Here is a 72,089-nt window from a genome sequence, read left to right on the forward strand (position 1 = left end):
CATACTGTTATGGGGATCACGTGTCTATACAGATGAATCAGCCCTAAGCGCAGGTAATCTTGGGGGTGGAGCTTTCTAGCCTTGATCTTGGTACAAGCGTGTAGCTTCATCAGGAGCTCTGTAAATAAAGTTTACTGTTTCTTACAAGAAACCTGCCTGGTACTCCAAGTTTATTACAAATGACGACAAGGATAAATAGCTCTGACGCTGCACCTCACCTCACGAATGTGAGTATTTCGCTTTTTAAGGGAAGAAAGAAAAGTACACTCACCAGCAATGCCACTCTTCAGCAGAATTGACCCATACAATTCATCCATTGAGGACTACAGTCAGTACATAGAGCGCCTAGGGTTCTACTTTGTGGCGAACAAAATAATTGGAGAAGAGAAACGGAAGGCAATTCTCCTAAGTGTCCGCGGGAGCAAAATTTACAACTTAATCCATAGTCTGACGGCTCCAAGCACGTCAAATTCCAGATCCTTTACTGAGTTAGTGAACCTCGTGAAGGCACATTTTCAGCATAAACCATCGGTGATCATGCAAAGATTCAAGTTCAACTCTTGAGTAAGGGCCCCCAGTGAGTTGATGGCTATGTACATCACAAAGTTAAAACAGTTAACGGAGCACTGTGACTTTGGAGATACTCTAGACAGCATGTTGCACAATCATTTGATTTGCGGCATAGATGATGATGCCATTAAGTGCCACTTACTTGCAGAAGTTAATGTAGACCTGAAGCAAACCAACATAGAGTGCTAAGAGGCACTCACAGGCTTTGCAGAGTGTGCAACATGGTGCCGTTCTGCACTTGGGACAGGAACCTGCAGCCGGGAATGGCTCAAAGGCCAGGGAAGCAACTGTGAAGCAGGACACGGTCCCTACCGCTCAAAAAAACAAAAAGAAATACTGGAAGCAGCTCACCAGTAATTCAGAAATTATAGCGTTACTGATGTGGGGGTAACTTTGTACCAGAAACCTGTGAATTTAAAGAGTCAGGACACCACTACTGTCATAAAAAAGGGCATGTTGTAAAACATTGCAGGGCAAGATCAAGACAGCCATTCCGACAGTAGTTCACATTAAACTAAGTGCACAATATAGATGAACCAGAAGCTTCTGATGCTGATATCTATTCATTATACAACCTTAAGGCCAGGAAAACTGAACCAATCACTGTTACCATTGAAGTAAATAGGAAGCCTCTGGTCATGAAGGTTGACACAGGATCGCCGATCACAGTGGTGGGAGAACACATCTTTAAATACCCAAGTGAAGGTACCCAGCCAATGAATTTGGAGCAAACCACAGCTCAGCCTGAAACATATCCTGGAGAGGCAATAAAGGTGAAAGGCATCACCTCTGTACCTGTATCCTACAGACAACAAACAGCCCAGCTACCAGCACTATTTTTATTCATTCATGGGGCATGGGCATCACTGGCTGGGCCAGCACCTCGTTTGGATGGCAGTTAAGAGTCAACCACATTGCTGTGGGTCTGGAATCACATGTAGGCCAGCAAATTTCGTTCCCTAAAGGATATTAGTGAACCAAATAGGCTTTTACAACAATCAGCAATTTTTTCATGGTCATTTTCAAGCTTTTAATTCCAGATTTTTATTGAATTCAAATTTCACCATCTGCCATGTTGGGATTCAAACCCAAGAGCATTACACTGAGTAATCTGGAGTACTAGTCCAGTGACAATACCACTACACCACCGCCTATCCATAATTGTTGTAACAGGTGAAGGACCTAGCCTTCTGAGCCTTGACTGTATGAAAGAAATTAAACTCAATGGTCAGAAATTTTTCAAATCTGGACAGGAGGAATTGCAGAGTTGTTAAAAAAAGTATGACAGAGTATTCTGAGATGAGTTGGGAAAAATAAAATGTCTACAAGCTAGGATATACATAGATTCTGAAACTGCACCCCAGTTTTATAAGGCAAAGCTTGTGCCTTACACCCTAAAGGGGAAGGGGAATATGGAATTGTGCCATTTGGAGAAGTTAGGAATAATCCAGCTAGTCCAATTTTCAGAATGGGCAGCACCACAGTCAGATCACAACCACTGATGGGTTTGTTTAGTGAAATAAGGCAATTCCACCGATAGCCTCTGCTAGAATTCAAAGTACAATTTTATGCACTCTCCGGATGTGCATATGGCAAATGCAGACGCCCTCAGTCGTCTTCCTTTGCCAGATAACATTATATATGCTCCAGTACCTCAAGAAGTTCTGCCTGTGTCAAATTTCCTGGACTCCTCAACAGTCTGTGCAAAACAGATAGGGGAGGATTTTCCCCTCATCGGGCAGGTTTGGCGGACGGGCCTGGGAGCAGCCATGAAATGGTCCGCCACTCATGATCAGGCCCTGACTGCAATTTCACACTGGCTGGCCAATTAATGGCCATCCAATGTGAAACGCATGCTGGGAGCCTCAGCGCTACCAGGGTAGGTGGGCGGAAGGAGTACAAACGCTGAAGTTTGCACATGTGCGAAGGTGCACTCACTGAAAGCTCCCTGGTATTGACAGTGACATGGAAAAATGGTTAAACACTGTCTCAAGTGTTAGCAACAGCAGAAATTGCCCATTTCAGCTCCACTGCACCCGTGGGAGTGGCCTGGTCGACCCTGAGTTAAACTACATATAGACAATATAGGTCCATTTTTTGGTACAATATTTCTAGTGTTCACCGACGCACATTCAAAGAGGATGGATGTGTATGAAATGAGATCACCTACATCATGTGCAAATAATGAAAGCTGCAACAATGTTTTAGTGTACATGGCCAACCAGAAGTTATTGTGCCGGATAATGGTACTGCTTTCACTCGTATGGAATTCCAGAGATTCATGAACCTAAATGGGATTAAGCATGTCAAAACAGCACCATATCATCCCTCATCCAATGGGTTAGCAGAAAGATCAATATAAATGTTCAAAACAGGCATGAAGAAACTATTCAAAGAACGTTAGAAACACAAATTTCAAGATTTCTTTTCAACTATCACATGACTCCTCATGCAACCACGAGTTCAACACTATCTGAATTTGCTAATGAAATGCTGCTTTTGTAAAATATTGTGTCTAGTATTCCATAATTTAGAGGAGAAAGTGGATAAAAACCAGAGTAGTCAGAGCGTGAATCATGATGTTCACAGTAAAGACCAAAAGTTTATTGTGGGAGAGACAGTTTTTGTGTGAAATTTTGCAACTGGAGTGAGATGGGTTCGTGGTACAATTGTCTCTGAAACAGGACCTTTGCCATATCAAGTGGAAGTGGAAAACAGGGTCGTTAGGAAACACGTGAATCAGCTCAGAAGCAGAGAGACACTCCAACAACCAGCTTATCCACCTGAAGTCAAACCTTTAATCCCCGAGGTGCCAGGTTGACAAAGAATAGACATACCTGATGTCTCTGTTGAAACAAATATTTCTGAGCTGCCACTGTCCAAGGATGTCCCTGATGCTGCAGTTCCTGGTCAAGTCAATCCAATGGAAGAATCTTAAGTTGTAGAGTTGTGTTGCTCTACCCGAATCAGAAAACCACTTCAAAGACTAAATCTAAAATTGCATGATTGTATATGATGTGTTAAGATATTTTTGTAAATAAGAGTGGTGAAACAAAGTTAAAGGGAGAGGAATGTAGTAATTGTAAGTTAAACCTTTCATACTGTAATGGGGATCATGTGACTGTACCAACAAATTAATCCTAAGTATGGGTAATCTTGGGGGCGGAGCTTTCTAGCCTTGGTCTTGCTACAATGTAGCTTCATCAGAAGCTTTGTAAATAAAGTTTACTGGTTTTTACAAGAAACTTGCCTGGTACTCCAAGTTTATTACAGAACTACTCAGAAATGGTCTCCAGTAATCCAATTTCAGAGGCTTCTAGAAACTTGGCCAATTTACAGATCAGGTGACTTCTGCAGCCATTTTAAAACAGTGCCTTTGCATTTCTAGCTGTTTCTTTCCTTTTTACAAACAATCCAAGGCATTACGCCAACTGATGAAACTAAAGGTTAATATTCCACATTGCACATGACACACCATTGTGACAGTGACAAAGTTGAAATTGACACCCAGTGTTTTTCCATTTCTCATACAAGTCTAAGCAACAGCAATTTCCTTTAATGGCACCACTCATAGTCCTCCTTCATCTATTAACATTCTTAAGCTCAATACCCTCTTTGTTGTCAAATGGAACTTCTTTATCCATTCCTTTGCTGAAACTGCATCCTATATCCTGAGTGGTTCTTCAGCACTTACCTCATATTTCTGCACAGTTTGCAAAAAATGCTTGCTGTCTGCTTCATTTACTGCCAATTATTAACCTCTTTCTATTTTCAAACATTACTTGGAGTTCTACAATGGGCAGTGTTCCTGTAAACTTTTTTTTTGTTCCTACTCAGCTCCAATACTCTTTCCAATATATCAATGTCATCTTTCTACATCTACATTGTGTGGAGGTTTGCTACTAAAATCATTTCCTCAAAAAGCTGAAAACTTGGAAATGCCTATAATCTCTCTGGCCAGAATTTAATGCAAATTCTACAATTCTGCTTGTGTCAAAGGTATCAACCATTCCAGCTGGCAGAATAGCAAATGCCATTGAACAATTCCCATGATAAGCCAAAATTCCACAGCCATCAATCCAGTTTAGCTGAACTTTTCTTCGGCGCCGGCAAGAAAAATAATGCTGAAATCCTTTGCAAAAGAGGTGCTTCTGTGGCAGAAGCAAGCCAGCCTCTCCTGCCAGGGGTCATGTGACCACGCTGACCGATCAGAGTAGAGTGGTTAGACCTAAGCGTGCTCAATTATGAAACACTGGACAAGCCATCATTTCACAGAGATTCCTCTGTGAAGCGATATGCAAAGCCTATGACTATGCCAAAATATTTGAGAAAGTTACAAGTATTGTTCATCGGGGAAAAGGTGAAGTTGATGCAGCAAGTGGAAAAGTATGGTGTGAAGCAGAAAGCAGGCATTGTGAAAGAGTGGCAGCTTCTGCCATCAGGTTTATCCACCATTCTGAAAACCAAGGGGAACAAGTTCAACAAACAGGCATTCTCTCCAGCAAGAAAGGGGAGCAGATGCCTATCTCAGTGTTGAAAAAGCTCTGCTAACATGGTTCAAGGCAACCTGAGTGGAAAACCTGCTCATCCCTGGTCCAATCCTGCAAGAAAAGGGAGTAACCTTGGCAAAGAAGCTGGCCACCTGGAGTTTACCTGCAGTGACAGATGACTGGGCTGATTCAAGACAAGGCATGGTGTTCTTTTCCACTCTGTAAATGGTGAGGGTGCAGAGGTTACAGCAGCAATGATCAATTTTGCAGTACTATGGCAAGGATACTTGAAAAAATTTGAACATCACATTGGTGCTAGTCCCTTGCATATGCAAATGAAGGGTCTAATGCCTGTTTTGGACCGACCCACTGAGCAAATGTACTGTTTTGAGTTGAGCAGAAATTGGACCTTTTCTGTTTACGTTTTTTTTTAATGTGGACACTGCGGAACCAATCACCAGTGAAGAAGGAAGTTGAGGTTTTTTTTTACAAAAATGCAACTTGAGGTATAAGTGTCTGTCCTCATGACCTAGATTAGCTCACTTCCCAATGATCAATGCCCACCCCGCCAAGCCCCAGCACTAGGGGCCACAGCTGGCAAATCAAGCTATCCCAATTTCATCAAGTAAAATTTAGGCCCAAGATCCAATTTTGGGATAGTCCCAGTCATTCTGACTGAGGAATGCACTACTGGCACAGCACAAAATCTAGACCCCCAGTTCAGGATGTTGCTTGAAAGGGAGGATACAATTTCAAAAGTTAATTTCTCATGCTGCTTCCAAACAAAGCCTTGAAACATAAAATCATTGCATGGTCTGCAATGGAATGCAACTCAGCAATAACTGGGCATATATATTAGGGATTGCAAACATAGTGATTTGCTGATCAGCAAAATCCAGACAATTTATATATGAATTTTGTTTGTAAGAAAACTCAATTGACACATTTGCAGAAATAAAGAATATTTATGTAAAACAGGTAATATTCCTGTCAGGTTTTGGATTGTTCAAATGCACAAATTGAACAATTGTATGTGTATATTCCGCATGGCACACTAGCTAAATGACATTGGCAGAAACAGGACATGTGCAAGAGTCAATTCAAAGACCTTGCCAAAGCTAAATGAGAGAGAAAGTGAAAATTAATTGACTGTTTTAGCAGTAATTACTTCCAAATTCTTCCATTAACACATCCTATTTTGGAGCACTGAAATTCTTCAGATAGTTAATGTCTGATCTATTGGTACTTAATCTCGGTTCCTAACCTTAGTATTTAAGAACAAAAATTAGTTATTCCATTTCTGCAAGACAATCTGATAAACTGGAAAATTAAGATTTTTTCAAGCCTATGATCCAACAACTGGCAACTGTTGACATACAGTAATGCTACTGGGTTAAATCTATATTTGGTGTACATTAATCTAGCACATTATGACATGTTTCAGTAAATTCAGTTATGTCATATGTCAGTACACATATGAAACAAACTATGATGGTGGAACAAACTAAAGTTGGGACAATTTAACAGCACTGCTGTCCACCATGGTAAATATAGCAGCTCAGGGACAACTTGGAGTGAAAGGGATTACGTGAGACACTGCTGGGATTGTTGGGAGTTGCTGTGTTAGGACCTGGACTAACGATGTTGGGGAAAGAGATTGTTTGTATTGTATAGAAAAGGTTTGCAAAGGTCTGGCCTGATTGGGGAGAGAGAGAGATCTGCAGGGATTGAGGAGATTAAGGTATGGAGCTATTGAGTGGGAGCCTCAGGTGTCTCACTGTTAGAGAAGGTTTTGTTCTCATGGCAATTTTGTGGCGGGGGTTAAAAGTGGTTGAAGGATGCAAGCCTTCATGAATTCACCCTGCACCCAAGGTTTAATGTAATTGTTTCATAGTATGAAGCTAAGAAACTTATTACAGATTTTAAAGTGGTTATTCCACCAAAATTGCAGAGCATGAGAGTAACTTTCAACCTTCCCAGAAGGATTAAACAGCTGTAACCAGGCCACATCCTAACCAGAGTAACCGGCATGTACCTGGGGTCAACTGGAGCAGCTAGAAATCAACCAGGCACCAGCCAGAAACCAGCCAGAAATCATTCTGCCCCTGATTTTGTCAGCTGTCTTTAAGCTATGTCTGTCTGTGATTTACAGCGAGGGAGCTTGAACTGAGGACAGGCTGAATTCCAGCATGTCCCTTCCCCCACATAAGGCCATACTGGGCTTCCGATGTGTCTATATACCTCTAATTTAAACGTGAGTTTTGGGCAGCTGAACAATCATCAGCCTCATATCTATGGGAATAAGCTGGTGTTTAATCTGCATTAGTTCCAAAAAAAAATCCATAATATGATCATTAATTGTTTCATTTTTGATAGCTTTTTTTGCACACAATGAAATTACAGTACAGGCAAGGTGACAAAAATGGAGAATTTACCATCTCGAATCTTACATGTAAGGCACAAGAAATAAGGGATGTGGCTTAGACCACAGCTGCCTGGATCCACAATAACTGGTGCATAAGCAGCTGAAGATGCCTGCGCGGTCAATCTTGATGTTGCTGAAAATCAGGAGGTGGAGGTGGAGGTGGAGGTGATGGTGAGGATGAGGAGGAGGTGGAGGTAGTGGAGCCAAATAGAGCAGACCCCAACACTGAGAAAGTCTCACCTTGATGAGCGTTCTGCACCTAAGCACCTCACCTGTTCATTCTCCCTCACTCACTCTCCCTCACTCACTCACCTTCAGTCCATCACTCACCCTCACACTCACCAACCTTCACATGCACTCACTCACTCGACCTCACTCATTCACTCACTCTCACTCCCTCACCTCACCCTCGCTCACTCACCCACCCTCACTCACCCACCCTCACTCACTCACCCTCACTCACCCACCCAATGAGTGAAAACTGTCAGTATCAGATCACCCAGCCCAATTGTCATTGCTACTGACTGAGAGCTTGGAGAAGAGGAAAGAGAAGAATGAACTTCAGTGGTAACTATCATAATCTGTGTTCCTCCAATTTAGCCTCGCCCTTCTCCACTTCATAATGCAGGAAGAGAAGGATTGCCAGATGGAAATTCTACTCCCCACTCCAAAATTTTAATTTCTGCAATGCAAAGTGTAAATGGCAGGAGTGCAAGTTAATAAAGCTTCTGAGACTAATCAACCAAAAATTGTTGTGGAAATAAATCTCTACAAGCACAAATAAAGTTTTTCAAGAATGGGCTCCTCAGTGTGCTACCTGGCTCTGGGGTACCACTCTACAGCCCATACCATAACTTTGATAGTGACATTGTTGTCCATGGTTGGGTTAGGGGTACTAATTTGGGAAACTGCTAATCGTGTTAAGTGGGCAATATTGATTTGACTGCGGGTTTTACAGTCGTCCTGATTTAAATTTCCGCTGAAGTCAATGAAAATGAAAATCAAAAGAAATGTATAATGGACAGTTGAAACAACTTCAGTCATTTTATACTGTCGATTCAGCCTTCCATTAAACATCTCCCCAATCTTCATTTTCATTGACTTCAATGGAAATTGAAATCAGAAGAAATGAAAGATGGTCAGCTGAATCAATATTTCCCATTTAACATGATCAGGCTAAGTCATTACTACCCCAAATACATATTTGATCACTTGTGGCATTGCATATGGATAAATAAAATCTCTCTTCCTGCAACTGTGGCCTGGACTTTACGCTCCCCTGCCAGCAGGTTTGTAGGTTGGGCGGGGGTTGGGGGGGGAGTAGGTGACGGGAGGGGTGTAAAATTCCTCGCTTGGGTTTCCCACTGCTTTCCTAGCTGCCTCAACATCTCTGCAATTTTACTGTGGGGGGGGTGAGGCTTCGGATGGTCTGCCACCATTGCCTCAATTGTGGCGCTTAAGTGGCTAATTATTGACCACTTAAGGGCCATTTCCGTCCCAGGCTCAATTTTTAGGCAAGCAGGACGAGATCCTGGGTATGGGGGAAGCCCTAAATAATTGGACTCAGGCCTCAGGCGAGAAGGGGGAGATGGCGCCTCCATCAGTAGCCCCCTTATAACTTCAGGTGCCCCCTCCCTTAAGGTCCAGTAACTTCAGGACCTCCCTCTCCCTATGGCCTCTCCCCTGACACCCCAATCCCTCACTGTCCACCTCCCAGGCGTCCCCTACCCTTCCCATCCCGTGAAACCCCAAAACTTACCTCTTCTTGGAATCCCGGGACTTAAGCTCCGGGGACTGCATGCAGTCCCAGTCCTGTCAGCTTCTGGCAGTTCAGGGGCTAGAGAGATGCCGGCCAATCAGATTGGTTGGCAGCTCTCTAAGGCAAGATGCCCTTTTGAGTCTGAGTGAGGGGCGGAAGTCCCACCTGCAGCCAATAAACATTTGTTGGAGTGTGAAATCGCTGTGGGGCAGACAATGTCAACACGGATGTGTTCCCCAACAACTCTTCAGAGGGTGGGAAGGGAAAACCGGCCATCCTAAAAATTCTGGCCTGTAATTTATTTTTTGTGTCATCTTCTCACCTTCTTTGCGTTACATTTTGTTTCCTTCTCTCTGTGGCCTTATTTTAACAGAATGGGATTGGTGCATGGTGAAGTTGGTCACTTACAAGCTGAGGCTGGGACTCACAGGCATAATTACACATACAAGACCCAAACTCCCACCCTGAAGGGTGCATGAATCACTGCCTGGCAGTGAGCAGGAACTCGAACTTAGGTGGCAGGAAGGCACTTCTGGGAACTGTTTTCATAAGTACTTCCATTAGAGGGCATTCCTGCCAAGGCATGATGGTCCAAGATTTCCTTGTGGGACTGGGATGAGAACTCCTGCTCCTCCACTAGTAAACTAAAAAACATACCTCTTTTACCTCTGGGCCTATTTTGCTCCTGGGGACCCACCGTTCCTGTGCCACTCAGACCTCAGGTTAAAACCTCAAGCTTCAGTTTCAATGGCAGCCCTGGAGCTTGATCAGCATTTGTAAAGCGGATTCTTTGGGGTGGACTAAGCTGCCTGCAATTTAAAGTTTGAATCAGCCGGATTGGGGCAGGAATAAAGGAGTGAATGTGAAAGGAGTGGGTGCACCCTCCATTCACCTCAATCCATTTTAATTCCCCCTCTCCCAGCAACCTAGTTTGTGGTCAAGAGTTCTCATATGGCTGAAATACAATTTTGTCATTCTGCTTTATTTGTTGTTTTATTCAACTTTTTTTCTCATTGTTTCCATTTCACTGTCTCCATAAGTTTGTTCTTCGCTATGTCTCTTCTCCTTTCTGCATGTTGTCACATTAGCTGGGTGTGATATTTCTGGGTGTAATAAATATGGGTTTGACGGATCTCCTGCAACTGAGGGGGGCATGTCATGGAATTTTAACGGAGGAAATAGATGGAACCAAAATGCAAAAAAAGAGAGGCATGCAACAATTAACATTAACTGCAGCCAATTACATTATACTAATTTTACCCCAATGTAAATGTGGCATTTGAGATGTGAGATTGAGAGGTATAATGCAATTGAGATATGATGTCATTGAGGCCACACTTTCAAGTGTGATGTCTTTGAAATATGTCATTCAATAAACACAGCTGGAATCAATGAACATGTATAGATGCAGGTACCCTGGATTTCAGCAGTATTTTCTTGAGACCCTGCCATAACTTTGGTATCCCACTTACATTATGGCATAAGGTCAGACAACTTAGAACTTCCGGATGAAGACTTTTAGACACATACATAGGAAAACCATATGGTCATTATGAAGCAATAATGTCAACAAAAAATAAAATTACATAAAAAAGTCATTTGGAATATCGCTAAAAGCACATGACAATGCATTAGAATGAGGATAAATGACTTACTTCTAACAACATTCATTTTCTGAAATAAATAATCAAATAACACAAATTTACAATACATACATAATAACAAAGCAGAAAAGTAGCACACATCCTATTAGGAAATAATCAATCATACATCTCCAGAAAGTCTCTATGATTTTATTTGCATTCATTCCCAATTAATGGCATTTAGCAGATAACTAATTCAGACATAATTAGTGAATTCAATTCCCATTTAAAATAGGGTTGGTTTGATGGGTTGAGAAATATGAAGCACAAATTTTATACAATGTATGTGCAACCACACTTCAGAGCCTGCCTATTAGTTGGTCTAATTACTCATCTCTTATTAACAAGTCATGTCATTAAAAATAACTAAAAATACGTCATAGGGTGGATTTTTATGACTAATTTTCAATGTATGAAAATCCAATTTGTCACACTTGCTTAGGAGCAGTATAGTTGGAAATTACTTCAACTACAAAGATGAATGAGAAGCGACAAAGACAGTAGGTTATATTTTCCCCTAATTTCATGAGACAAATGTTGTACAGATTTATTGGTTTATGATAGTTAAACTTTGTAACTTGAATGTGGGCTAATACATGCATTAAATGTAGGAATCAAAGATATTTACTTGCCATTCTTTGCATCATGATAAACAAGTAGTCCACATAAATGTAGCCATAATTCTGTCTGCAGGTCCAATCAAATCAAAATATGGAGACTGAAATTCCTCTGGAGTTTGAAGGGCACAACTAATGCCAATCTCGTGGTGCTGGTGGCAGGGTATGGGGAGAGATTAGGGCAAAACCTGGACCTACTGCGGACAGGATTTCCCTGTGGATTTCTGAACCTTATATCAGGCTCAAATGTGGGTTAGGGACTCACATTATGTGGAAAACTCAATGTGTTTTTCCATGGGGCTGTCAATTAATGGCCAAAGGGCAAGATCGCTGCTCAAATAAGGAAAGTGGGCAGGTCCTTGAAGCTGGAGGGCCAGAGTCCTTCAAGCTTGAAAGGAGCTGCAGGCTGCAATGAAAGGTAAGTAAGGCGAGGGCACTTCAAAATGGAGTTGCCCTCTCTCTAGCATTTTTTAAACGTTAGCTAAAAAAATAATTTTGCAAACAGACCAGCACCTGAAAAATCCCAATCAACCTTAACTGTCCCTTAATTACTTTGATCGGTTACTCTTCACTTGCAGGTGAGTAGACCTCACCCCATCTCACCTCCCTGAAAATGGCCTGGGGACAGGATGGAGCCAGGAATTTGGCATGCAGGCAGGCAGAACTATTTTCAGCACCCACTCACCACTGCTCCCGACAGGATCTAAACATCAAACCCCGTATTTCCTATTTAATTGTAATGAAAAATCCTGATAAATGGCCGCAGGTGAGTATGTCCCCCAGCCACCCTTTTTTATGGGCAGATCTAAATATGTGAACATCTCCCAAGACAGATTGGGGGCATACAAATGAATACGTGAAGATTTCTGCACATATACCACCTGATAGTGGGACCTATGCCTTAAAAACAATAAGTTGCATATTGGGCTGCAGGAAAGAGCTAATTTTAAAAAGCACATAGGTAATCGTTTCCATATTGATTACATTCCATGGATGGCCCAGTGCTACCTGAGGAGAGTGAAAAAGTTATTTTGGGATTCCTTTTGCAGCCCTATTTGGGCCTTGGCCTCTTGGAGGGCTAAAGTGCCGTTCCAAGTTCCAGCAACTCATCAGGCCAGACACCATTCTACTGTCAAACCCAACAAGGTAAATTACCCCATTCCCTGATTTGGGGCAGAAGTAACATCAATTGCAGTAACCAACCAAGAATCCAGTGCCACGATGAGGCTCTTGATAATGTGGATTGTTACTAGTTACTATGCACCACCACATATGCTATTCTACATCATTCAACACAAATTGAATCCTTTGGAATCTATAGCCTTCAAAGAGAGGGTCTGAGAATCACTTTAAATTGTATCCACTCCAATGTAAAAACAACATGAATGGCCTTTACTGAAACTTGTTACTAGCACAAGTAGCCTGTTAGAAGTAATAAATCATGTCAAAATGTCTCTGCCAATAAAACCATGAAATTCATAGGGTCTTATGGCTCTCTATGTAAATTTGATAGGAAACCAGCAGCGCCTGATTATAGTGGATTTCTACCATTTCTGTGAGTTTACAAGTTACTTTGCAAGGGTGGAACTTCTGTCCATTCCTTATAAGAAAAACTACAGGCAGAATTTTAAACTAATAGTCCCTGGCGGAACATTGGGAACTGTAGCTTGTCAGGAACCCGATTGCTGCTGGAGTGGAATTTGCCTAGGCTCTTTAACTGAGCCGTGGCATTAGCACCTCGCTTCCAGGTTTCCCTGTACAGAATCTGTCAAAGAAGAAATTCTAATTAAAAGGAAATTTATTCAAAAGCAAGCTGCTGATGCTGGAAATCTGAAATAAAAACAGAAAATGCTGAAAAAATTCAGCAGGTTTGGCAGCATCGGTGGAGAGAGAAACGGAGTTAATGAGTCGAGTCCTATATGACTCTTCGAGTCCAGTACTGGACTGGAAGGGGAGAATTTTTCCTATGGTGGGTGGGCTGGGTGGGAGCAGGCATGGACAAGAGTGCAGCAATCTCTCTGAGGCATGGAGCTGCCTCAGGAAAATTGAATGGGTTACAAAACGTTTTAATAAAGTAAAAATTCATTTAAACATGTCCCCTCATGTGACAGTGACATGAGCTGGGACATGTTTGTGAAGTTTATTTAATTATTTCATAAAACCTTCAGGAAATCTCATCCCGCCCGTGGATGAGGTTTCCTGAAAAACGCGAAAGCCGCTTGGGCTCTTCGCCTGCCTGCCAGCATTAAGGTTGGACGGGCAGCATTCTTAAAAAGTTTAATAGCTTTTTTAATGGCCTTAATAGGCCGTTGACAGTTCAGCGGGCACGCAGCCGCCTCCAGCATACATCCACCAAATGAAATATCGAAATGATGTGCGATGACGTCAGGACGCACACCCAACATCATTGCATGTCATTTTATGTGTCGGCGTGTTGGGCAAATTCTGCCCAAAATGTTAAATCTGTTTCTCTCTCTACAGGTGCGGCCAGACCTGCTGCGCTTATCCAGCATTTTTTGTTTTTATTTCTCTGGCTTGGGTCGGAAATGCTCAAGGGAAATTAACGATGGGAAATAAACACCCACATCCTGTGAACAAATAAAAAGAAAACTGGACATGGATTCCTGAGGCTTCAGGAATGGAGAAAGCTGATCCTTAGGTCTCTCACTCTTACCTGGAGGTCCTGCTGAGAGACTGCAGGGAGGTGATGTCTGACCTGGATGGGAGAAAGATGTCAGCCTCTCAAACCATGCAGGTTCAGATGGAAGAAGCCAAGGAAGTCAACAGCAGGAGCATGGTCCCACCAACTTGGAGACAGTAGCTCAAAAAATTCAAAGACCTCAGGAGGGCATGATGGATGAATGGAATAACACCTTTAGGTGCCAAGCTCTCACTCTGACCCTCCCAGAATTCTCCTAAAAAGCATTCCACAGAACAACATGCCTTGCAGTTCCACTTATTCCTCTCTCTCCAGATACACCTTACATCCCCATCAGAACAGCCAACACTCATACTCAGCCTCATCCAACTGACCTCATACAATCATGCCTCACGGTCCCTCTTCAAAAATAGTGTCCTTTACACATCTCCACACAAGCTATTTCTAACACACACCACTTTCTGCTTTCTCTTCTTGAGAAGAAGAAAGCACACAACCTCAGGGAGAGGCAGAGATCTGGGGAAGGCAGCAGGGGATTATAATAGCCACCATAATAGCCACTGGCAATGTCTGTCCACCTGGCCCATTGAGAAGAAGGTCTTGTTCAGGAGGCTGCAGATGTCAACATGACTTGCCATGAGCGCCTGACCCTCCTGACGTACTGGTGCTCAGACTTGTCAAGAGAGCCGATCCTCTGTCAACCCTGTGTTGGGTGTCCCGCCTTCATGAAGCTGGATCTCTGTGCAGCTCTTTTTGTCTTGCAGCATATGGCTGAGGAGAAAGCAGCTGATGTTTCTGGTGGCGTTGGTCCTGCTGCAATTGGGTGTGGTGTGGCTCCTGTCATTGCCTTCATCAGAAGTGCAAAGTAGAGCTGTTTAAGCACCTTTACCTGGAAAAACTCAGCAGGTCTGGCAGCATCGGCGGAGAAGAAAAGAGTTGACGTTTCGAGTCCTCATGACCCTTCGACAGAACTTGAGTTCGAGTCCAGGAAAGAGCTGAAATATAAGCTGGTTTAAGGTGTGTGTGTGGGGGGGCGGAGAGATAGAGAGACAGAGAGGTGGAGGGGGTTGGTGTGGTTGTAGCGACAAACAAGCAGTGATAGAAGCAGATCATCAAAAGATGTCAACAACAATAGTACAATAGAACACATAGGTGTTAAAGTTAAAGTTGGTGATATTATCTAAACGAATGTGCTAATTAAGAATGGATGGTAGGGCACTCAAGGTATAGCTCTAGTGGGTTTTTTTTTATTTTATATAATGGAAATAGGTGGGAAAAGGAAAATCTTTATAATTTATTGGGAAAAAAAAGAAGGGGGAAACAGAAAGGGGGTGGGGATGGGGGAGGGGACTCACGACCTAAAGTTGTTGAATTCAATATTCAGTCCGGAAGGCTGTAAAGTCCCTAGTCGGAAGATGAGGTGTTGTTCCTCCAGTTTGCGTTGGGCTTCACTGGAACAATGCAGCAAGCCAAGGACAGACATGTGGGCAAGAGAGCAGGGTGGAGTGTTAAAATGGCAAGCGACAGGGAGGTTTGGGTCATTCTTGCGGACAGACCGCAGGTGTTCTGCAAAGCGGTCGCCCAGTTTACGTTTGGTCTCTCCAATGTAGAGGAGACCACATTGGGAGCAACGAATGCAGTAGACTAAGTTGGGGGAAATGCAAGTGAAATGCTGCTTCACTTGAAAGGAGTGTTTGGGTCCTTGGACGGTGAGGAGAGAGGAAGTGAAGGGGCAGGTGTTGCATCTTTTGCGTGGGCAAGGGGTTGTGCCATAGGAGGGGGTTGAGGAGTAGGGGGTGATGGAGGAGTGGACCAGGGTGTCCCGGAGGGAGCGATCCCTACGGAATGCCGATAAGGGGGGTGAAGGGAAGATGTGTTTGGTAGTGGCATCATGCTGGAGTTGGCGGAAATGGCGGAGGATGATCCTTTGAATGCGGAGGCTGGTGGGGTGATAAGTGAGGACAAGGGGGACCCTATCATGTTTCTGGGAGGGAGGAGAAGGAGTGAGGGCGGATGCGCGGGAGATGGGCCGGACACGGTTGAGGGCCCTGTCAACGACCGTGGGTGGAAAACCTCGGTTAAGGAAGAAGGAGGACATGTCAGAGGAACTGTTTTTGAATGTAGCATCATCGGAACAGATGCGACGGAGGCGAAGGAACTGAGAGAATGGGATGGAGTCCTTACAGGAAGTGGGGTGTGAGGAGCTGTAGTCGAGATAGCTGTGGGTGTCGGTGGGTTTGTAATGGATATTGGTGGACAGTCTATCACCAGAGATTGAGACAGAGAGGTCAAGGAAGGGAAGGGAAGTGTCAGAGATGGACCACGTGAAAATGATGGAGGGGTGGAGATTGGAAGCAAAATTAATAAATTTTTCCAAGTCCTGACGAGAGCATGAAGCAGCACCAAAGTAATCATCGATGTACCGGAGAAAGAGTTGTGGAAGGGGGCCGGAGTAGGACTGCAACAAGGAATGTTCCACATACCCCATAAAGAGACAGGCATAGCTGGGGCCCATGCGGGTACCCATAGCCACACCTTTTATTTGGAGGAAGTGAGAGGAGTTGAAGGAGAAATTGTTCAGCGTGAGAACAAGTTCAGCCAGACGGAGGAGAGTAGTGGTGGATGGGGATTGTTCGGGCCTCTGTTCGAGGAAGAAGCTAAGGGCCCTCAGACCATCCTGGTGGGGGATGGAGGTGTAGAGGGATTGGACGTCCATGGTGAAGAGGAAGCGGTAGGGGCCAGGGAACTGGAAATTGTTGATGTGACGTAAGGTGTCAGAGGAATCACGGATGTAGGTGGGAAGGGACTGGACAAGGGGAGAGAGAAGGGAGTCAAGATAACGAGAAATGAGTTCTGTGGGGCAGGAGCAAGCTGAGACGATCGGTCTACCGGGGCAGTTCTGTTTGTGGATTTTGGGTAGGAGATAGAAGCGGGCCGTCCGAGGTTGGGCAACTATCAGGTTGGAAGCTGTGGGAGGGAGATCCCCAGAGGAGATGAGGTCAGTGACAGTCCTGGAAACAGTGGCTTGATGTTCAGTGGTGGGGTCATGGTCCAGGGAGAGGTAGGAGGAAGTGTCTGCGAGTTGACGCTCAGCCTCCGCGTGGTAGAGGTCAGTGCGCCAGACAACAACAGCACCACCCTTGTCAGCGGGTTTGATGACAATGTCAGGGTTGGACCTGAGAGAATGGAGTGCAGTAAGTTCAGAGAGAGACAGGTTAGAATGGGTGAGAGGAGCAGAGAAATTGAGACGACTAATGTCGCGCCGACAGTTCTCAATGAAAAGATCGAGAGAAGGTAAGAATCCAGAGGGAGGGGTCCAGGTGGAGGGAGAATATTGAAGATGGGTAAAAGGATCCGTTGAACTGGGAGAGGACTCCTGCCCAAAGAAGTGAGCCCGGAGACGAAGACGGCGGAAGAAGAGTTCAGTATCATGCCGAGCCCGAAATTCATTGAGGTGAGGGCGTAAGGGTATGAAACTAAGTCCTTTGCTGAGCACTGAACGTTGAGCATCGGAGAGGGGAAGGTCAGGGGGTATAGTGAATACACGGCTGGGGCTGGGATTGGAAGATGGGGTGGGGACGGAGGGACAGGCCGGGGTGGAGGGTCCTAGATGGGTGTTGGTGTCGATGAGTTGTTGGAGCTTGCGTTCCTTAGCACTTGAGAGAAACAGAAAAAGTTTCTTGTTGAGGCGTCGGATGAGCCGAAGAATAAAATGAAACTGGGGGCACGCGCAGCTTTGAAAAAGGGTACGGCGGTGCTGCTGGAGGGAGAGGTCGAGTGTGTTCAGGTGTGGCTATGGGTACCCGCATGGGCCCCAGCTATGCCTGTCTCTTTATGGGGTATGTGGAACATTCCTTGTTGCAGTCCTACTCCGGCCCCCTTCCACAACTCTTTCTCCGGTACATCGATGATTACTTTGGTGCTGCTTCATGCTCTCGTCAGGACTTGGAAAAATTTATTAATTTTGCTTCCAATCTCCACCCCTCCATCATTTTCACGTGGTCCATCTCTGACACTTCCCTTCCCTTCCTTGACCTCTCTGTCTCAATCTCTGGTGATAGACTGTCCACCAATATCCATTACAAACCCACCGACACCCACAGCTATCTCGACTACAGCTCCTCACACCCCACTTCCTGTAAGGACTCCATCCCATTCTCTCAGTTCCTTCGCCTCCGTCGCATCTGTTCCGATGATGCTACATTCAAAAACAGTTCCTCTGACATGTCCTCCTTCTTCCTTAACCGAGGTTTTCCACCCACGGTCGTTGACAGGGCCCTCAACCGTGTCCGGCCCATCTCCCGCGCATCCGCCCTCACTCCTTCTCCTCCCTCCCAGAAACATGATAGGGTCCCCCTTGTCCTCACTTATCACCCCACCAGCCTCCGCATTCAAAGGATCATCCTCCGCCATTTCCGCCAACTCCAGCATGATGCCACTACCAAACACATCTTCCCTTCACCCCCCTTATCGGCATTCCGTAGGGATCGCTCCCTCCGGGACACCCTGGTCCACTTCTCCATCACCCCCTACTCCTCAACCCCCTCCTATGGCACAACCCCTTGCCCACGCAAAAGATGCAACACCTGCCCCTTCACTTCCTCTCTCCTCACCGTCCAAGGACCCAAACACTCCTTTCAAGTGAAGCAGCATTTCACTTGCATTTCCCCCAACTTAGTCTACTGCATTCGTTGCTCCCAATGTGGTCTCCTCTACATTGGAGAGACCAAACGTAAACTGGGCGACCGCTTTGCAGAACACCTGCGGTCTGTCCGCAAGAATGACCCAAACCTCCCTGTCGCTTGCCATTTTAACACTCCACCCTGCTCTCTTGCCCACATGTCTGTCCTTGGCTTGCTGCATTGTTCCAGTGAAGCCCAACGCAAACTGGAGGAACAACACCTCATCTTCCGACTAGGGACTTTACAGCCTTCCGGACTGAATATTGAATTCAACAACTTTAGGTCGTGAGTCCCCTCCCCCATCCCCACCCCCTTTCTGTTTCCCCCTTCTTTTTTTTCCCAATAAATTATAAAGATTTTCCTTTTCCCACCTATTTCCATTATATAAAATAAAAAAAAAAAACCCACTAGAGCTATACCTTGAGTGCCCTACCATCCATTCTTAATTAGCACATTCGTTTAGATAATATCACCAACTTTAACTTTAACACCTATGTGTTCTATTGTACTATTGTTGTTGACATCTTTTGATGATCTGCTTCTATCACTGCTTGTTTGTCGCTACAACCACACCAACCCCCTCCACCTCTCTGTCTCTCTATCTCTCCGCCCCCCCACACACACACCTTAAACCAGCTTATATTTCAGCTCTTTCCTGGACTCGAACTCAAGTTCTGTCGAAGGGTCATGAGGACTCGAAACGTCAACTCTTTTCTTCTCCGCCGATGCTGCCAGACCTGCTGAGTTTTTCCAGGTAATTCTGTTTTTGTTTTGGATTTCCAGCATCCGCAGTTTTTTTGTTTTTATCTCTCTGTTTAAGCACCTTCCCTATTTGGGTAAATGTTGGCAGCAGGGAAGTGAATCTCAAGGTAAATGAAGTGCAGGACAAGTGAACTTACTTTCAAGAAGTTGGAAGTCATCTGTCTAAGAAGGAATGCTTTAAGTTCCAACCTTTCAATTAGGCAAGGCTGGAATTCTTTAGTTTCACCGATCAAAGCTTTCCCAGCCTGTCAGTTTCACAGAAGACTCATTCCTTGTCGTGCACTTGCCTGCTTGATCCCTGTGAGTTGCTAACAGGATGGGAAATAGGTGTGCTGGCTGTTAATATCAGAATGGTTGGTTCAAACAGCAATTAATGATATATTTTGCATGTGACAATTACTTACCCAACAGCCCACTCACCTGAAAACCCACCCAAGTGAAACCTGCAAGTGAGCAGAATGATGTCAGGCTTTTTTTTCATTCATTTATGGGATGTTGGTTTTGCTGGCTATTCAAGCATTTATTGCCCATCCCTAACTGCCCTTGAACCGCGGCAGTCCCTGTGGTGCGGGTACACCCACAGTGCTGTTAGGGAGAAAGTTTGAGGGTTTTGATCCAGCGACAGTGAAGGAACGGTGATATATTTCTAAGTCAGGATGGTGAGTGACTTGGAGGGGAACTTCCAGGTAGTGGTGTTCCCATCTATCTGCTGCCCTTGTCCTTCTAGATGGTAGTGATCGTGGGTTTGGAAGGTGCTATCTAAGGAGGCTTGGCAAGTTTCTGCAGTTTCTTGTAGATGGTACACATTGCTGCTACTGTGTGTCGGTAATGAAGGGAGTGAATGTTTGCAGAAGGGGTGCCAATCAAGTGGGCTGCTTTGTCTTGGAAGATCTCAAGCTTCTTGAGTATTGTGGGAGCTGCACTCATGCAGGCAAGTGGAGAGTATTCCATCACACTCCTGACTTGTGCCTTGTAGATGGTGGACAGGCTTTGGGAGTCAGGAGGTGAGTTATTTGTCACATGATTTCTAGCCTCTGATCTGCTCTTGTAGCCATAGTATTTATATGGCTAGTCCAGTTCAGTTTTTGGCAATTAATATTCACGTAAGTGCCAGGCATTGACCATCTCCAATAAGAGAGAATCTAACCATTGACCCTTGACATTCAATGGCATTACCATCACTGAAACTCATGGGTTTCAGTGATGGTAATGCCATTGAATGTGAAGGGGTGATAGTTAGATTCTCTCTTTTGGAGATGGTCATTGCCCCCTAGCACTTACGTGATGCGAATGTTACTTGCCATTTGTCAGCTCAAGTCTGGATATTGCCCAGGTCTTGCTGCCTTTGGACATGGACTGCTTCAGCATCTGAGGAGTCCCAAACGGTGCTGATCATTGTGCAACCATCAGCAAACATCCCGCTTCTGACTTTACGATGAAAGGAAGGTCATTGCTGAAGCAGCTGAAGATAGTGGGGCCGAGGATATTATCCTGAGGAACTCCTGCAGTGATGTTCTAGAACTGAGATCATTGAGCTCCAACATTCACAACTATCTTCCTTTGTGCCATATGACTCCAACAAGCGGAGAACTTTCCCCCGATTCTCATTGACTTCCGTTTTGCTAGGACTCCTTGATGCCACACTCGGTCAAATGCTGCCTTGATATCAAGGGCAGTCACTCTCTCCTCATCTCTGGGCATCAGCCTTTTTGTCCATGTTTGAACCAAGGCTATAATGAGGTCAGAAGCTGAGTGACCCTGGCGGAACCAAAACTGATTGTCAGTGAGCAGGTTATTGCTAAGCAAATGCCACTTTAAGGCACTGTTGATGACCCCTTCCATCACTTTACTGATGATCGAGCGTAGACTGATCGGGCAGTAATTGGCCAGGTTGGATTTGTCCTACTTTTTGTGTATAGGACATATCTAGGCAATTTTCTACATTTCCAGGTAGATGCCAGTGTTGTAGCTCCTGATCCAACGGCATGATTCAGGCAATATCAATTCGACTGCGGATTTTATATCGCTCCTGATTTTAATTTCTGCTGGATTTAACTCCCTGCATACAAATGAACATGCCTTTCTCATCAGTTAAAACTCTGCTCCATGTGAATGAGGACCTAGCATATATAATGGTGAGAAAGGTGAGGCATACCAACATCCTCAAGTGTATACATGTGCCTCACTGATAGCTCCCAAGCCTAGGAAATAGACTAAATCCCAAAGAAGGAAATAAAAAAAAAATAGGTATGGAAGTGCCAGGTTTGGGCAACCAAAGAAATGATGTGTGGGGAAGGTAGGGGGTGGGGGGCATTGGGTGGACAGCTGATGGAATTTCTGCTGGCAGAGGCAGGCAAACATCAATGAAATATCCCAAGTGGCAATTCAGCCCTTTGGCTCCGAGTCAATGAGGTGCTCACTAAATGGCCTTGCAAATTCCAGCAAGATCACATGTTGGAGGACACCAGCAATGATGGTCCAGTAGTAATCGCCAGGATTGCTATCCATAGAATTTCAGGACCCAAATTTTCCAAGCACAGTGTATATTGGTAATAAGGCCTGCAGGTGGCCCCTTATTCTGGATGAATACTCAATGTATTTGATGAGAAATTGGAAACTTTCCACAAAATAGACATTCAGTTTGCATTGCATTTGATTCTATTTTCCACATTTATAACAATTATCAGGCCAGTATTTTGCTAGATTTTGAAGGGATAATTAAGTAGAGATATGATCCTGGAAAGTGCAGCTGGGGTAGAAGATCATCCATAATATTAAATAGTGGAGCATTCTTGAGGGGCCATATGGTCTATTTCTATGCTTTTATATTGTCTTTAATGTATGATTTATTTTTTGTTTTATAATAAATGGACTTTGTTTTTATGAGCTGAATAATGTGCCAAATGCTCCTGGATCCCATGAAGTATGCCTGGAGCTAAAGAATATTCAAAGTGCACCAGTAAGAAATTTCAATAAGAAAATACAATAAAATTCATGTGGAATGCTAGCACTCTCTAAGTGCTTTGCGGGTAACAAGTGACTGTCCGAGTCGCATGAACTTTGTATGAAGAAACAGCACATTGACCTCCTCCACAATGAACAAATCAATATATTTTCAGGGGCTTCCGGATAATCTCATGGATACAAACCCAATACCTGGCAAGTGCATATGTTGGAAAATGAGAGCAGAAGCAGAAATGCAGCTGCAGGTTGCAGAGGACCATATAGAAAATGAAATTAAAACTGCTCTTATATATCAGAGAATGCTGCATTGGCCTCTGGGTTTTTTTAATTGCCCAACATAATTTGTTTCCACACCCTTTCCCATCCGTAACACCAGCAGGGGAGCATTCACTAGGCTCTAGTAAGGTTCACTGGGTGCAAAATTGGGCCCAGTATCATTCATTTTGGGGACTAACATGTGTGCATGTTCTTCTATGAATCGCGCCAGTGCCATATTGGTAAAGGCAATAGCACGCGCACAGCTAAATCCACCAAAAGTAGGCAGCGCAGGCAGATCATGAAGTCAATCAATATGTAACACTGGTTTGATAACAGCTCTGCCACTTTGGCGCTGACACTCCAATTGATGTCCCCTCTTAACTTCACTTGGTTAAACATGTTGTTGAGAATGTGAGACTTTATAAGACGGTTAAGTTTATAAAATGTTTCCTTGAACTTAAGGCAAAACAGGATGTCCTGAAGAGGGGGATGGTTATCATTCCAAACTCTGCCAGGAAACAGGCCCATTTGATTTGGCTGCCATGGGATACAGAAGCCCAGGTCAAAATCCAGAGAAACGCAAGTGCCAGTTTTCACACCTTGTCACAAAAAAGGGGCATCTGGTTTCTCTGGGTGCAGGTTCTCAGATTCGAATTTTTGTAAACTGTGCACCTTAGCTAAAACGGTGCTAGAGCTCCAATTCCAGAAGCTCCGCACCGAACCCGGTACCCACCATTTTCACTTTGGGGAGGGGTGTTGGAGAAAGCGGGGCAAAATGGCATTTTGCCCATCTGCAGTTTTTGGATGAAGCAGCACATTTAAATGTGCGGCTGCCTTGACTCAAGCAATTTTAGTCATCCAAGTTTCAGAAACATGATCCTTTAGACATTTGAGAAAAATGTCTGAATCTACAGGTTTTCTTGGGAGAGGTAAGGTACACTTTTGGAGATGTAAGGTACTCCTCTAGGGGAGATCAGGTACTTCTTTGGGATTGTTAAGAGTAGAAATGAATGTGCATAAAAAACGGATAAGCTCTATGGAACTATCAAGCTGTCAAGTCATGCAAATCTCCTGTCCTTTAAATAAAAAACACGCCCTGCAGTTGAAAAAAAAACGGTACTTGAAATTTCACTAGATGTTTGTTGAAATCATTTTGAGGGTTATCAATATCATATTATTTCTGCTTGACTGTTTCTACAACCTATCATTATCACAGTGGGGGCCTGCAAGTTTATGGTTTGATTAACAGTTCCATGTGGTTATAAAGAGGCTGGCTGTCTTTGATGTGGGGCTATGAAAACAAATGTTTGTCTCTTTTTAAATAAGAGATTAAGCACTTGAAGGGATTTGAATGTATGGTATGGACTTTTATCAACGAGAGTGCTCTTTGGAATATAATGAAGTTTATTATAGATGTTCAGAACTTTATTTCATTTCATCTCATCACTGCTCCTGAGGTCTGCCCATGATCGATATTAAGCAAGTTGACATGGAGAATGTAAAGACAAAGTGTGGTGGCTGGGGTTGGGGGGGGGGGTGGGCATAGATTAGCAGGAGTTGGCATAGAGTCTATAAAGGGCTATGGGGATGAATTGGGGTCATGAGTTGGCACTAAGTTGGCATAGTAGCTATAAAGGGCTATGGGATGAATGGAGGTCATGGGTTGGCACTAAGTTGGTATGGGGGCCATGGGGAGGTGGGCAGGGCACATGAAGTGACAGGTATTGGCATGGATGGGGCATTTGGTGTGAGTGGGGAGTGAATGGATGTGAGAAGTGAGGGCTTGAGGGCTGTTTTACATTTTATTGCTTTTCATTACAACTGAGCAGAAGTCCCAGAGCACTGAGGCGTACCTTTTCACCACACCACCTCAGTACCTGGCAGCCATTGTGGCTGCAGTTAGCGCCTACACCCCCCCAAAATGAAAATCCCAGCATTCGGGGCACTTTCTCCTCAGTCAGGTTTGCAAAGTTGGTAGTTTTCCTGACTCTGCACTCCTGATTAAGGAGAAAAAATTGAGCCCTCAGTCTTAGAGAGACCCCAAGTAAAGACAGAGAGATGCTGCTCTTTAAAGCAGTGGGGAACATACAGTTGTTGTGCTAGATCAAGCAGAATGCTGGTAGGGAAATAGTTCTCTGTCCAAAGTGCCAGAACATATGGAGATTTAAGAACCAAGGAGTCACCAGAGGGTGCCTTGCTGCTGGAAGTGCTGGAACACTGAGTGAAGCAACTTCCAAAAGAGCACTGGAAGGCTCTCCCCACAGGGAGAAGGGTACCTGCTAGAAAAGGTCGGCAGGGGTTTGGACTGGAATCTGCAAAGTTACATATCTGCTGAGAGCATGGCATAATGTTAGTGGTGTTAGGTTTTTGGTTGTGTTAATTAGTTAATGGTTGAAATCCTTGTCTGCAGTTTAATATTTGAGTTGCCTACTAAATGTTTAGTCTTAAAATGTGAATTTTTGTCGTGCAATGCTTTCCGATGGTCCCTGGGAAATTCATATCTCTCGTTAAAAAGTTATTGGTCTCCTGAGGAGTGATAACAATGTGTACAGCAGCAGGAAAGACCCCACCACACCCCCATCCCACCCCAATACCAGTGACATTTAAATGGATCATAAACTACTTAGAGGTTAGTTTCTGGTTGATTTCTTCTGACTGTTGGTACAATTCTTTTCAAAGTTGTTTAAAAATGCAAAGGTCTATCGGGTGTAGCACATGCTGAAAGACATATTACTAATTTCAAGGCTTCTGCTCAAACTAATTGGTGCCTAGTAACCTTTTGAAAGAATAGATTTCTGAACAGCTAGTAGCCAGAGAATTACTTGCAATCGCTTCTCTTCCTGCTTCCACACCATTACCTCTGGTGTCCCCCAAGGATCAAAAATTGGCCCCCTCCTATTTCTAATGTACATGCTGCATCTCGATGGCCTCATCCAATGGCACAACATTAGTTTTCACATGTATGCTTTACCACACCACCTACTCTCTTACCTTCCTCCACTGTTGCTAAATCATCAGACTGTCCACCTGACATCCAGCACGGGATGAATAGGAGCTTCCTTCCATTAAACATTGGAAAAACTGAAGCCATTGTTTTTGGTCCCTTCTCCAAACTCCATCCTCTAGCTACTGACCCCATCCCTCTTCACGGGGTAACAGTCTGGGAACAAGCAAATCTATTGGCAACCTGGTTGTCACACTTGACCCTAAGACGAGCTTCCGGTCTCATGTTCGTGCCATCATTAAGACTACCTATTCGTAACATCACCCAACTTCACCCCATCTCAGCTTATCTGCTATCAAAACCCTCATTCAGATCTTTGTTACCTCTAGGCTTGATTATTCCAACACACTCCTGGCTGGTCTCCCACATTCTGCCCTCCGTAAACTCAAAGTCATCCAAAGCTCTATTGTCCATGTCTTAACTCACTGAAAGACCTGTTCCCATATCACCTCTTTGCTCCCTGACCTACACTGGCAGCCAGTCAAGCAACATCTTGATTTTAAAATTCTCTTTGTTGTCAAATCCCTCAATGACCTCACCCCTCCCTATCTCTAACTTCTTCCAGCCCCACAAACCTCCGAGATATCTATGCTCCTCTAATTCTGGCTGCTTAAGTGTGTCTGATTTTAATCGCTCCACCTTTGCTGGCTGTGCCTTCTACGTCCTCAGCTCTGGAATACCCTCCTTACAACCCTCCACCTCATTTTCCTCCTTTAAGACATTTCTTAAAACTGACCTTTTTGATCAAACTTTTGGTCATCTGACCCACTATTTCCTTATGTGGTTCAGCGTCATATTTTGTTTTATATTACCCCTGTGGAGCTAATGGTGCTAGATACAAGTTGTTTTGATGTCCTACAAGCCCCTTTGAACATTAGTATTTGCAATCATGATAGCAGTGAACTGAGCTTGCAATGCAGTAAACTGGCCCTGCATAATCAGACTTAGCTGCATCAGTTGGGTTTCTGGTGGAAGCTGCTTGTGATCAATGGAAGCTAAGGCATCAGCAATCAGATACTGCATCAGCGCTTAGTCCGCAAGCATGCAAATGGAGTTGCCAACACTTTCATGCAGGAAAAGACTTGCTCCAAGCTCTGTGAAAGGCCCTGTGCCAAGCTGGTGCTGGGCTTCACAATGATGCTGGACAGTGACTGTGGGATTTCTGGCTTCCTATGCATCAAGCACTTTGTGTACATTCTCATCATCCTTCCATCAAAGCAAGCCACAAAGTCTTCATCTGAGTCCTCTGCAGCAGAATTCTCTGTGACCGTGCCTTCTGGCGTGGCTGATATCTAGCTATCCTTGCCACCTTCCCTTGCTACAGGGCAGTTGATACCAGAGTCTCACCACATGCAGATCCCAGCTTTGCAATTACGCACAGTGTTGGTATCTGAGCTGATGGCTGTGAGTGCGAAATTGAGTTTAGATTTAGGATCCTAGTTTTGGATTGGACTACTTCACTTTGCATCCTAACGAAGAATTCTATCATTCTATGGTCACTCATCTAAGATGTGATAAATGAGGAATGTCTGAGGTTAGGGTGCCATTGGTAGGATATGGGATTTGAATATGCATAGTTCCACTCACAAACCTTGATCACATGTGTGTAAGGCCACTGAGCTTCTTGTAGCACTGGATCTAGGTCCTTGGGAGCTAGACACCTAGCATTCAACTCAACAGCCATCTGCTCCCATTGCCTTCTTTGTGTGCATCTGGCGGGCCTCTTGTGGATAAAAGATTAATGTTCTATTTTCCACCTCCTCACCAAGGTGCATCTGAAAATCTTCCAGTCCACTTTCTCCTATATTGTGCCATTCTTCACTGCTTCCCAGATCAGATTCAACTGCCAACACCTGTTCCAGCCAGAATAATCCTTTCCTTCAAGCATTGCAGGCAAGCTTTATGCAATGTAGGATAACTTTTAGTGGTGTTAGAAAGTTAAAATAATGGCTCCCTTCTGAAGGACACAGGCAATAAACAGTACAGTTAGCAGTGGCTACTCAGAGCAATAATTCTAATGACCAGGCAGCACAACATTCATGTACTGGCTGCATTTTAATCAACAGATTCAATATAAGCAACATTATCCCCTTGCCTGTTTTCATGGGCTCTCCAATTTAGCTACCCTATTATTTCTCATATGCATATACACACTTGCCTTTTTCAAAAGAAACTCAACTTAAATTTTACATGCATACAGACCAATTGCTTCAAGCAAAAAAATGCCAATTCGAAGTCCAATCTCTTAATGAAGTAATTAAGAGGCAACAAATGATTAAATGGATACGTTTACTCATGCTATTCTGAAAGGTATTTTATGTTTATTTAAAGTCTTAATTTAGACATTGAGGGGAAACAAATTATGATTTTCTTTAAATTTGAGAAACTTAGAAAGCCATGTCTCTAACACAAGACACAATTAATGAAATAGTAGGAGAGAAGATGAAATAAATCACAAAGTATTGTTAGAGGATGAAATGCAGCCTGGTGATATTGAGCTTTGACATTGTCCTTGAAAAGCTGAACATGTTAATACTAATTTTCATTTGTTCAATCAGAATTTCATGAACTCTATAATCAATCACTTTGAGGTTTATTAAGACAATCTCTTGCTTGCCAATTATTAAGACAATCTCTGTTTAAACCTTTACTTCATGCAAAGGTCAGATAAATATCTATAAGCTAGTCAATTTCATTTTGAAAAATCAGAATCCAAAGAGTTAAATTCTATGCATTATTCAATGTAGTAACTCTTACATTAATGTATTTCCTTGTTTGTGAATGAAAAGTCAAGGTTTTAACAAACATCTGAAAAAGTGCAATTGTATAGAGGGAGTTTATCCTGCTCTAATTTTCTGAAGATGTCACCGGAATAGGCTCACTTCCAAAGGCAACAATTTGGATTTCTACTTGTCATGTAGAACAAATTGTTTACAGAGAGGAAATGATTAGAACATAAGAAATAGGAACAGAAGTAGACCATTCGGCCCCTTGAGCCTGCCCCGCCATTCAATAAGATTATGGCTGATCTTCTTGCATTTGGATTTCCACATTCCCATCTAACCCCAGTAATCTTTGATTTCCTTGCCTAACAAGAATCTATCTACCTCTGTCTTAAAAATATTTAATGACCCCGCCGCCACCAGCTTCTGAGGCAGAGAATTCCAAAGTCGTACAACCCCCAGAGAGAAAAAATTAAAGGAACAAACAGTCAGGGTGGAAAAGGTAAAGCAGTTGTCTCAACGTAAAAGGGATTAAAGTTTTGCTTTAGGTGGATTGGATTAAGTAAGAGTTTCCAGACAGTAAGGCTTTTCCTATTCCCACTCTGAGGACTGCTCAGAGGAAAAATAATCAAGTGATGTCAAAGTTCTTGCTATCCCTCCGTGTAACTGAGCGCCCACAAAAATGGATGATATGTGTGATTTTCTAGACCATCAATTCATTCAGTGTGGAAGTGAATGATTCTAGGGACAGGATTTTTTGTCCCATGGGCGGCTGTGTGCCCAACCCGATCAGGAGTAAAATAGTGTGCGATGATGTCGGGTGAGCGTCCCAATATCATCGAGCTCTCACGTGATCTTTCAGATACTGGGTGCACACAAGAGTCTGCAGCACACCCGCCGACAATCAAGAGGCCTATTTAGGCCCTTAAACAAGTAGTTAATTTGTATTTTTTGCTGTCCGCTCAACCGTCCGGTTGGTGAACAGGTGAATAGGCCAGGCAGACTTTGCATTTTTTGTGAAACCTCATCCAAAGGTAAATTTAAAAAATTAAACACTTTTAAAATCATTTTTAACACATCCCTCTACATGTGACTGAGTCACCTGGGGGACAGGTTTATATCAATTGCAAAAGCTTTATTTTTCATTTTAAAATTCTTCAGTTCCCTGAGGCAGCTCTGTGCTTTCAGGGAGCTTTCAGTGCGTACTCCCCAGCACATGTGCAGACTTCAGTGCCCGTGTTCCTCACCCCCACCCCAGCAGCACTAAGGCTCTCAGCTGGCCCAATTGTGGGCTACAGTCCATTTCGCGGCTGTTCCCGGGCCCGCCCAACAAGGGGAAAATCCTGCCCCAGGTCTTTATGAACAGTTTTGCTTCTCCATCTAACACTTCAAAGCAGAAATCAGTCTGCACATGGAAAAAACAGCATCTACATGCAAATGGATTGAAGTTAAATTAACAAATTAAATATTCTCCTGATGTGCATGTCTAAAACTTAGTTATATAACTTTAATAATGACTGACCTGAAAATTTGCCTCACATTGCAGTAGCATTACTGACACATATTTCAGATAAAGAGAGGTATAGAAATGTGTGTTTTGGTGTGCAGGATGAGCGCTGCAATTGAAGCATGTGCCCAATCACATGCCACAAAGCATCCTTAAATTCACCCCACTTATTAATTTAATATAAAATATACAGGCTGATTCATGCAGCTTGTTGGCAGCTCGCAAGATTGATTAAGTCAATTTTGCACGTTGCTGTTGTCAACTTAAAGGCAGCCTATGCCTCTCAGAGGGGATCTTTTGTTGCAGGCAACCATTCCTGAATGTATGGGGTGGTGCTTGTGTAGTGGCATTGTCACTGGACTAATAACCCAGAGACCCAGGGAAATGCTCTGGGGACCCAGATTCAAATCCCACCATAGCAGATGGTGAAATTTGATTTCAATAAGAAATGAAAAGATGACCATGAAACCATTGTCATAAAATTCACTAATTTCCTTTAGGGAAGGAAATCTGCCATCCTTACCTGGTCTGGCCTACAGTTGACTCCAGATCCACAGCAAGTATCTTGTGAAATGGCCTAGCAAGCCATTCAGTTGTATCAAACCGCTAAAAAGCCTCAAAGGAATGAAACCGGACGGACCACACAGCATCAACCTAGGCACCAGAAATGACAACTGCCGACTGCAAAGTCCTCTTTACTAACATCAGGGAGCTAGTGCCAAAATTGGGACAGCTGTCTCACAGACTAGTCATACTCATGGAATCACACCTTACAGATAATGTCCCAGAAATCACTGTCACCATCCCTGGGTATGTCCTGTTCCACCGGCAGGACAGATCCAGCAGAGGTGGTGGCACAGTGGTATACAGTCGGGAGGGAGTTGCCCTGGGATTCCTTGACATAGAATCCAGACCGACTCAAACATGAGCAAGGAAACCTCCTGCTGATTACCACGCCCCAACCCCCCCAATCAGCTAATGAATCAGTGTCCCTCCACTTTGAACACCACTTGCAGGATGCACTCATGGTGAGAAGGGCACAAAACGTACTTTAGGTGTTAGACTTCAATGTGCACCACCACGAGTGGCTCAGTAGCACCACTGTAGACCGAGGACTAAAGGACATAACTGCTTGACTGGGTCAGCAGCAGGGGGTGAGGGAACCAACAAGAGGGAAAAACATACTTGACCTCATCATCACCAACCTGCCTGCCGCAGATGCATCTGTCCATGACAGTATCGGTAGGAGTGTCCACCACACACATTAATGGTGCAAATGAAGTCACATTGAGGATATCTTCCATCGTGTTGTGTGGCACATGGGATAAATTTTGAACAGATCTAGCAACTCAAGACTGGCCAACCATGAGGCGCTGTGGGCCATCAGCAGCAGCAGAATTGTACTCAAACACAATCTGTATCCTCATGGCCCAGCATATCCCCAACTCTACCATTACCATCAAACCAGGGAATCAACTGTGGTTCAATGAACATTGCAGGAGCACATGTATGGAGCAGCACTAGGCATACCTAAAAATGAGGTGACAGCTGGTGAAGCTACAACATAGGATTACTTGCATGCCAAACAGCATGCACATCAAGCGACAGGCAGCACTAAGCAATTTCACAACCAACACATCAGATTTAAGCTCTGCAGTCTTGCCACATCCAGGTGTGAATGATCATGGACAATTAAACAACTCACTGGAGGACAAGGCTCCATAAATATCCCCATCCTCAATGATGGGGGAGCCCAGCACATCAGCGCAAAAGGTAAGGCTGAAGCATTTGCAGCAATCTTCAGCCAGAAGTGCTAAGTGGATGGTCCATTTCTGCTTCCTCCGAAAGTCCCCATCATCACAGATGCCAGTCTTCAGCCAATTCGATTCACTCCACATGATATCAAGAAACAGCTGAAGGCACTGGGTACAGCAAAGGCTATGGGCCCTGACAATATTTTGGCAACAGCACTGAAGACTTGTGCTCCAAAACTTGCTGCACCCCTATCCAAGCTGTTCCAATACAGCTACAGCAATGGCATCTACCCAGCTATGTTAAAAATTGCCCAGATGTTGTCCTGTACACAAAATGCAGGACAAATCCAACATGGACAATTACTGCCCCAATGGTCCAATCTCAATCATCAGTAAAATAATGGACGGGGTCATCAAGAGTGCTATCAAGTGGCACCTGTTTAGCAATAACCTGCTCACTGATGCCCAGTTTGTGTTCTGCCAGGGCCATTCAGCTCCTGACCTCATTACAGCTTTGGTTCAAACATGGACAAAAGAGCTGAACTCCAGAGGTGAGGTGAGAGTGACTGCCCTTGATATCAAAGCAGCAGTTGACAGAGTGTGGCAACAAGGAGCCATAGCAAAACTGGAGTCAATGGGAATTAGGGGGAAAACTCTCCAAAGGTTGAAGTTATACCTAGCACAAAGGAAGCTGGTTGTGGTTGTTGGAGGTCAATGATCTCAGTTGCAGGACATCACTGCAGGAGTCCCTCAGGGTAGTGTCCTAGGCCCAACCATCTTCAGCTAGGAGCTTCCGTCCATCGTAAGGTCAGAAGTGGGGATGTTCACTGATGATTGCACATTCGCAGCACCAAAGCAGTTCATGTACAAATGCAGCAAGACGTGGACAATATCCAGGCTCGGGCTGACAAGTGGCAAGTAACATTCATGCCATACAAGTGCCAGGCAATGACCATCTCCAACAAGAGAGAATCCAACCATCACCCCTTGACATTCAAGGGCATTACCATCGCTGAATTTGCATTTGTATCAACACTATCAACATCCTGTTGACCAGAAATTGACCAGTAACTGAACTGGACCAGCCATATGAATACTTTTTTTTTGTTCATGGGATGTGGGCATCACTGGCTAGACCAGCATTTATTGCCCATCCCTAATTGCCCTCATTAAGACGCATTTTTAAAAAAGAATCAACTACATTGCTGTGGGTCTGGTGTCACATATAGGCCAGACCAGATAAGGATTGCAGATTTCCTTCCCTAAAGGACATTAGTGAACCAGATAGGTTTTTACAACAATCAACAATGGTTTCAAGGTCAACATCAAACTTTTGGTTCCAGATTTTTATTGGATTCAAATTTCACCATCTGCCGTGCATTTGAAACCAGGTCTCCAGAGCATTACCCTCGGTCTCTGGAACATTAGTCCAGTGAAAATACCACTATGCCACCACATCTCCTTACAAGAGCAGGTTAGGGACTAGGAATCCTGCAGCGAGTAACTCACCTCCTGACCCCCCAAAGCTTGTCCACCATCTACAAGGCACAAGGCTGGAGTGTGATGGAATACTCCCCACTTGCCTTGATGAGTGCAGCTCCAACAACATTCATGAAGCTCAACATCATCCAGGAAAAAGCAGCCCACTTGATTGGCACCACATCCACAAACATTCACTCCCTCTACCACTGCAGGAACTCACGAAGCCCCCTTAGACAGGACCATCCAAACCCACAACCACTAACATCTAGAAGGACAAAGGCAGCAGACACATGGGAACACCACCATCTGGAAGCTCCCCTCCAAGCCACTCACCATCCTGACTTGGAAAGATATCGCCATTCCTTCAATGTCGCTGGGTCAAAATCCTGGAAATCCCTCGCTATTGGCACTGTGGGTGTACCTACACCATACGGACAGCAGTAGTTCAAGAAGGTAGCTCACCACTACCTTCTCAAGCGCATTTAGGAATGGTCAATAAATGATGGCCCAGCCAGCGACACCCACATCCCATGAATGAATAAGAAGAATTCTGCACAATGTAAGACCTAGTAGATGTTGCAAAGATGCTCTGGTTTTCTGACATCGTACTGGAAGTTTTGGCAGAGAAGATCAGTGGAGGGTGAGGGCCATCCTCTATTCACCAGACAGCAGGAAGATATCCAGGCCAGCCTCACCTGAGTGGGCAGAAGTAGTAAAACACATCAGTGCCAGAGGCATTGGCTCCCGGACATGGCTGCAATGCAGGAAAAGATTCCATATCCTCACCATATAGTTAAGGTAAACATCCTGGGTGGAATTTTCCATTCTGGAGATAAGTGTGGCAATGGGTGGGACTAGCGGCAAGTTTCCCGCAGATTGGCGAGTCAGGTTGTTACATCCGATCTTCTGTTTGAAACCTCATTAATAGGTGAAATGCTCGCTGAATCCCGTGACAGGGCGGGCACTGATTTGTCTGCCCACAATCACGCCAGGGAGTCAAAATTTCTGCCGCCATATTTAAGCACCATCCAAATACACATATTACTCTCTGCAGCCCAGCTACGTGGTTGGATGTTCCGGAGATGGCTCCACTGGCAACTGCCAGGAAAATGCCATCTAGTTTAGGAAGAGGATGAGTCATCTCTCCAGGGTAAGCCAACCTTCAGTTCTCTCCAAACCCACACTCTCATAATGGCATTATGCACTCAAAGCATCACACAGATCAGGGACCTCACACAATACTAGTAGGGGAGATATCAGCATTGAAAGCCTATTCACTAGCATCTCATCCATCATCTTGCACAAATAGCATCTTTAGCCTTTACTGTGGGTTGGTCAGCACACAGCAGGCATGCGTGCTTCCCAGGCTCTCCTCCATCCCATCCATTTGTCTTCATGCAGGCCAAGCTTTCCCACAGGAGGGAGAGATGCCAGACTGGAGGAGGGACGGCCAACATCCTGGAGCTCTCCATGTTCAAGGAGGAATGCCGCCGAGTTGGCAGGGGAGGACAGTGATTGTTCCTGTGGTGAAGGCAAGATCAGCCTCTCCCAGCAAGCCAGTATGGATGAGCCCTCCATGAGCTGATCACATCCTGTCATTCACAGTGAGTGACAAGAAATGTTGTTTTCGGCCTGTTCATGAACTAAATCTATTTTCTCTTTCTCTCTTATAAGCAGCAGGTCTAGACAGACCTGCACAGGCAATGTAAGCCCCAGTCCCCATGCCACCTCAGAGGAGGATGCTGAGGAGCCATTTGAAGAAGACCCATCACAGCATTCACCTGCACCCTCTACAAACACAGGTACACTCCCCGGTGGATCACCGATCCAGATTAGTCTTGGGGTCACATTCTGGGGAACTCCTCACTGATGCATCACTGAAGCAGGTGGAGGCAGTGACAGCCCACGTCTCTGGCACTTGGAGAACAGCCATCTGCTGGAGATGCAAAGTCAGGCAGCCGAACATCAGGCAGAGTTGTGAGAGGCAGGTGACAGACTATAGCGAAAGATGGGGGGGTCCATCCATGTTTTGTTTGATGTCATGGTGCCAACATGCGAGTACCTCGAGGTCTCTATGGCAAGGTGGTGGCCACCTTGGAAACATTGGTCCAGCAGGTTCTGCTGGATTTGCGCTCTGACCTGTACTCCATTACTTTTAGGCATTGGTAAGATCTATCAGTGGCTAGGCAAGAGGGGTCAGGGCATTTCAACCTCCCTCCAGGTGCCCCCTCTCCTCAAGGAGTCAGGCAGGGGCCCTTGGGCACCAACAGGGAGGAGGATCATCAATTGGACACCCGGGGCTATCCACTCTGGTGACTCCGTGAGTGTTCAGCCATTCCCAATCCCCTCTGCCTGTGATCCCCCTCACCTCAAGCTACACATGCTGAGGAGAGTGTACCTGCCTCACTGCAGGAGACTCAAGTAGACCGAGGTCCTCCAGGCCTCAGTTCTCCAGAGGACACTTGCAAAGTCATCAAAGACAACAGGCGGGAGCAGTGAGTAGGCTGCCTCCACTTCGGCAGAGGATTTCAGGAATCTACCAAGATGTAGTGGTAGGGTTAGAAAGATTAAGAAACCTTGTTATCACTTACGGTTCACAGGTGTTCACGCACTGTGTGCATCGTGAACCTTCCTAAATACCTTTGATGTTCATGACAATGGTCTTGTCATTTGAATGTACCATGCATATGCATCTATGTGGCCACTTATTGTGAAGGTGACCCAAGCTCCCACTCCATGATCACCTCCCTTTGTCAGCAACACATCCACGTGATGTCTAGCTGGCTCATGTTAGTTACTCACCCCTTGTCCAATATCAAGTAGGTGAGTCAATGTCTTTATTGAAAGTGACTGCAAATTGATTTAAAAAGTGATATTCATTAAAATACATCATGGAGTTATGCATGCTCAGTTGCATTGGAGGGTTACCACTCATGTTGCCTCATCATCAAATAGCTGCCTTCATTGCTTGTGCCAAAGCACAAGACCTGCAGCCTTGATGGTCTCTCCAGTCATGTGCGCATCTTTGTGGCAGCAAGAAATATTTCATTCAGGTGGCCACAAGTGCATCAAGTCCATCTGACACTGGCTTTGCACAGGTGCGTTGCGTATGCGGCTGCATACAGCTTTGACTGCTGACCTTTCCAAAGATTAGGGCCTGGTGAAACATGAGGGTTGGAGGTCCAAGGCTCAATGCTGACATTGGTCTTGATGTTAATCATTGTAAAAGCCTTTCAGATCACTGGCATACCACTAAGGGACAGGAGAAAGGCGCTTGGGTACCCTCACCTACCACTTTACTCCTCCTAGAACCTTGTAGCTCTGAGTGTGTCACTGGCACATCTTCCACATCTTGTGACTTTGATCATATCCTCACATGGAAGCTCCCCATAATCACCCTCTTCAGGTTACTGCTCTTCCAGTTCTTCATCATCCAAGGAGTTCTCAGCCTCCTCCATGTCTCCCTCTGGCAAGTGATCTCCCTGTGAAGTGCCAGGCTGTGCAGGGCGCAACAGACCACGATGATGAGGGACACCCTCTCTGGAGAGTACTGCAGAGCTCCAACTGAGCAGTCCAAGCATCGGGAGTGCATCTTAAGGATGCCATTGGTCTACTCAATGATGGGTCTTGTTGAACTATGCACTGCTTGTAGCTTTCCTCTGAGGCACTTTCAGGATGGTGCTTGGTGTCATGAGCCATTGTTTCAGCGGGTACCATTTATCCCCAAGCAACCAGCCCTGTAGTGCTGTGGCCTTTCAAATACCTGAGGTACCTGGGAGTGACTTAGGATGTATGAGTCATGGGAACTCCTAGGGTATCTAGTACAAACATGCATGCTGTGCTTCTGATGGTTGCACACCAGGTGAAAGTTTAATGAGTGGAAAGCCCTGCTGTTAATGAACATCAAGGACTGCTACCATGGAGCTCTCAAAACCATGTGTGTGCAATTGATCATGCTCTGTACTCTAAGGAAGCCAGAGATTGCCATAAGACCCAGGAAGCTAACAGCTTGGCTAGCTTCATCCAGTGTGAGCTTTACAAAACGATGAGCCTTACTGTGGAGGACATCTGCCACCTCCTTGATACATTTATGTGTTGAGGACTAAGATGCCCTGGAATGATCCGCTGGCAAATGAATTGAGTGCACGGTGACCTTCAGGGCACTGGCAGTGGGTGTCCTCCCAGTCCATATGGTGTTAGCTCCACCCACAGAATGTGGCAGATATGAGCCACCACATCTCTTGACAAGCGTAAACATATGCAGCATTGTCTCTCAGTCATTTCCAGACAGGAATGGTGTCTTCAGTAGACCGTGTCTTCGGTAGATCCTTGGTCACACGAGTCACCTCTGTAGAATTGGTCTGACCTCCTCATCCTCCGGGTCTTGCGGGGACTCCCCTGGGCCATGATCCTCAGGCCAGGCCTCGTCTTGAAGCTTTGCCAGGTGGTACAGGGCCCTTCTTCTCCTCAATCGGATCACTGACATTAAGAAGGCAGCATTGAGCGCTTGCTCCATTATTCAATCCTCATTCTCACTTTGGACAGATAGATCCAACAGATTAAAGTGTAATGGGCAACTATAGTAGATCTCCCAATCACAACCAGAAAGCCATGTCATGCCCTACAGCTGCATTTATGCTACTCGCCTTACCCTAATCCAATGTTCCAGCGAGATATTACCTCACAGATCTAGGTGACCAAGGTGCCACCTCAACTACTTGACATCTTAATCGTAGAGAGTTTGGAAGAGACTTGAGAGCATTCAGGATAAGTTCAACCTTACCTAATGCACTCCTACTGTGTCTGATCTGATATATTGATTATGCCTAAACTGCATTTTTGGAATGACTGGATGCTCTTTGACCTGTCTCCAACTGGAGAAAGCATTTTAGAGGCTTTCACTGATCATCTTGCAGATATCCAGCAGCTATGCTGCCTTCATGGCTGGCTGCATCTTCCATTCTCACACTCCTCTCTGTTAATGTTGAAATTGTGAACCCAATGACTCCTGCAGTCTCACATTAAAGTGTTCCAAATGTCAGTGACTCCAATTGCACCTTCTCAATAAACTCTTCCTGGGTTCTATCAGCTGAGACTCGATTTCCATGTTGTTACTCTAAGCAGTGTGAGGGTGCCCCCTGTTAGGGCCCTTGAGTCCAGCCATGGGCTCCTCCCACACTGCCTTAACCCCCTCCCTTGCAGATTCTTTTCCAGTTTCAATTTTAAACTGCATCATAACTTTGAGGTCTCAAGATGCTGTTGCTGCATTTTTACTTTGAGACATGCTTCACCCCTCCCTGTCTTTGACGCTCCCCGATCTTCCTAAACCCTCATGATGTGCAGGTGGAACTCCCCCCAGTTATTCTCCAGTCACCTCCAGTAACCCTGGGTCCCATTGTCATTGTAGAGAACATTCCTGCCCTCCCCGCTGAAACCATCACTGTTGATGTCCTAATACCCCATGTGGATCTCATCCCTCACCATCTTGAGGCTGTGTGCATGGTCACATAGAGACCCACCATCCCACCACCAGTTTTGAGAACTGCCTCCCCCACCTATTACGTTTTCCCCATTTAAAGGCTGCTAGTTCCCCATCTGCAGTCCAGTACCAAGCCAAACAGCCCCATCACCAACGATTGTGAGGCTATGACCAGACCCTGCACACTAAGATGTAAGAACATGAGACCATAAGATGTAGGAGCAGAAGTAGGCCATTCAGTCCATCGAGTCTGCTCCACCATTCAATGAGATCATAGCTGATCTGATAATCCTCAACTCCACTTTCTTGCCTTTTCCCCATAACCCTTGATTCCCTTACTGATTAAAAATCTGTCTATAAGACCATAAGATGTAGAAGCAGAAGTAGGTCATTTGGCTATGTGCCTGATCCACATTGAGCACACAGGCCCTGCCCCTCCCTGGAGCAGGAACACGACATGCATCTCATGCATAGCCATGTAGCATGGCCCATCAAGCCCCAGGTCTGCCTTTAATCTCCCACCCTGACCTCGAGGTCCACAGAGCCCCAAGACTATCTTAAATCTCTAACCCCAAACCTCTTGGCACCAGTCCAGGGACTATGATTGTCTTTCACTCAGCTCTCCGGCTCCCGCACCCCACTCCATCAGTCTCTGCGCAACTCATCCCTCTTGTGCAAGCCTCCCTGCCCCCGACCCCACTCATGAGTCTCTATGCAACTCTTTGCTCTTGTGCCACACTAACTGCACTCCCCTTTCATTCTCTAGAATACCTGCGTGCATCCCCTTCCCTTCATGCAAATCAAATTCCATCCACCCCCTTCTGTGTCTGCATTCTACTGTTCAATGTCGGGTTCCAGCTTCCCTATCTCCAATATTCCCCTCTCCAACCCTACCAAACCCTCTTCACTCTCATGTCTCGGTCATCTCTCCACCTCCAGCCCTCCCAAACCCCCTTCGCCATCATGCCCGTCATTTCCCATCCCCTCCAAAACTTCCAAACCCCCTTCACCGTCATGCCTTTGTCATCTGCACCCCCCCCACCCCACCCCCTCCAATCACCACGCTGATCTCTGTTTTAGAGTGCAGTCCTGGCTGAGACTCACAGCAAACAATGCTGTCCTCCAAGAGTAGCATGGCAGCACAGTGAGCAGCCAAGCTCAACACCTGAGGCAGCCATTGTGAGCAGCCCCACCATACACCCCCACCAGTATGGGCTAACACTGGCATCGCTGAGGAACTGGAGCAGGAACCATCGGCAGGAATCCGACTTTTGGCCTCACTCTGAATTTTCCACTCCCCCCAACCACAAAACTTGCCATTAACGGGACCGGATAATTCCACCCCTGACTCATTTCTATCATTACTTTCTGTTCAGCCTTGCACTACTTTTCCCAACACTCATAACACTTCCTTCCTTTGATTACCAACACTCTCATCCATTACAGCAGCACAATTTACTCCATTTCCTTCTGCCATAAGCTTAACTTGCTACTTTCCTCATTATTACTTCCCTCAGCTCTTAACACCTCAGCTACTTACAAGTGATACATGACAAATTGTTGCTGCTTTTGGAAGCCAGCCATTTGTCTTTGATTATCTATATGCCACTAAATACCAACACTTATCCCTTCCTTCTATTTCAGTTCCAGTAGTTCCGCTCAGCTCCCAGGAAGCACATGAAAAGGAGGATAGCAGAACATAACAGGAGCCATCACTCAACTTTACACTTGCAGGCAGTGGGTCAAAGACTGGCACCACAAGTATTTTAGAGGGTAAGCAAGAGGTGACTGAACAGAAGGATGCACTTAGCACAAGCAGGATCAAGGGCAAGTGACAGGATGATCTAGGAGGTAGTTCATTGAAAGGATGGCTAACATCCCGTCATCACTGCATTGGTCTCTGCTACTCAGGCTTCCTGAGCAATGGTGGCAGCCTAAATGGTGTACCCCACCAAAAATGAGTTTTCCAAAAAAAGGTCTTCCCGTGGAGGAGTGCTCCTGCTGGTTCCATCTTATAAACCCCTAATCTGAGTTATGAGGCCCAAATTCAAACTAGTAACTTGACCATTTCTGAAAAGTTTTTGGACATGATTAATTTTTCCACAATGCTTCAGATGTAGCGGGTCTATGTTTTGACATTAACTCATTTGTCCTCTCCACACAGTGTTTTCTGCTTTTGTTTCAAATTTCCAGCATCTATACTGGATTTTGCGCTCATGGTATAGAAGCAGCCTGGCCCCAGGCCTCTTCCAAAGGTTATTTTATACCTGCCGCTTTGAAATAGACATTACGATGTAAGGTGACCCTTTTGTTAATGTTCTCTCTCTTTGCAACAAGGTCCTGGAATGACATTCATCTCGACAATCACAGGAAAAAGATCATGACAAAGTGGCTTGTGGGGAATGGCATTCCTGTGATTTGTGTCATTTCATGACACTGATCATTCAGAATGAAGGCACTCCTTTCCCTGTACAATGTCAGCTTCATTATCAGTATGCCCAGAGCTCATAGTTTCCAGATTTAGAAGACTGGTTGTCACTGTCTGTTGTCATTTTATCTGATTGTGCCTGCAACAGTGTTTACTGAGCTATTCCTAACCATCAAAAGTATTTTATCATCTGCTAGACAATAATACAGACATGGTAACTGTTTTATATATTTTTCAGTAATTATGTGAATTAAAAAATAAGCCTGGCTTCTCCTATTTGTTACAAATGCGATATTTTATAAGATGATTGTGTTTTGGACTCTCTCTTTAAATCAAGGTAAAATGAAGGAAGGAAGTGGGTCATGTGATCTGCTATGATTTCTGCCCGACAACAAGCCTGTGTGGCTTGGTTAACACAGGGACAGACCGGCCCAGGTCTGAGGCTATTGAAATATACATGCCATATTTCACTTGTGAAAATAAAGGCAAAAGCAGCTGGGCTAAATGGACAGCTTTTGATCTCTGAGTTTTTGAACAAAAAATGAGTGTGAGAGAGAGAGAGGGAGGTCTCACAGGGACAAAAGGCTGAAGCTGGTGAGGTCAGCAGAGAGAAGCAAGCTATGAGTTCTCTGCAAGCTACCAGGCAGAATGCGGGAGCGAGAACAGTCTCAGGTCAAAGGGGTGCATCCCCTGGAATCTAAAGACTCTGGAAGATTTTTCCTGGTGAGGCCAGAAAGAGAAATCACCGGAGTGGATCTTACTGCTGGTACAAAAGCAAAATACTGCAGATGCTGGAAATTGAACTAAAAATAAAAAATACTTGAAATAATCAGCAGATCAGACAGCATCTATGGAGAGAAACAGAGTTAATATTTCAGGTCAATGGTCTTTCAACAGAACTCATTGCTGGGAGTCTGTTTGGAAATCCTCTGAAAACTGAAGGAAACAACTTCCAAAGTTCACTTGACGTTGTGGCTCAGCCAAGCAGGGGGATATAGACACATTGGAATCTGGAAGTGGCTGTGGACCATTTCCTATAAAGAGTGTAATTCTGTGGAGAGTGCGTTGTAATGTATATGTTTGCATCATGAGGTTATCAGTCACAATACAGCATTAATGAAGATTTTTTTCTGTCTGTGGTTTAGAGTATTTGTTGAACAATAAATACTGTTTAGTCAATGTTGCTTTTAGTTCTTGTTAGAGTAAAAATCTTAAAACTTGAAATCCTGTCATAAAATTCTTGTAAGTTAATCACTAAGAATTCAAGTATCTTTTAAAAAGTTATTGGTCTCTATGCTGATTGCTTCCCATGTTTTTTTCCACTGAGTAGCTGAATCAAACCGATTAGGAAGATCTCAGTCTGTGTTGGGGTAGTACTTATTGCTGGGGAGATAGTGAAGCCATTAAAATTGCTTCTAGCATTACAAATAAGGGTGGGGGAAACAATGTTCTGTTTTTGCATCCTGACTGCTCTCCGGCAACCCCTGCCACAACTGAACATGCATTGATGCTAAATGAGAATGGAGCTTGATTTGGTTATGTTGTCATCCATCAAGTTGTCTGCTGACACTCCCAGCCCACTTTCAGACACTAATAATTGAGTGAAGAACTGGAGAGTTTCAGTGGAACCATACTTGACCAAAGAGTCCATGTCTTAACAAGAGGAAGGAGAAACAGCTGATTTGAGTAATATGATAGCAAACCAAATACCTTGGTAGAACTGCATAAGGTATTGGATGTATAAAATAATGGATTATTCAGGCTTATTTGCAGATTTTTGCCAAGAATTAAGTTGATTTTGTGAATGGTGCACTTGTGAGTTAGGCAATGTGAAATATCATCAGTAATGTACAATGCAGGACATGGGCAGGTTGGAGATTGAGCATTAGAGGAACCGAGTGGAAAATCAGTAGTTGCCGGGCTAGGGGTGTCTAACATCACAACAGTCAGGAGAGGCCACAATCAGAAGGTTGCTGGAGGTGCACTCTTGCTGCTCCTGGCTCACAATGAGTGTTCAGAAAATCACTTACCTGGGCTTTAGAGACCAAGAGTGGAAGGGTACTGCTGCTTGGACACTCCCAACTGCACAGGAGCCTGATTTATAATTAACTTTCCTGCCTCTGCATGATGGGACACAGACATGTCTTGCAACCCATAAAAAAATGGCCCGTGTGCATCCATGTTGAGTTGAGTATGCATCGCCTAATCTTTATCTTCTAACCTCCAACCCTCTCCCACCCATCATTAGGATTAATAACAATCCTATGAAGTTTGGAGAGAGAAAAAGGCGATAAAAATCAAATTTCACACAAAATGTTGCATGTAGGCCAGACCAGGTGAGAACAGCAGATTTCCTTCCCGAAAGGACATTAGTGAACCAGATGGGTTTTTATGACAATTATGTCATGGTCATCATTAGATTTTTAATTCCAAATATTTATTGTATTCAAATTCCACTATCTATTATGGTGGGATTCAAACCCAGGTCCCTAGCATATTCCCCTAAGTCTCTAGATTCCCAGTCCAGTGACAATACCGCTATGCCACTGCCTCCCCACATTTATTGGTAAATGATCTGTTTCTGTTGATTTTATGTTTTTATGAAAGGCCACCACTAAATTTATGTTAGACATTTCCTTACATTGTGATGTTATGAACAACTTTTCAGAATTAAGCCATATTTTCACTAGTGGTCCAAAATAGTATATTCTTGTGAAGTCAAAAAGCATCACTCTTGTATGGGTTTGGAACACTGGTTTAATGGTCTGTGGAGCTGCAGGCCCCACGAAACCTGGATTTTGCACAGTGGATTATTGCTCTTTCACATTAGATGATTAAAAAGTGGATATTTATTGTATTATAATAAACACATTCCTGAGGGAAGTTGCTACAAAATTTTTCATGTTAAGATGTGTTCCCAGCAGATTTTGATTGGGTATCATGAATCTTCTGATTTATAAGTTGCTATACTAATCAAGCTCACCATCAGTGATATTCATAAGACAGCCAACTCTTTCCTATCTGTGAGCCTCAGCAGATTTAAAGCCCATGTATTTTCAGCCTCAATTCATAGCTCACCAGTTCTGGGATGTGGGTGTTGCTGAGTTTAGGAAAGAGATGAAAAGAGAGGTGAAAGAGAAAGATTTTATTTATAAGAGGACGATTTGAAAAAATCAAATAAGGAGTCCATTACTTTAAGGTGTGAGGGTGACCCTTGAGAAAATTATTGCTCAGGATTATAATTTTTTTACAGAATACTTGTGAGCAATTTCAAGTCCTGTATAAGTACAATGTTATAATCGTTGTCACAGAACACTTCAGAGACTCTATTCTGAATATTACACAGCTTTTCACTTGTAGTAAGATTCTAGCTTCAACGTGTAGCCCTGTTTTTCAAGTTTTCTTATATCCTTGGCCTGATTTACCTTACTAATAAACTCAACTTTTGTTCATCGACCGGTATTTTTAAAGTGAAACATAAATTGACTTACTTCCAAAATGAGCAGGAATGTCCATAAATCAAAGGGGATGTTAGCTCCCTTGTGCAAAGGGTTTCTATTTGTATACAATAAAGACAAACTACAGCCTTTTGTCACAATAACATTGTCATGTATTATTTTGGAAGACATGCATTTGAGGTAAGCAACATTTTTTTTTCCCTTTCAGTTAATCTGCTGAACTCAGGTTCTATTGAGAAATGAAATTTATCTGCCCAGGTTTTTGGCAGATCTGCCATTGCCTATTGGAAACGAGGTTGGTAGCACCTAAAATTCATGCACCCACCTCCTTACCCTATTAGTAGTGTGGCCGTGGGCAACTCCTTTGCACTGACAGCACCTACTGCAGAATCGCAGGAGGGTGAATAGTATTGTGAAGAAACCACATGATCAAGGCAACCTACTATTTTTAAAGGCACAGCCCCTATAAAATGGAAGTTACAGTAATGCACTGAGGGCAGCTGGATAAGCATTGAGGTTCACATTTTGCCACTGAGGAACAAGGTGGATTATATGGGCAGATAAGTGGCAGATGGAATTTAACCCTGAAAAATGTGAGCTGATACACTTTGGAAGGAGTAATTTGACAAGGAAGTATTCAATGAACGGCATGGCACTGGGAAGTTTTGAGGAACAAAGGGATCTTGGCGTGTGTGTCCATAGATCTCTGAAGGCGGAGGGGTATGTTAGTGGGGTGGTGAAAAAGGCATATGGGATACTTGCCTTTATCAATCGAGGCATAGATTACAAAAGTAGGGAGGTCATGTTGGAGTTGTATAGAACCTTGGTGAGGCCACAGCTGGAGTACTGTGTGCTGTTCTGGTCGCCACATTATAGGAAGGATGTGATTGCACTGGAGGGGGTGCAGAGGAGATTCACCAGGATGTTGCCTGGGATGAAACATTTAAGTTATGAAGAGAAGTTGGATAGACTTGGGTTGTTTTTGTTGGAACAGAGAAGACTGAGGGGCGACCTGATCGAGGTGTACAAGATTATGAGGGGTATGGACAGGGTGGATAGGGAGTAGCTGTTCCCCTTAGTTGAAGGGTCAGTCACAAGGGGGCATAAGTTCAAGGTGAGGGGCAGGAGGTTTAGGGGGGATGTGAAGAAAAACTTTTTTACCCAGAGGGTGGTGACAGTCTGGAATGCACTGCCTGGGAGGCTGGTGGAGGCGGGTTGCCTCATATCCTTTAAAAAGTACCTGGATGAGCACTTGGCACGTCATAACATTCAAGGCTATGGGCCAAGTGCTGGTAAATGGGATTAGGTAGGTAGGTCGGGTGTTTCTCATGTGTCGGTGCAGACTCAATGGGCCGAAGGGCCTCTTCTGCACTGTGATTCTGTGATTCTGATTCTATACACTGCTGTAGGGTGTTACATACCATTTAGTCGGTCTTAAAGAATTATTAACTACAAGAACTGTGTACAAATATACAGTAAAGGATTCAAGCTAGTAGCTGACCCCATGCTTGCTGGTACACACAGCTCTGTCCAACACTAGGATTTACCCCTAAGTGTGGGTCATGTGTTCTCTTAAATCACTCAATGCTACAGTTCCTGAGTACCAAACTCAGTCCCACATTAACCCTATATGTGCCAGACCCTTATACTACAGATATGTGGAGTCTCAGTTGTTGAATATTTTCAAGACTGAGATTGATAGATTACTACATATTGAAAACATCAAGGGGCATGGGGATAGTATAGGAAAATCGTGTTGAAGTAGAAGATCAGCCATGATTTCATTAAATGGCAGAGGTGAAGTGCTGAACGACCGACTCTAACTCCTATTTCTTATGTTCTGACACACAGTTACTGACATTCTTCCCTCCCTCTCTCAGTAAAAAGTTGCCCACCACAAGAGGGAGGTCCACAGGACCAGTGGAGGAGCAGCACACATCCATGTCCTCACTCTCCTTCTGAAAGGTGGCATGAATTGCAAACTGCCAATGGGATGACCATGCACCTCCTGCATTCCTCCTCACCCACTCTTCCCTCACCACTATCCTCTCCTTATACTTTTATGCTTTCACATCGTCGTAAACTGCAGCCTGCCCAACCACTGTAGCCTCAAATGGAAAAGTGAGGGGAAGAGAAACCCTCTATGGAAGAGAGTATAAGATCATTGATCTTACACTCACAGGCACTAGCTCAGATGTTAGTACTGCAAGTACCTTAGAGATTAATTTAGTGTCAGGGTCTGCATGTTGTGAGCTACCAATAAGAGAATGCTGCAGTCAGGACAGGGGATAGGTTAGCTCATGTGCAAATCTCCGGAGAGCAAGGCCACCTAACAGTTACGCCTCAGGGGCCTCAAATGACGACCTTGTAGGGGTGAACTAGAAGTGGGACTATGAAGGCCGACTTAATGATTAGTAGTGTGCAATGCACAGCTGGCCACTGGCCATTTTATGAGTGTCCTGCACGGCATAATTAAACTGGAGTGGTGCACACACTTGCATCCACTGCTTGTGCCCAAAATTGCTGAAGGTGCACTATCAGGTTGACACAACCATCAATGGGCTAACGTGAGGTCAGAACACCAAAATTGAGTGGCACCTCAGCAAAATTCTTAACCTGCTGAGCACAGATTACTGGACAATTCCAAGAGCCTGCCTAACCCATTGAGCACTGAGATTCTCATCCATGATGGCAGCTGTCTATGCCTGATTGGTGGCAGTTTGAGACTGGATGATAGCAGTCCGTACCTGCATGTCAGCAGCCAAGGATCTCACGACCTCTCTCTGAGCTTCCACTCTTGCACTGATACATCAGAAGGCCTCTGCCTGTGTTGCAGTGGAAGCTGAGAATCTGGCCAGCAGGCACTCCATCCTGGGTCAATTGGGCAGAGCTGCCATGGAATTGCCCACTGCTTCCATGGTGAGAAGGATGGTCTCCAAACTCTGTGTGATACCTTATGCCACATTGAAGCCATACCTCTCCATGCTCCTAGCCAATGGCTGTAGGCATTCTGGCTTCCTGCCAATGCACTGGCATCTCGGTAAACGATAATTCTCTCTCCGCAAATATTGCTGCCAGAAAAGCTGATTATTCCCAGTGTTTTCTATTATTATTTCAGTTTCCCAGCATCCACAGTATTTTGCTTTTGAATAAATGTTATGCCCTTGGTCTCAAGACAGTCTGACCTTGACTTTTTTCTTGTACAGCTTATATGACCAAATACTGCCTAGACATGCAACCAACATTAGATTTGGCACTTCTGTAATTATTCAACAATGCATCATTTGCACTGTAATATTTTACTACAACTCCTGTTCTTCTTACACTATTGTTGATCAAGTCCACCCCAACTTGGGAGTTAGGATCTCATCTATAAACTACTTTTTCTAGCTACAGTAAATGATTTTCGCTAAATATATTAAGCATATAATTACAAGTTACTTAGATTCAATTATTCTATCAATGCAATAATATCTTCCAAAATGTTTATATCATTAAAAGATTTTCTATAGCAATGTTTTGTGGAAACTGTAAAGCTACTGTATATGAAAGTGATTTCATATAATGAAGTAATAACACCTTCCTCTTCCTTTTTAACCTATGCTTTGAACCGATATAAATCAATATGGAGGATAATGCATGAGCTTATTCAACTCTTGAGTAAGAGTTTGGAACAGGATCATTACTATATTCATTTTTACTGATGTATACCTTTGCAGAAGGTTTTAGCTCATCTCCATTAATGGAAATGTTTTCTCTCCCCCATGTTAGAAGAATCATTAGCTGAAAAGCAACATGTCTCATTGAAGATTAGATAGGAGTGATCTAATGTCCCATTTTTGTTCTCTCTTGGGAGAGTCCAAATTGAGAACTCACACAGGGACTAATTTTCTCTATAGTTCAGAGAATGCAATGAACAAAAGGAATGGAAGGGATCATCAACAGCACTATCAAGCGGCACTTGCTTCACAAGAACCTGCCCACTGACATTCAGTCTGGGTTCCGCCAGGGCCACTCAGCTCCTGACCTCATTACAGCCTTTGTTCAAACATGGACAAAAGAGTTGAACTCCAGAGGTGAGATGAGAGTGACTGCCTTTGATACCAAAGCAGCAGCTGTCTGAGTGTGGCATCAAGGAGCCCTAGCAAAACTGGAGTCAATGGGAATCCAGGGGAAAACTCTCCGCTGGCTGGAGTCATGCCTAGCACAAAGGAAGATGGTTGTAGTTGTTGGAAGTCAATCATCTCAGTTCCAGGACATCACTACAGGAGTTCCTCAGGGTAATAGGCCCAACCATCTTCAGCTGCTTCATCAATGACCTTCCATCCATCATAAGGTCAAAAGTGGGGATGTGCACTGATGATTGCACAATGTTCAGCACCATTTATGACTCCTCGGATACTGAAGCTGTCCACGTCCAAATGCAGCAAGACCTGGACAATATTGAGACTTGGGCTGACAAGTGGCAAGTAACATTCATGCCACACAAGTGCCAGGCAATGACCATCTCTAATAAAAGAGAATCTAACTATCGCCCCCTAACATTCAATTGCATCACCATTGCTGAATCCCCCACAATCAACATCCTGAGGGTTACCACTGACCAGAAACTGAACTGAACTAGCCATATAAATAATGTGGCTACAGGAGCAGGTCAGAGGCTGGGAATCCTGCAGCAAGTAACTCACCTCCTGATTCCCCAAAGCCTTTCCATCATCTACAAGGCACAAGTCAGAAGTGTGATGGAATGATCTTCAATTGCCTGGATGAGTGCAGCTCCAACAACACTCAAGAAGCTCAACATCATCCAGGATAAAGCAGCCCACTTGATTGGTACCCCATCCACAAACATTTCAGTCTCTCCACACAGCGGCAGCAGTGTGTACCATCTACAAGATGCACTGCAGGAACTCACCAAACCTCTTTGGACAGCAGCTTCCAAACCCAAGACTGCTACCATTTAGAAGGACAAGGGCAGAAGATATATGGGAACACCTGGAAGATCCCCTCCAAACCACTCACCAGCCTGACTTGTTGTTCCTGCACTGCTGGGTAAAAATCCTGCAACTCACCCCCTTAACAGCACTGTGGGTGTACCTACACCACAAGGACTGCAGCTCACCACTATCTTCTCAAGGGCAATTAGGGATGGGCAATAAATTCTGGTCTTGCAGCGGTGCCAACATCCCATAAATTATTTTTTTAAAACAGCAGCTATTTTTTTAGCATAAGTTCCAGGCTATTTCCTCTTTGAGCTTTGATTGACATACAATCCAGCCGTCAACCTGATCATAGCTGCAGTCATGTTTTCAATCACTCTAATCATAATTGGCACATAGGATCTATTAATAGGATAGAGTGAATAAATACAGCTGTGGTCACATTTGGAAGCTCAATGAAGAAAGCAAAGCATAGGTGTATTAAGAATACCCTGCAGATTGTCCTTCAAAAACTGAGATGAGGATTGTACTTGTTAAAACCAATTAACAAGAACAAGTCTCAGGCATGGAAGCCAATTGCTGAACGCGATGGCCGGAATTTTCTGGCCCCGTTGGTGTTGGGCATCATGGCGGGTGGGGTGGAGGGGGGGCTGGTGGGGGAGGGAGGTAATCTGGTGAGAAGGCCAAAATTCAGTTTTACAATGTTACGAAACCAGTTTGCGATCATTCGCTTCACCAGTCAATGGCGGGTGGCATCTCCCACCTAATTTCAATACTTTAGCATCTCATTATAAGCCCGGCTCATCAGAATCATCTCTCACACTGGATCATCCAGGCATGCTGACATGTTTCACAACTGTACATTAGCAATGAGCGCTTGGCAAGCTGCATTTCATTTGAGACTTGAAGGTTTGTTTCCCAATCTTGCTTTGGGCAGCACTTGCTGTCATCAGAACCAGGATTCACAGGCAGGCCTCTGCCTACCAGACCTGCCAATAGTTGGGTTTGGCTTTTCAACGGCTACAGGGCAAGGGCTATATTGGAGAAGGGGGGGTAACATTTTCATATATTTGCATCTATTTATAAACAACGTGCGCCTGATGACCTGAATTTCAAGGAGAACTCAGAAATGATGACACACAACCTTGTGCAGCATTCGCTGGCCTTGCCCATAGGACATCAAGGAAGAGGTGCCACGCATTTGGTGGGAGGGGGAGGGGGGTTCACAGTCAAGTCGCTTCTTCCCAACTGGCTTTCAGAGCGGTGCAGGAGCAAGGGTTCCAGCGTAGGTCATGCCAGGGCGAGTCGGGGGTAGGCGAGAGGCGGGGCGAGGGGGGGTGGTGGCAAGGGTTGGGGGCAAGGCAGCACAGTCTGAAGGAAATACTTAAGCACATGCCGGGGGAGGTGGAGTGGAGGGGAGTGTGAGGGAAGAAGCTACGCACTTGGAAAATCTTGTCTAAAGTGAGTATTCTTCCACAGCTGAGACTGTTCATCTGCAGCTCCATGGATATGCTTGGAGTCAGACCTCTGAAGCATTTCTGCTCACTCAAGCAACGCAAAAGCATAAACGTGTCACCAAATGCTCCAGAATTTGGCCACTCACATGGCGCTTAAATCTTTGTGGTAACAAGCAGTCGATTCCATCAACAGCAAGGGCTTTCACTCTCTAAATGTTCAGCTGGTGTGCAAATACCACAAACACATCCTACAGATCTGCTTTTCCCAGAGAGTATCCACGACTCCTGCAAGAGTCAGGAGTCAGATCCCTGACATCTTCCAGGGTCCAGAGTGGCTGCACAGGGGATGTGGCTGACGACGCCTGTGAGGCGGCTGTAGACTTTAACTGAGCGACAGTATAACGAGGCTCATGCTGCAACCCGGACATTGGTGGAGCAAACAATAGGCATTTTGAAAATGATGTTCTTGCCTTGACAGGTCCGGTGGAGCACTGCAATACAGTCTCCAGAGGGTGTCATGCATCAGCATATCTTGCTGCAGGCTACACAACCTGGCACTGCAATGGGGGGAGAACCTGGCTGAGGAAGAGATGTATATATCCTCCACTGAGGATGGCATCAAAGGCGATAATGATGATGAGGTCCTCGAAGGTGAGGATGCCAGTGATGAGGCCATCGCACTGGCCAGATGAGGCAGGCATATCCGGGAGGCCCTCATAACCTCAAGATTCGTGGAGGATGAGGACAAGATGCAGTGAGGACAGTCCTGCCATCCTTACCTTGCATCTGTGAACGTTTTACTCCTGTGTGGCTGATGGTAGCGCACACACCCTCAGAGCTCAGGCTTATGTCATGAAGATGCAGCGGAGGTCGCTATTTAAAAAAATTCATTCATGGGATGTGGGCTTCGCTGGTTGGGCCAGCTTTTATTGCCCATCCATAGCTGCCCTTGAGAAGGTGGTGGTGAGCTGCCTTCTTGAACTGCTGCAGTCCATGTGGTGTAGGTACACCCACAGTGCTGTTAGGAAGGGATTTCCAGGATTTTGACCCAGTGACAGTGAAGATTCCAGGAGGATGACAATTACATGCAGTGAGGACACTCCACAGATCTTCACATTGCCTCTGTGAATGTCTGATTCCTGTCTGACTGAGGGCAGCTCGCTTGCGCTCTGTGATCAGGGTCATATCACGAAGATGCAGCTGTGAAACTTTAAATGCACTGGTTCCTTTGTCAGCCTTCAGAACCTGACCCCTTCAGGAGCACAAAGTCACTGGTCACAGTGCTGAAGAGTTGGGGGGGGGCCAGCCCCACCTCAAAGGTGCTGAGAGCACACAGAGAGAATGATGGAACTCTGTGACGCCTGCCCGCTACATTCTGGCAACAATAACAAGCGCCCTCGAGGTGCAGGCATCAGTAATATGTTTAAGGAGCGTGAGGCCAGACCATTACTTTGGTCTGAAGGCTGCACAAAACACAGGGAAGAGGCCCTGGACTGAGATACTTGCCTTTATCTTGTGCAGGAACCAAGGATGGCGCAAACACTGCTCATCAGAACAAAGAGCCATAGGCAGGGAGACATTCTTGGAAGTTTATTTACAAAAGTGATCATTAAGTACAAATGATTAACACACTTTCCCAGGCTGTGCAACTACTTCTTCTTAACTTTCCTAACCCTGTTGGTACGTCTTGGTGCTCCCTGCATATCCACAGCAGAGGTGGAGAGATAGACTGCTGACTGCAACGCCCTGTCTGTGATGACCTTGGCGGGCGTCCTCTGGAACACCAAGACCTGGAGAGCCCAGGCCTACTTTCAGGGTCCTGCTGTGTGGCAGTGACACTCTCGGCCTGTGGAGCTGGAGTTGTTAGGATCAGAGGAAGAGGGGATTTGGGTAGGCCAGACACTCCCGGAGTCACGTGGGTGGATGGCCCCAGGATATGCACCTGTTGCTTCTCCTTCCTATTGGTGCCTGAGGACCCCGGGCTGACTTTTTGAGCAAAAGGAGAAGCTGGAGTGAGATCGAGCTGCCACGCACCCCTTGCGCATTGACACTATTGGAGGCCAACTATGGCATCAGTGATGGAGTTCATCCTGCGCAGCACAGCAGGAGTGATGTCCTGCACCAAGGTCTTCATGGCAGCTGCCGTCCTACCAGTGTTGACCTCAGTGCATTGGCATGTCGGCCTGAAAGTGGACGGACTCCTCCGTCGTGCCTTACAATCTGAGGAGTGCAGTGGACATTCCTTCCTGATGTTCCCAAGCTTGCCTTTGCAGCTCCAGCAACAGAGGTATGACTGAGCCCAGAGGCTCCTTATCTGACTCGGACTCAGCAGATTTCTGGCCTCCAACAGTCCTTCATATGCCAGAGATCTGGGAAACCCCTGCCACTGCCTGCTGTGGATCAGACAGTGGAACAGATTGAGACCCAGAGCCTACTCTAGAATTCAGTCCCACTGAGGCATGTGTCTCTGCGCTGGTGGAGGGTGTGGGTGAGCGCTGTAATGGGTCTTCAATTAGGGTGCCTTCAGATACCTCTTCAGAGGTTTTTTCGGGGCTTGGGTCAAGGACCTGGGTGGTGGACCCTCTGGGCTTTTTCCCAGACGTGCCTGTAAAAGTAAGGAGAGGAAACTAGTGCATGGCAGTGTCCTGTGAAATAGCCACGGTGGTGGTAGAGGACATCACAGCAGGCCTCCACTACGTCTGAAAGGTGCTCAAGGGACGTATCATTAAACTGGGGGGCTGCAGTTCTCTTGTCTTTCAGGACCAGGTCTTCTGTGCAGCCGTCATGGTTTGGAAGCAATGAGGTATGCACACAGATGCATTTTAAATATGGTGCCCAGCGTAAGGAAGCAACAAGGTGATAGTGTGGCAGGCGAATTAAATGGCGTGTTTCCCAGGAATGCATAGTTAATGCGGCAGGACTGTGATGATACGGCGTGAGAAAGCGCCATTGCATCTGGTGCGTAAAATGTCATTTTCCCTTCCTGCTACCAGACTTAGTGCAAATCTGGGAGAATTCCACCCATAATCTAGGATGAAGCATAAACAATACAAGCAAAATAGATGGCGTAATATGTGTGTTTCACAAGTCCATAAATCTTCAAATAATTATATCCCTAATTTGCATATGTGCGAATCTGAGGTGCAATACACCTTTAAGAGAATGTGAGCACATTGATCATGTGATTGTATTACCCAATTGCTGTGTAGCGTGGTCTACATTGTTAAGCAGTAGTTGTAGAACAGCGTTTGGGTTTGAGAAGCACACAAGAGTTAGTGTTCCGTTACTATGTCAATAAACAGCATGTTTCACCTCACAATGGTCTCTTCGTCGGCATCATCTTGATTACCAACTCACTCACAGTAGATAGGCATGCAACTGTGTTCACTGAGCAAAGTGACCTGATAGAAGGAACATAATAGCACAGTTTTCTTGCACACACAGGGCTGAATTTTTAAACAACCGCAGAGACAGACCTGGAGGTGAACAGGCCTGTAATTTCTCACCACTCACCAGCATGTCAGTTTGCAGGCATGTCCTACCTCTGGGCCAATTTCAAACGTGCCAGTTCAGAGGAGTGATGCTTTCACTAATTTGCAGATACCAACTAGATTTTTCCAGTCAGCAGTACTCTGAACTCCAGTTGAGGCTGAAACCTGGCCCATGAATGGAGGCAAGCTTTTTGCAGCACTCCCCATGATTACGAGTGCAAGATGGCCACAGGCCATCCTATGGAGGGGCTATCCATCCACACTGAGTAGCAGCTGTGGCTTTTTTTTTACATTCTGACGACGTTAAAATTCTTTAGAGGGCACCTCCACCTTGAGGTGACCCTCTCTCTCTTACCCATATTGGCAGCTCCCACTTCTAATGGCGAAACTGCCAACTTATCACTGCTAGACAACCTCCTATTGGTCCTCCAGTCTCAGTAGCCCACCCATCGTCCTTAATTAGATGTCAATTAATTGGCCAGCTCTTCACAAATCCGACCAATGTGATCCGATGTTGGGACTCAGAAATGAACACCAGGTCAGTGGCCCAATCACAGAACAAAAAATTCAATCCATTGTCTTTTTAGCACTTTGCTATTTTGATGGACATGTTATCTATCTTTGGTCTTCCATTCCTCCTTCTTTTGACATGTATCTAAATCCACCTTAGTTATTATATTGCAGGCTTTTTTGTGTTTAAAGGAATTAGCTACATTAATTTCTTGATCAGTTCTTTTTTTCTGGATATATGCAGTGATGATAATAGTTTGCAAGTTATGACATGGATATTCTGCCTCCCTAGAATCTGTACAGGATTGCTAAGTGTGGGCAGATATTGACTAGAGATTATGCGCTACCAAAGCTTTGTTCTCTCATTTGTCCACCAGGTTTTCAACCCTTTGGGTTCAGGATGTGCCACAGAGACTCACATTTCTTCAGGTTGTCCAGCTAATGTAAGCGCTTTAAAATCACTGAACATCTCTGTAAACTGCCAGCAAAAATCTCAGAAACACTTGAGCATTTTAAGAAAGAGCAGATGAGGATTGGTTTAATTAGCTTTGGTAATGGTTGCCTTCCGATCTGTACAATTCATGATTTGTGAGCAGGTTAAGGAGGTAACGACGGCCCGCTAGGTATATATATGCTGTTGTGACACACGTTTTCCGACCGACATGTGCGGACGATCCAATGTGGGGGGATGATTCCAGCAGGCTGGCCTTATGTTCATATGCAGATGTATTACAATGAGGTTCTCAACATCCGACGGTGTGAAACACAGCTCGCCATTGATGGACAAAGCGGACGATTGCAAACTGGTTTCACAATGTCATGAAACCGATTCTTGGCCTTCTCGCCATAATATCCACTCATGCCGCCGAACATGCCCGACACCAGCTGGCATGGAAAATTCCACCCTATTACAAAAAGATTGCCACAAAAGTTTTGAATTTCTATAGAACACGCCAAATCTCCTGCCCGTAACTTTGTCCGGAGTTTGATGGAACGCTCAGAGAAATGATTTAAACTGCTACATTGAACGATTTTCTCCACTTCTCCAGGAGTCCAGAGAAATTTCCAGGGGTGGGGTTCAGCAATTTATTTATTGGCAGCTATGCACCCTGTCTGCACTTTCAAATCATAAAGGCTATTTTAGAATTCTACTTACTTGCCCAGTTCATCTCTGGAATTTACCACAGATTTCTGACCAAGCATTACAAAAAATTACAACACTGAAACAAGCCATGTTAGTGCATATCCTCCACAAGCGCAGTAGTCAATATACTATTGTTATCCCTTTATCTTTCTTTAGACTTCTTTCCTTCAACCAACTATCTAACCTAATCTTAAATGTTGGCATGTTCACTGCTTCAATCAAATCACACAGCCTCACAACCTTCTATGTAAGAACGTTTCTCCTGCTCTCTATCCTAAATAACTTACATTGTAAAATCTATCCAGGAAAAGAGCAAATCCAAATCCGGCGATACATCATTGTCAAAAAGCAGGACAAATCCAATCTGGTCGGTAACCGTCCCATCAGTCCTCTCTCAATCATCAGCTAAGTGATGGAAAGTGTCACCAACAGTTCCATCAAGGTGACACTAACTCACCAATATCCTTCTCACTGATGGTTCGAGTTCACCTAGACTACTTGATTCCAGACCTCATTACAGCTTTGATCCAAACATGAACAAAAAAAGAAATTCCAAAGGTGGGGTGAGAGTGACTGTTCTTGACATCAAGGCAGCATTTAACCCAATGTAACATCAAGGAGTCCTAGCAAAATTGAAGTCAGTTGGAATCAGGGGGGAAATTGTCCACTGGCTGGAGTCTTATCTAGCACAAAAATCATTTCAGCCCCAGGACATCCCTGCAGAGCTCTTGAGGGCAGTGTCCTAGGCTTAGTTATCTTCAGATGCTTCATCACTGGCCTTAACTCCATCCCAATATCAAAAGTAGGGATGTTTGTTGAGGATTGCACAGTTTTCAGTTTCATTTACAATTTCTCAGATACTGAAGCAGTCCTGGACAAGCAGCAAGATCTGGACAACATTCAGGCTTGGGCTGGTAAATAGTAAGTAAAGTTCATAGGTAATGACCATCTCCAACAAGAGACTCTAACTACCTCCCCTTGACATTCAATAGCATTACCATCACTGAATGTCCCACCAAAAACATCCTGCGAGTCACCAGACACTTAATTGGACCAGCCACATAAATACTGTGGCTACAATAGCAGGTCAGAGGGTGCAGTGAGTGACTCACCTCCTGATTCCCCAAAGCCTTTCTACTATTCACAAGGCACAAGTCAGGAGTGTGATGGAATACTCTCCACTTGTCTGGATGGCTGCAGCTGCAACAACACTAGACACCATTCAGGACAAAGTAACCTGCTTTATTGGCATCACATCCATCATCTTAAACATTCACTTCCTGATTAATTAGCACATTGCGGTTGCAGTGTGTACCAACTACAAGATGCACCACAGCAACTTGCAGTGGCATCTTTGACAGCACCTCTCAAACACACAAACTCTACAACCTAAAAAAATAAGGACAACAAGCACATTGATCACACACCATTCTGATCTGGAAATATGTTGCTGTACCTTCATCATTGCTGGGTCAAAATACTGGAACTCCCTGACAACCCGATGAGCATACCTACACCACTTGAATTCAGTGGTTCAAGAAGGCAACTCAACTGATTGGTAATAAATGCTGACCTTGTCAGCAACACCCACATCCCATGAACGAGTAAAAGAAAAAGTGCACTCTAGCTTCTCAATATGATCAAAATCATTTTTAGGAGTAGAGATTCCACTTAGCACTGTTGTAAGCCTCACACCCGCATGTCACAGCTTGCTCACATTGCCAGCTATTCAACTATGACAGGCACATCATCCAAATACATTGCACCCCACTCACAGACAAACACATTTCCCTCTTCCTTACAGGACAAGGTACTGCATAAGAAGAGATGGCAACACTTAACCGGCAGCTGACAGGCATGGCTGCACATCTTCACTCTGATGGAAGAGACAATGCTGGCCACCATGGAGCAGCCATGGCTGAGATCATAGACAGTGGTAGGGATAAAACCACTGAGGGTGACGGTACGTTTCTACCACATTGCAACATGCCTCTCATCCCTGTCATCTCCTCTGGCTTACAAGTTGCAGATGGTATTAGCATGGACTTCTTGCATATTCCCTCCCTACCGCAATCCTACCTCTAAGCCTTTCTCCTTTCAGATCACCATGAACTGCCACCTGGTCAGTAGTGTGGGAGTGTGAAGTCTAAGAGGAACAAGGGACTGATAGTGGTAAGGCACCATCACTCAATCTCACATAAGAAGACACCGGCTCAGATAATGGCTCTGAATGTACGTTAGAGAGCAGCATAATAGCAGGGTCTACACCTGATGAATCACAGGGCACAAGCTGCCTGCAGCCAGGGCAGGCGGAAAGGGTCACACAAGTGAAATCCCCGGAGGATGAAGCCATACAATTTCTGCTGTAGAGGGATCAGATGATGATTTGATGGGGCAACATATAGAAAAAAGCTGATGGGCATGCACAATGAATTGCTTGGTGTATTGGCAGGCCTGCCAGAAAACCTACTGTTACTATCAAGAAGCATGGAGGAGTCCAACTCAAACATGACACAGGGCTTAGAGCAGATCTTGGAGCCCATCTTTCCAATGTTGAAGAAGTGGCTAACTCCATGAGCATACTTGCAGACCCAACCATGATACAGAGTTTGACGGCCCATGTCTTGGCTTTCATTGCAGCACAACCTGAGCTTGCTTTCATGCAAACATAGGCTCAGACTGTTGTCATCATGGTTGTGGATGCCAGTGCTCAAAGCTGTTTGCTGGTCCTCCGAACAGATTGCCAGGACTGCTCAGGCATCAGCCCAGGAGAGTAAAAGTGACTGTGAAATATAAACCTGTGGTCCTCTCTCGGGATGGCACCATTCATCCACCCACCATTGCCATTCTGCCTTGTTGTTGCCTCTCAGCCAGCCAGTCCAAATTGTTGCCACCCATGCCAAAGTAGAGGAGTCCAAAGCCAGGCTTCCACAACCAGAGCTGCTCAAGGGTATCCTGCAAGTCCACCTGCCACTGAAAGTCAACACCTTCCGCCTGCCATTCTGCAGCCACTGGGATCATATGACAGAGGAGCAGTAGGCCAGGCAAAAGAACCTTCAAGACAGTCACTTCGAAATGCACAAAGGTGATTAGTTGACTTTATTATGGAACATTGGATGGTTTAATTGATAAAGGTGGCTTGGAATAGTTGTTTATGGTGGCTTTTTAGTTCACCACTGAGGTACTGTGATCACCAGTGTCAAAGGAGAGGTAAGCTATAGGATCGTTTCAGAACATAAGCTGGTCTTGTGTTCACTGGTACTGCAGTTGGATGAGACAATCATAGAAAATCAAGCTGGAAAGTGGATGTGTTGGTTGCCTCCTCTCTTCTTCCCCCTCAGCTGCTCACCATATCCCTGGTGGCAAGTGTCAAGCCCTCATAATGGCAAGGTTGTGCAGGATGCAGTAGATCATGATGAATCACGGCACACACTCTGTCAATGAGTACAGGGTGCTTCCAGGAGGGTCCAGGCAGGGGAAGTGTTGCTTAAGCACCCCAGTCGTCTGCACAATGATGAGCCATATGACAGAGTAGCTCTTATTACATGCATAATGCCCACGTGTGGTTTAGTTGGGCACCAGACTCACAAGCCAAGTGGTCAGCAAATAATCCTCGTCACTCAGCAGCCATCCTCTGGTTTGACATGATGAGAGAACAGTGAACTGGGAGATGCTACAGAAGTTATCTGCTCCAAACGGGAAGGATCCTGGTGCAAAAACCTCAAGGGCGGGGCTGGTCACCTTCACAGCCACTGGCAGTGATATCCTCACCCGGCTCTGAGGATGCAAGGTTGCTTGCAGGAGATGGCAATTCTCTGTGAGCACCTTCTTTATAAAATGGAAACAATGCATAAACTCTTTTGGGCTTAGGTTGATGTAAAATAAATGCTCCCTAAAGACCTTAGATAGACAAGATCTCCTGCTGTGATCCCTTCTCCCCCTCCTCCCTGTGAGTAGCTTGCCCTTTTCTGTGACTCTTCTGTTCCATCTCCAGTTCGTGGTGCAGGCCAAAAGAGGATGGTAATTACTGCATTCAAAATTAAGAGTAAGTAGTCTGAGCAAAACCCACAAAGTCAGAACCAAAACCTTCTCCAACACTCCTTATTGACTCCAAGTTTAAACAGCAGTAGAAAATTCAGTACTTCTACTAAACTCAGTCAGAACCAATTGAAATTCATCAGCAACTAACCTGTAAGTAGTTGGTGGTCATTTTAAATAGCGCTGGTGAGAAGGTCCTTCATATTGCTGAATGCATGTTCAGCTGTGTACATTTAAGAAAAAACATTAACCGAAGCGGTGATAAAAAAAATGGCAGTACTGGCATCAAATCAGTGTTACATGGTGACTGAAGCCGCCATCTGCCTACCCTGCATACTTCCGGTACATGCTTCTAACATCACCCTCACCAAAATTGTTTCTAACGCTGGCCAGGCTGGAAGTGTGCAAGCACAATGCAGATGCCATTTCAGTTCCAAAACAGCACTTGTAATGTTGAAACTCTGATTGCTTTGCAGCTGAATTTAGAGGAGCAATGATGCAGCAATTTCAAATTGAGGATGCTCAAGAGACCAGAATTGAGGGAATGCAGATATTTCAGAGGGTAGTGAGATTGGAGGAGATTACAGAGATAGGGAAATGCAAGGAAACGGAAGAGCTTGAAAAAAAAAAGAGAATTTTAAAATCAAGGTTTGGTTTACCTGTGAGCCAACATAAATCAGTGAACACAGGGGTGACTGTGAACGGGACTTGATACGAGTAAGGACATGGGCAATAAAGTTTTGAATGACCCCAAGTTTACAGAACGTAGAAGCTGGGAGGCCAGCCAAGAGGGCATTAGATTAGTCAAGTCTAGAAGTATCGCAGGCTTAGATGCTTTCTAAAGTGTTGTTAAATTAAAGCATCCTAATATAATATATTTTGTTGTTGCCCATTAGTCCTGCATATTTAAAAATTGCTCTTAATGATGATTCATTATATATTTTAATTTTGCCATCCCATAATATTTTGGATAACTAAATTCTGTCAAATATTCATCATGTTACCTACTTGCTGTACAGAGAAAGCAGCATTCTTTTTTTTATTCTGAATATGTATTGGGATAGAATTTTTGCTGAAGTTACAACAGGAAACCGAGAGCCTCACATAAATTTCACTTTATAATCTAATGGAAGAAAAATACGAGGGATTAAGCAGGTTTGAAAAAAATAAATTTTATCTTCAAAACATGAGTTATTAAAAGTGATTGATATTTTGTACAATGTGGAGTTTGTTAGCCAAATTAGATACATGTGCCATGTTAGTTCAATATGATTTTTATAAAGATGTTAAAAACTCATACAACTAAAGGTTTTGCACGTGACAGTGTCCGAGGTGATCACATGTTCAAAGAATGTAAGACATGATGACTGGTTCAAATTTCACAGCAAACAATTATAAAGCTCAAAATTCTGCAGCTTTTCTGGTGTACGTTCACCATCCGCCATTAGGATAGCTTTCGTCAGTCCCAAATAACATCACCTGTGCCAGAGTGAAAATAAGTCAGGGATAATCATATTGAAATGTTGTCCCATAGAGTTTCAGGGCCACATACGTCAGTACTTGAGCTCTGAGCATATTCTCTCTCTATTTATACGATGATCCATCATACTCCTCTGCCGTTGAATCTCTCAATGTTTAAGCATGTAAATTTTCTCCCCTTTCAGCATTCAGAAAATACCAGTATTCACAGAGGCTTCTCACTGACATTGATAACAAGATCAGATGGTCCAGCAACTGGGTTGGGATAGCAACTGCAGCAAGGCCATTGTTAGACATGTCTGTCCACCAGCTATAAGTCTGTATGGTTGCTGCAGTGCAGTATGAATAGGGGGCAAGGTGGAAGAGTGAGGGGGTGGGGGTGGCAGGGAAAGTATTACTAGTTGCAGCCTTATTTTATGCTCTTGGAATGTAAAACCAGCTTGGAGAACACGATGTATAAAATCTCTAGTCAGGACTCATCTGCAGGAGAAGAACAAGAAGTCAAACCACATTGGTGGGGTGTTGGAACTATGCAGATTTGTTGAAGTGCTTCAGAGTAAGATGTGATAATTCTGTAAAACAGAGTGACACATATTCCAACTAATGGGATGAAAGCAGTGGAAATAGTAAACATGGAAACCCAGTGTGTTGGGACAATAGGATCAATTGCAGGGACTTTATCAAGTTACAGTCAAACAACAACCTTACACCACTTACTTTCAAGGAACAAGGTTTTTTTTTGCACTGTTTCTCAGTTTTTACAATTTTATAGTTAATTTTGCAAGCTGCTATTAAGTCCTACTTTAGTACATCCAGAGGGATAATTTCAGAAGAGATGCAATAAACAACTTCTGTTCAAACAGAAAGGGAATAAATGATATTTGCACTCCAGGAGAATTTCTGCAGCTGTTTTATTTCTTTAGAGGCTTATTATTTTATATTTGTTTCAGGTAAAACATTACCACAGAATATGGGGTTTGGTCCTGCTATTATATAATAATACATTATTAAACATTGCATGGTATACCGCTGCAGTCATCGTAGAGCAGTATAACCTCTGACTCACCTTAAGTAATGCCACAGGGCATACACTAGAAAGTTATTGAATTCATGTAAGTAAACCATTAAATAAAAAAGGTACAAAATAATTCTGTTCATCATTTACAGCAAAATCATAAACACCTTCTTTGTTTTCATATTCATAGGTTCATTGCAAATGAGGAATTTTGGAAATTTACCCCAATTATTCAACAAACTCTCATAAATGGTTTTTCAAAATCATTTATCTGCTCTTTGTGAAGATAACAATATTCAACAGATTTGAAACTGATTTAGGTGATGCAGTAGACTAGTGTTCTGCCCCTTTAGCTCTGAAGCTCGAGTAGTCTCAACTCCATCCTAAGTAGGCAGCTTGTCACAGGAGATAATTAGTTACAATTCTGTACAAATTTTCAGACTCATAAATTTGGCTAGTGTGGGAAATGAGACAATCTCAATGGAAATAAAGATTGGGAAAGATGGCAATCAACTCACTATCACACAAAGTCAAACTCTACATCATTATGTCAAAATTGGCAAAATTCCACTAGGTGCTGTTGCAGCTCTGGTTCTAGCTGCCAGGCCATTTCATTTTGATACTGGTGCCAGGCGAATATCTCTTGTCTTAATAACCAGAAATTGCACAAAGAAGAATGTGGAACTCTCTAAAATGTGACATGTCAAGACAGTTTGAACATCTGGGGACTCAGTAGTATTGATATTTATCACACTAATCTCAGGCCTCTGTCTAAATCTAGTCCAGTTTCATAATAAAGTTTCTCAATTGGTTGTAGTTCCTTAAATGAAAGTTTTAATATATCTTAAAGAATATTGCCTTAGATTTCAAATGTAGAATTCTGCAGTTTACATAAAATATACAAATTCAACTCACTAAAATAAATTGTGGAAAATATGCTCAAATTAGGGATGGAGGGAATTTGTGGAGGAACTGTTGATTCAACCTCCTGCCCTAATACCTGCAGCTTACTAGGGCAAAATTTTGCCCTTGGTGGGCGGGCTCGGTGGGGGCAGGCGGTAGCTGTTGGGAAGCCGACCACCACCCGTAATCAAGACCGGAAGGCGATTTCACATTGGCGGGACAATTAAGGCCCGCCCAGCGTGAAACAGGAGTGGCAACGCTCATCGCTGCCTGTGTCGGGAGGTGGGGATGGTGGTGGGGGGAGGGGGGGGTTGCTTGGGAATCTCTGAGGTATAGAGCTGCCTCAGGGAGATGAGGAGTTTTCAAAAAAAAAATGAAGCTTTGAAAAATGTTATGAAACATGTCCCCTCATGTGACTCTGAGTAGGGACATGTTATAAGTGAGATTTCAAAAAAAAAGTATTTTATTTTTATTTGATGTTGGAAAACTCATCCCGCCCATGGATGAGGTTTCCAAAAAATGCAAAGGCCGCTTGGCCTTTTCACCTGACTGCCAACCATAAGTTTGGATGGGCAGCGAAAAATTTAAATTAATTGATACTTTAATGGCCTTAATGGGCCTTTTAATTGCTGGAGGGCACACTGCCGATTCCCACGCACAGCCGCCAACTGAACTATCGTGCAACTGCGCGTTGACGTCAGGACACTCATCCAACATCAACGCGCATCATTTCACGCTCGAGTGGGTTGGGCATGTGCCCGCCCACTGAGGTGAAAATTCTACCTCTGGAGAAACAGCTGCTTTCTCCTATTTGTTGAAGTATTGGCATGAGCTCAAGAGAACCCCCTTAAAAATTTATGGATCAAATATAGGACAGCTGCTAAATGCTTATAAATTAGCTCCTTTAAAAATAACAATGGACTTAAATTTCATAACGATAAAAAAATGTATTAGATGGTTAGCAATTGCAGTTTCCCTTCAACAAGGATAGTATCAGATTGGTGGATCAAAGAGCTGTGCAAATAAAAGGAATAGATTTCATCATTCAGATGTACTTAACAACGTATGATCAAAATACAATGAAGTGAATTGAGCTAATCAGAGAATTTAAAAATTACGGGGAGAATTTTCTCCCCGTTTAGGGGTGGGTGTTGGCGGCTGCAGGCTGCCATTTTACGTGGGCGGGCCAATTAAGGCCCACCCAGCGTGATGCACACCCGGAAGTACCAAGCACTCTCTGTGCAGGTGGGGGAAGTAGGCTGAGTCGGGGCTTGCACACTTTTGCACATGCATGCGAAAGAGCGCAGAAATCTCCCTGAGGCACGGAGCTGCCTCAGAGATATTAGTTTGATTTTGAAAAATTTTAGAAAGAAAATAAAAAAAATTAAGACATGTCCCCTCATGTGACGGTGTCACATGAGATGAGACATGTCAATGAGTTTTATTAAAAATTTTAATCATCCGCCTGTGGATGAGGTTTCATGATAAATGCGAAGGCTGCCTGGACTCTTCGCCTGCCCGCCAACATTAAGGTTGGACAGGCAACTCAGTTAAATACTTTAAGTAATTTTTAAATGGCCTTAATAGGCCTTTGACAGTGCTGTGGGCGTGCACCTGAGTGGGCTGCACGCCTGCCGAACTCAAGATTTGAATGACGCACGGTGGCGTCAGGACGCATGCCCGATGTCATCGCATGTCATTTTACGTGTCCGCAAGCAGGGCCCGCCCCTGCACACCGACCCTAAAAATCTGGCCTAAGAATTCTTTTTGTGCTATACATCTCAACTCCGTTGACTGTAAATCATAAAATGGAAATCAAAATATAAAACCACACTGAATTTCACAGCAAATAGTTGTAAAGTAAATAAGCTACCTGACCAATCACTTTAACTTCTTTGAGGAAGTGAAATTCTGAGAGTACAGCGTTGTGCCTTACAGTGTATTGTACTTGGACTTTCAGTCATCAAAGTTCCACATGATAGAGTTTGGGTGTAATTTTTGTCCCAGTAATGTACCAATTTTTGCTTTGAACGAGTTAGTAGCAGACAATTAGAAAAAAAGAACCCTGCTGAAATCATAAACAAAAGCAGAGTTACCTGGAAAAACTCAGCAGGTCTGGCAGCATCGGCGGAGAAGAGTTGACGTTTCGAGTTCTCATGACCCTTCAACAGAACTAGTCTAGTTCTGTTGAAGGGTCATGAGGACTCGAAATGTCAACTCTTTTCTTCTCCGCCGATGCTGCCAGACCTGCTGAGTTTTTCCAGGTAATTCTGTTCTTGTTTTGGATTTCCAGCATCCGCAGTTTTTTGTTTTTATCTCTGCTGAAATCATGCCCAAATAAGCATTGAATTGGATAACCAGTGCACTTGGCAAAATGGATAGGAATCTTATTTAAACATTTAAATTGTGATCCTATTGTTACAAAGATGTGCATATACATATTATATGTTTATATAGCCTTTTGAAAAGAACATTTTGTGCTAAAACCCCAGATTGAAACCAGAGAGAGATCATGTGACTCAGCTCTGGGGGTGATATACATTGGATTGAACAGACAGCAACTGCCACAGGGACAGTAGGGGCAACAGTTTTACCCCTTCTCTCTGGGTGAGATTTTCTGGCCCTGCCCGCCACTGGGATCATCCAGTCTCACCAAAAGTCAATGGAACTTTTGGCTGGGCTGCCGAATTTCCCACAGTGGGTCCCGCCACAACAGGGCTGGAAAGTCCCAGCCTTCCCTCAACAAAGCTGAGCCCCAAAAACCCACCAGTTAACCTCATTACTGCAAAGCCAGAGCTCTTAAAGAACAATTCCAACTCAACACCACTGTCTTCAAGGAAAAAGAGAAGAAACCAGCCACGACTGCAGGATGGCTACTTCAGTGAGAAACCAAAGTATCAGCAGCCACCGTGGAAAGTGACTCTAGCTGTGAACAAGCATTCGGATGGTGTTTGAATAATTTTTATGACTTTACCTTTTTATACTTGACCAAGTTTTAACATCTGATACTCCATAAAGTTTTGTTTCTTTTTCTGCATGCCGAGGGAAGTTTTTGCATTAGTGGCAAATTGGATATATTTGTACATTTTAAATCTTTTCATTACCAATGTCTGAATCTCTACTTGAGTGAGTTTCAGTGAATAAACTAACCCCCCACTTGTCAACTCAAGGAATCTCGGTGGCGTAATTCTTGCACTGAGCTATACACAATTAAGTACATATTAAACTGGCAATATTACATCTTTTTTAAAATTCAAACTCTGTTATAACCAATCCCAGAATGGGATAAAGTGAGGTGTCAGCTTACCCCTCCTAACCTGGTTGTAACACTATTCTGGTTGAAGGACCCTAGTGCAAACTTCAAATACCAAAGGACAGCGCATACAAAATGTACCAGACACAGAGTAGCCTAACTAGTGTTCCTTACGGGATCACTGCTGATTTTTGTGGAACTAGGTAGAACATGAATACTCATCTTGGCTTTGCCATAAATCTTCTCACCTGCCACTTATTGCTCAGTGTCCCAACCCTGGGATTGCCTCCCTCTCCCCTCTTGAACATTTAACATGTGGATTGTTTCTGTGCAGGACTTGTTGGATTTCCCAGCCCTTCCCTGATCGGTGATCTGCCTGTCAACACTTGAGTGCTGGCAACTTGCCAGCCAAATTATAATCAGACCAGGTTATGAAAATGGCTCGAGTCTCTTGCTATTGTGCTTGAACGGACAGTGCTGAAAGCCATGGGGATTCAGGATAAATCCTGAGTAGGGGTAAGGAATTGTCCGAAGCATGGAAAACAACAGGTTAGATGAGCTGCAGTTGGGTAGGGTGCGGGAGGAGAGAAGTGCTGAGTACAGTGTTTTGGGGATTGGTTTTAGGACCACTATTGCTTTTAGTTTACATTGACTTAGACTCAGATACCCAATAGGTTTCATTTGAAGATGACACAGAAGAAGCAATGGAATTGGAGATGGCAGCAAAGAAATTGCAGAATGAGTTGAACAAATTATTTAAGTGGGCAGAACAATGGCAGATGAAATTTAACACTGACATACAAACAGCACTGTACACTGAAGGGAAAATGGACAGCACTCATACTCTATGAATGCGATGAAATAATTAAGGAGAAAATTGAAAAGGACCTTGGAATGATGGCAGACTTGACACTTAGCCGACCTAACTATTGCAGAACAGCAATTGACAGAGCTAATGGAGCATTGAACTCTATAGCTAATACAGCACAAGTTAGAGGAGATAATAACCCAAGAGAATGCTCTTGGGTCCGTGCATCAAATACTGCATCCAGTTCTCACCACCAAAAGAACAAGCACTGGAGGCAGTGCAGAGCAGACCAACAAGACTGATCCTCGGTGTCATAGTTAAAGTGTTAAAATAAAGGACTGGAGAAACTGCAGCTTTCAACCTTAAAGGTGACTTCTGAGAGGTGATCTTATAGAAGTATAAAAGATAGGAAATACCATGGAAAAGCAAATCCATAAAACTACTTGAAATTACAAGTGTAGGACAAGGGACTGCTGACTCTTGTTCTGGTATTAACACCTTCTGCCATGTTACCTTTATGTCACTATCAACACCTTCTTTACTCTTTCCCACAACCATTAACTTTCCTTTTGTCTTGTGTCCATGACATCTTTGTCAAGCTCTCCTTATTCTCCTTAGCTATCACCTATCCCTGACCTTCTACCTTGTTCCACCTGCTCCACCCCCATTAAACAGTATAAAATCCATCACATTTCTAATTCTCTTTAGCGCTGAAGAAGAGTCACATGGACTCGAAATGTTAACTCTACAGATGCTGCCAGACCTGCTGAGTTTTTCCAGTATTTTCTGCTTTTATTTCAGATTTCCAGCATCCACAGTATTTTGCTTTTATCTGATTTTATAATGTTGATTGAGAGATAAATATTCTCCAGGACACCTATTGGTCAGGAAGTCTTTGCCACATGGTATAAGCAAAGGCATTATAAATTACTAGTTAGGCCGTAGCCATCTCTGGACACCACTCTTTAGAATTGATCTCAAGCACTGTGAGTGTGCTGCAGAGATTTACCAGAATCATACCGTGAGCGAAAGGCTTTAGTTCTGTGGAGACCCTAGTGTAGCTAGGATTGTTGGCTTTAGAGCAGGGGAGGTTAAATGATTTAATAGTCATGTACAAAATTATGGGAAGTTTTCATAAGAGTAAAAAGAAATTGCTTTCACTGACTGGTAGATCAGTAACCAGTGGGCACAGATTTAAAATAATGGACAAAAGAATCAAGGGAAAGATAAGCAGTGTTTTATTTAAACCAGATGTGATGATCTGGAATACATTACTTCAAAAGGATGGTGGAAGCAAGTTCTTTAGTAACTTTTAAAAGGGAATAGGATGTATGCTTGGAGTAAAGTTTGCAGGGCAATGGGGAAAGAGGCTGGGAATAATTGGACAGCTCTTTCAAAGGCCCTGTGCAGGTGTGATGGGCTGCCATCTGTGCTGTAAGATTCGAATAATATGGCAGAAATTTTCAGTTGGCGGACGGGCTCAGCGGGAGTGGTTGGGGAGCTGATAGCTGCCTGCGATCGGCTCTGCGCTGCCATTTTATGCGGGAAGGCCAATTAAGGCCCACCCAGCATAAGACACGAGCAGTAGCACTCAGCGTTCTTTGTGTGGACGGTGGGGAGGAGGGAGAGTCAGGACCAGCGTTCTTTCGTGCATGTGCGCGAAAGAGCACTTCAATCTCCCTGAGGCACTGAGCTGCCTCAGGGAGATAGAAGGGCTTCTGAAATTATTAAAATAAATGTTTATAAATTGATTTAGACATGTTCCCTCATGTGACTGCATCCCATGAGATGGGACATGTTTTTATATTTATGAAAATATTTTCATTTATTTAATAAAAGCTTTAGGAAACTTCATCCCGCTTGTGGATGACGTTTCCTAAAAAATGCGAAGGCCACTTGGTCTTTTCACCTGCCGCTAACCTTAAAGTTGGACAGGCAACGTTCACAATAACCTTAATTAGATCCTTAATGGCCTTAATCGGCTGTTAACAAATCGGCGGGTATGCAGCTGATTCTGGTGCGTGCCCGCTGACGAAACATCGCTACTCAGCGCGATGACATCAGGACACGTGCCCGACGTCATCAAGCGTCATTTTACGCATCGGCGTGTCGGGCCTGTCCCCGCACACCAACTGAAAAATCCTGCCCTATAGATAGGGAAACTACTAAGAATATAACTTGCCACAGTCTTGCAGTTTAATTGTGCTTTAGCTTAAGATATGACCAGAGTGAAAGAATTACCTAATTGCAAATACAGAACTATTAGTCTTCATATAGCTGTAGAAATAAATGCAGTAATATTTTCAATCAATATTATTGAGCACTATATTCCAGTTTGGAAGTGAAAATACAGATGCTGCCAAGATTCAGTTATGAAGATGTAGTTACAGTTTATATTTGAGTAAATAACTTCCCCTGCCCTTGAGTTCATAGAATTAGGTAATACTACCATTAGAATGAAGTATAAAAGTAATTACCTATGAAGATTCAAATGTACTAAAACATCTGCCAATGTTTACAATCTATCTAAATGTATCACAATCTAAATCTGCACATGCATTTTTGTGCAGAGGTCATCTGATGACAATATTACAATATGATAATACATGGCAATATGACAATACAGTATTCAAGTGTGGACAACAACTTACATTTATTTAGCCCCTTTCATGTAAGGAAATGTCCCAAGGTCCTTCACAGGTGTATCATAAAACAAAGTACAATATCGAGCCACATAGGATGTATTGGGTCAGATGACCAAAAGCTTGATCAAATTAGTAAGTTTTAATGAACGTCTTAAGGCAGGAAATCGAGGTAGAGGATCGGAGAGGTGTGGGGACGGTATTCTAAAGCTTAAAGCCGAGATCAGAATTAGAGGAGCAAAGATATCTTGGAGGATTGTGGAGCTGGAGATTACAGAGATAAGGAGGGGTGAGGCCATGAAGTGGTTTGAAAACTAGGGTGAAATATTTAAAACCAAGACATTGCTTCACCGGGAATCAGTGTAGGTCAGTAAACCACAAGGGTGATAGGGGAATGAAAATTAAGGTGCAAGTTAAGACATAGCCAGCAGAGTTTTGGATGACCTTCAATGTACAAAGGGTAGAATATCAGAGACCGACCAAGGGTGCATTGAAATAATTGAGTTTAGAGGTAACAAAGGCATGAATGGGGGTTTTCAGTTGCAGTTGAACTGAGACAGGGGTAAAGTCAGGCGATGCTACAGAGATGGAAATAGGCAAACTTAGTGATGGCATGAATATGAGATTGGACATTAATCTTCAGGTCAACTATGATAGCAAGGCTACGAATAGACTGGCTTAATTTCAGACTGTTGCAATGAAGAGACATGGGCTTGAATTTTTAGCACAACAGGCGGGTGCAATTGGCAGGCACGGGATCGGGCAGGAAATGGACCGCCGACTGCAATCAGCCCCTCACTGTGACCCTGGTGTGGGCAAGCACTGAGAAAAAGCTCCCTGAAGGCAGAGAGCTGCCTCAGGGAGCTGCAGACCCGAAAATGTTCCAATAAAGTTTTAAAAAGCACAAAAAAAGTCTGAGCATCACAACCAGGCACCTGAAACTAAAGGTGATAAAAATGCTGCTAATAGATTTTTATTTTTATTTTATTTCATAACGGAAGTCTCATCTTGCCCTTGGATGAGGGTTGATGAAAAATATAAAGGCCGCCTGGCCAATTCACCCATCTGCCAATCAGAAGGTTGGATGGGCGACGAAAAATGGCAGACAAATGTGCCATTAATGGCTTAATTGCCCTTTTAATTGTCACCGGGTGTGCATAAAACTTTAGTGCGCATCCGCCGACTAAAATATTACACAAGTGCATGATGACATCAGGACGCTCACGAAATCAACAGAGTTGGTAGTGGTGGTAAGTAAAAATGAGTGTTGTCATAATATATGTACAGAATAATGCTGTGCCCTCAGATGATGTCACCGAGGGGCTGTACGTAGATGAGAAATAGTAGGGGGCCGAGGATAGATCCTTAGCTAGCAGCCAAGTCACAGGCAAAGAGAAGATTTTTGATTCCAGCCAATTTGGCATAGCCTCATGGTGTTGACTTGAATGAAATTTTTGGTCACCTAAAACCTACTATCAACTAAATAATCAGAAGCAAAGTATTGGCTAAGGAATCATGGATGATGGCAGAATGATAGAGATAAGTGTCATTAATGGGCATGCAAAAGCTGACCAGATGCCAATGCATGAAGATCAGGAGAAGAAGAAAGATGGGTGTACCCCAAAGATCTTCCCCAAGTAATAATGCAGGTGCAAAAAGAGAAACTATTGCATAGGATGTATTGGCTTCATTGGCATAGGTAGAAGTGGAACTAAGCAAAATAAATGCAATGCAGATAATTCTGA

Source organism: Carcharodon carcharias, chromosome 1 (genome assembly GCF_017639515.1).
Source record: "Carcharodon carcharias isolate sCarCar2 chromosome 1, sCarCar2.pri, whole genome shotgun sequence".
Classification (NCBI taxonomy): Eukaryota; Metazoa; Chordata; class Chondrichthyes; order Lamniformes; family Lamnidae; genus Carcharodon; species Carcharodon carcharias.